Source organism: Coregonus clupeaformis, chromosome 16 (genome assembly GCF_020615455.1).
Source record: "Coregonus clupeaformis isolate EN_2021a chromosome 16, ASM2061545v1, whole genome shotgun sequence".
NCBI lineage: Eukaryota > Metazoa > Chordata > Actinopteri > Salmoniformes > Salmonidae > Coregonus > Coregonus clupeaformis.
In genome coordinates this window covers 39920543-39976472 of record NC_059207.1, presented here as the reverse complement: position 1 = coordinate 39976472, position 55930 = coordinate 39920543, and the positions used below count along the sequence as shown (strand labels likewise).

The 55930-nt window shown below is 43.1% G+C and overlaps 1 protein-coding gene across 1 annotated transcript; it reads left to right on the top strand.

Annotated features, from left to right (window-relative positions):
* The first annotated feature begins 271 nt into the window (after positions 1 to 271).
* Positions 272 to 51555, top strand: LOC121584756 (hepatocyte nuclear factor 1-alpha-like). Its single transcript, XM_041900849.2, has 10 exons — positions 272 to 2068; positions 3116 to 3315; positions 41607 to 41787; positions 41942 to 42144; positions 42627 to 42772; positions 47611 to 47752; positions 50288 to 50458; positions 50607 to 50722; positions 50891 to 50975; positions 51241 to 51555. The coding sequence occupies exons 1-10, from the start codon at positions 1770 to 1772 to the stop codon at positions 51369 to 51371; spliced, it is 1674 nt and encodes a 557-aa protein (XP_041756783.1). The 5' UTR covers positions 272 to 1769; the 3' UTR covers positions 51372 to 51555.
* Positions 51556 to 55930: the final 4375 nt, after the last annotated feature.

The window sequence follows — 55930 nt, the reverse complement described above, 5'->3', positions numbered from 1 at the left end:
TCCTCAGCAGAGGAATCTCCAAAAGTGGGACAGGGACTATTCGGACAGGAACTAAGGCGTGTGTTAAATTTCTGCATGCATGATCAATGGGGTTGAATAGCGTGGGGGGTAGAGGGGGGTGGTGGGGTGGCATGGACACAATGCTGAGAGAGGAGGGGGCAGAAATAGGGAGAGAGGTTGGCTGACTAATGAGACTATGAGGAGGACAACAGGAAAACAGTAGCTCTGTTCCCTTTTCAAGTAAACAAAGTGTAAACTGGTTCTGTGGTTCTTTATTTCTAGAAACAGAAAATACAGTAGGTTACATATTAACACAACATGCAAACACACTTTTTTAAATATAATAATACAATTACATAACTGCATATTTACTTTCTCACACCAAATGCCTGCTAGAATGTGTGATATAATGCACTGTATGGGATTAAAATGCAGTACAGGCCACACTACCCTGCCCCTTTTCCCTCGCTAGGCTGTCCTCTGAACAGTGCAAACTAAGGCACAATGGGACTTAATTACTGGGCAGTAGTGTGTCTCAGAGAGATAGAGGGAGCCCTGTTTCTCTGAGTTTCCCCCCTTTCAAATACTGTACAATGCCATCTTCCCTGGGGTAGGGTGGGATGAGGAGAGAGCTCCACACAAGAAGGCAGGTTATAGGCTGAACTGGTGGAAGGCACAAGGTAAGGGAGAAAGAGGGAGAGAGAAGGGGAGAGAGAGAGTTATTGGAGTTGAATCCACACTGTGAAAGCAATACTACCAATACAGTATAACTACAATGCCACATGCAGGGGTTCTTAAGTATTACTGATTCAGAAGTAAGCATAAAGTTAGACAAAATCATGGCAGATAATACAGCAGACGTCTGGCATCTAAAAGCTACCTCTATCAGACCTCATCTGTCTAGGATGACACAATAGTGCCCTCTAGTGCAGGACAACACCTACTTTAATTTTCTCTGTCCAATTCATTCCAAACATGTCTCAAAAGACACCTATCATGTGTTCATGATAAGCGTTAAGCTTCAACATCCATTCCATTGGGCCTTTACATGACAATTTATTTTAAATAGAATAGTATACCTGTTGTATTCGGCGCATGTGACAAATACAATTACATTTTTATAGTTATACTAGCCGTAAATTACATCAAGGCAGGCCAAAGATTAATTTAGCTGTCATCCTTTTTGGATCCTAAAATTAATATTTATAAGTGTCATAAATAATTGTCAGTTTTGAATATATTGAAAAAATTTATATCATAGTTTGTAATGGTTGTATTAAGATGCAGTTAGCTTATTTTGTAACCTTTCACGAATGTATTGCTTTTGTGTGTTATACAGGAGCCTGTATGAATGTGCATGTGACAGGAAAAGTTTATTTTCATTTATTGTTTTTGACTGCACTTTGCTCACTTTTAGGGATGGAGTGAGATGGGGACAAAGTTCACAGAGAGCACATGGGGAGGAAGAAGGTTACAAAAAAAGGACCTTTGAAAGCATAACAGCAGGTGGAGGGCTTCAACCAGACATCTCAGAACGAGACGCGAAGAAAATCAAACTGGTGAAAATGAAATGAAAGCAAACTTTATATTTTCCTGAACTGAAGAAAGACAGAAAAGTAATGACACCAGAAGCCAAAATGCTCTGCCTTTTGTGTAAGAGCATGACTGCAGTGTGTCTGTGTTAGTGTGTGAATGTGTGTGTGTTTGTGACCTGTGGCCTGCGTAGTCTGTGTGTTGTGTTAGCGAGGTAAGGTTTAGGCAACAGTGTAATGGAGGGAGAGGAGAGGAAAGTGGGAGCAGGGCCCGGCCCTGGGCGTCTGACTAATCTCCAGAACGAGCTGATCTGGGCTCTGCTGGGCTCTGGAGTGTCCCGGGAGGTCCTGGTCCAAGCACTGGAAGAACTGGAGCAAGAGAGGGTCACCCCTGGAACAAAGAAGGGGGACAGGGGAGATGGAGAGAGTTCGGAAGAGGGAGAAATGGATTTTCCACCCCCAATATTCCAGGAGCTGGAGGCACTAGCCCCAGAGGAGGCAACCAGACAGAGGGCTCTGGTCAACCAACTGCTGCAGTAAGTAGCTCCCAAATCTCTGCCCTCCGCCCTATCCTCTCCTTAACCACATACACATCAATCTCTTCATTTCATCAAACTTCAACTATTAATACACACACCCATACAACAACAAAATAGCCACATCCCTTTGTTGTGCTATTATTCTCTCACACAAGCTTTCATTTCTCAAAACAATGTCTAAACAACTAATTTGTAAAAAATTATTTAAAATCAAATACATTTTAGGGTGGTTACTTGATTCCGTTTTCCATTCTCTTTCTTTTCCTGATGTTTTCTCACCAAGACAAGAGTACCAATAAGTGAGAGTTTTACCTGGTATCATTTTCACTCATTTTCTTGGTCTTTATCAAATTTCTTCCCCCACTTCCCCCTTCCCCCTTCCTCCCTCATTCTCCTGCTCCCTCTCCCTCTTTGTGAGATCGCTCTCGCCCTCTGAGGTGAATTTAAAGGAGGGTTCCTCCTTTCCTGGTTACTAATTATCCACGCCATCATTATTCTCTGGCCATTTCTATCTCTGAATGAACTACATGGGTTAAAATGAACAGAAATGTGCTGTGTGTACTACTGTGTGTGTGTGTGTGGTGTGTGTGTGTGTGTGTGTGCGAGAACAGATGTTAGTCAATATTTACTACAACTTGGAAGGCCATTTAATTTTTACCACATTTCAAACTACAACAAATATCTCAGATTATGGTATAACTGCTCATTGTATATAGCTTAAAGTTGGCAATTTTACAACAACTAACATGAAAACACAGAACTTAACCAATCATGCCTTAGTATCAAAATGTATCAAACATAGATAAAGCTTTGGTATATTTTAATATACATAATAGCGATGTTATGTACTATTGCTAGCCGTTAAGGTTTGTGTCACAGCAAGAAGGCTATGTTTCTGGGTATTATTTCCAGTGACCGGAGAGAGCTGGACTTCGCCCTACTGTGCTTCCCCTTATCTCTTATTGTCAACATCCCCCTCTTTCCCTCCCTCCCTTTATGTGCATGTGTTTTGTCTGTGTGTGTGTATGTGTCTATGTGTGATAGGGAGGATCCATGGCGTGTGGCAAAACTGGTGAAGAGCTATATGCAGCAGCATAACCTCCCCCAGAGAGAGGTGGTAGAGTCCACAGGCCTCAACCAGTCCCATCTCTCCCAGCACCTCAACAAAGGCACGCCCATGAAGAACCAGAAACGGGCTGCTTTGTACAGTTGGTATGTCAGGAAGCAGGGTGAGATTAGCCAGCGTGAGTATTTGGCCAGCTGTTGAGCTGACCCTGCCTGTACTGCACTATGACATTACAGTATGGACTCTCTAAGTGTAACATTTACAATATATCAAATCATGACTACCATTCATTAATATTCACAATTAATTACCATAAATCTACACTGAGTATACAAAACATTGAGTTGCACCCCCCCCCCCCTTTTTGCCCTCAGAACAGCCTCAATTCGTCGGGGCATGGACTTTACAAGGTGTCGAAAGCTTTTCACAGGGATGCTGGCCAATGTTGACTCCAGTGCTTCTCATTGCGTTAAGTTGGCTGGATGTCCTTTGGGTGCTGGACCATTCTTGATACACACAGAACTGTTGATCATGAAAAACCCAGCAGTGTTGCAGTTCTTGACACAAACCGGTGCTCCTGGCACCTACTACCATACACCGTTCAAAGGCACTTCAATCTTTTGTCTTGGCCATTCACCCTCTGAATGGCACACATACACAATCCATGTCTCAATCAGTGGCAACTTTAGCATGTACATCTTTGTGGGGCAAACACCTTTTTGTTGTTGTTGATGCATGCCAGCAAAGCCACTACACAACACAACACTAAACAATATATTTATTGCACTATAACGGTGACAAACTGTGTCCACAAACTGTTAGGGCCTACTTAAAGCTGTCCCAACAACACAGCTTTCTTTTCAGCACCATGGAGTGAATCCTTACCACTGCTACACCTGGCTATCAGCGGAGCCTTGTCTGGCAGCGCAACAGTTCATTCAGCCTCATTTACTGCCTTTTTAAAAAACATAGCTGATATGGCTGACTTGCTTAAACAAATGTGGTTTCTACTGACAATTGAGATGTACAAACTATGGCATAAGTGAACGACGAACGGATAAGAGGTAATCTGAGATAGGACAGATGTAGTCAATATAACTATTTGTTCAGCACTTTTGAAATGTACAGCGACAGAATTCAGAACATGGGCCATTATTACAGTACTCTCCCTGTACACCAAGTCATAACCTTAGGATAAATAAAGGGTGCATATAAGAAGACAATGAAAGCTCTTACAATATTCAATGATTACATTTCTCTAAACCAGACTATAGGCTACATGTGCACCACCAAGTCAGAACAGTAGGCTAAGTTATGAGGGGGGAAAGGGACCAAATTATTAGGGTGAGGCACATGGGCACATTACATAATTTATGCAGCAGCATACAATACATTTTTGGACTCACCTTGTTGTGCTGTGCTCACTTGAACAGGAAGGTGGCGCAGCGGTCCTTCTTCTGGCCAGAGTTCCCGACTTGGAATTCCGAGTTGGATGACCGTTCAAAATTATTTTACGTATTTTCCCAGTTTTTTTCAGAGTTCCCAGTTATTTTGAACATGGCAGAAGTCATGCTGGATTGACAGCATGGCCAACGTATTCAAACTTTACCATTTGGGGAGAAAAAGGGGAAAAAAATTAAAAGGATAAACATTCACATGCAACGCCATGGGCCAGATGTTACGATCTTGTCTCATCGCTGCAACTTCCCTACGGACTCGGCGAAGGTCGAGAGCCAAGCCATACTGCTTCTTGACACACTGCTCGCTTAACCCGGAAGCCAGCCACACCAATGTGTCGGAGGAAACATGGTCGAACTGATGACCGGCGTCAGACAAGGAAATCCCGGCCGGCCAAACCCTTCCCTAACCCGGACGACGCTGGGCCAATTGTACGCTGTCCCATGGGTCTCCCAGTCATGGCTGGCTGTAACACAGCCTGGGATCGAAACCGAGGCTGCAGTCGCGCCTCAGCACTCATTGTTGAATTTGCGATTTCCAACTTGTTGTGTAATGTTTATGTCCAATGGCCGATGAGCACCGATACGTTTTATCAATAATTTATCTTCATATGACAAGGATTGAAAAGGATTGAAAAGGATTTGCCAGTAGATTTTTCGACTTGATTCATGATGACTGCTTGTCTAGCTTGCTAGCTAAGATTTTAAAAGTATGATGTTGACATGATCAGTCCAATCAAAGCTACGGTAGATATAATGTGATTTGACATCATTTTATCTGTGGCCAATGACCTTGAGCCTTCTTGGATGGGCACTTCTAATGTAAGTCTATGGCAGCACCCAAGGGGCTTGAATTTTCGAGCTCTACCCGTAGATTTTGCGGTGAGATAGTGTCCCCATGAGTGACAGAACACTGAGCCAATCACGGCGCAACTAGAGAACATTAACAACCCCTATGCTCCGTATTTTCCGCTGGCTGCCCCACCACCACAGAAAGTACTGAGCTAGGCTGAAACATCTGCATTTTGGAGCTGCCTTACTCAAGAAAGCAAAAAAGAGACCATGTTTGTATGCAGCTTTATTAACTCAAAGATGTTTTATTATTTTTTTACTTTGTTTGCAAACTGATGTGAAACGTATTAATGCCAAAATAATATGCAAAACAGGCAACAACAGAAAATAGCATTTTTATTTTATTTTTTAAGCTAAACAGGTGGGGCTCTGAATGATGCATTGCCACTGGTCTCAATTGTCGAAACCCATTTCAAGGTTTTAAAAATCCTTCTTTAACCTGTCCCCTCCCCTTTATCGACACTGATTGGTGTTTAACAAGTGACATCAATAATGGATCATAGCTTTCACTTGGATTCACCTGGTCAGTCTATGTCATGGAAAGAGCAGGTGTTGTTAATGTTTTGTATACTCAGTGTATAAGATTCTGGGCCTTGGGAGCTCTTACACAAGACTGAATCTCAGGACATGAAGAACAATTATGTCAACTTGTCTTCATTACTCTTCTCTCTAATTCGATGTCATTCCTTATATCCACTTTCTGGCAAAGTTTCAAATAGCTTTCACATTTGCAAACTGTCCGGGTGGTGGGTGGGTTGAATAGAGAAAAAACAATACCTATAAAAAATCCTTAAATGTATCATTATTGTGCAATTTATAGGTTATATATAGGCTACAATTAGGTTTTTCTTTCATTATTTTAGGCTATCTGGCATTAGTGCGAAGCCTATAAGCCTAATTAAGCTACAGGCAGAAATAAAGAATAAAGACATTCTTGCAGTAAAACGACACCAAATGTAGGCTACATTTTGACTCGGGAATAGGAGTGGAGAAATATGATATCTTTCTTTCAGCATCTTGAGAGAATTCGAATGTGCAGTTACATACCGTCTGTAGACAGAAAAGGGCCAGCTGACATCATGTCAGTGATTCTCTCGTTAACACAGGTGAGAGTGTTGACGAGGACAAGGCTGGAGATCACACTGTCATGCTGATTGAGTTAGAATAACAGACTGGAAGCTTTAAAAGGAGGATGGTGCTTGAAATCATTGTTCTTCCTCTGTTAACCATGGTTACCTGCAAGGAAACACGTGCCGTCATCATTGCTTTGCACAAAAAAGGGCTTCACAGGCAAGGATATTGCTGCTAGTAAGATTGCGCCTAAATCAACCATTTATCGGATCATCAAGAACTTTAAGGAGAGAGGTTCAATTGTTGTGAAGAAGGCTTCAGGGCGCCCAAGAAAGTCCGGCAAGCGCCAGGACCGTCTCCTAAAATTGATTCAGCTGCGGGATCGGGGCACCACCAGTGCAGCGCTTGCTCAGGAATGGCAGCAGGCAGGTGTGAGAGCATTTGCACACACAGTGAGGCGAAGACTTTTGGAGGACGGCCTGGTGTCAAGAAGGGCAGCGAGGAAGCCACTTCTCTCCAGGAAAAACATCAGGGACAGACTGATATTCTGCAAAAGGTACAGGGATTGGACTGCTGAGGACTGGGGTAAAGTCATTTTCTCTGATGAATCCCTTTTCCGATTGTTTGGGGCATCCGGAAAAAAGCTTGTCCGGAGAAGACAAGGTGAGCGCTACCATCAGTCCTGTGTCATGCCAACAGTAAAGCATCCTGAGACCATTCATGTGTGGGGTTGCTTCTCAGCCAAGGAAGTGGGCTCACTCACAATTTTGCGTAAGAACACAGCCATGAATAAAGAATGGTACCAACACATCCTCCGAGAGCAACTTCTCCCAACCATCCAAGAACAGTTTGGAGACGACCAATGCCTTTTCCAGCATGATGGAGCACCTTGCCATAAGGCAAAAGTGATAACTAAGTGGCTCTGGGAACAAAACATCTACATTTTGGGTCCATGGCCAGGAAACTCCCCAGAACTTAATCCCATTGAGAACTTGTGGTTGATCCTCAAGAGGCGGGTGGACAAACAAAACCCCACAAATTCTGACAAACTCCAAGCATTGATTATGCAAGAATGGGCTGCCATCAGTCAGGTTGTGGCCCAGAAGTTAATTGACAGCATGCCAAGGCGGATTGCAGAGGTCTTGAAAAAGAAGGGTCAACACTGCAAATATTGACTCTTTGCATAAACTTAATGTAATTGTCAATAAAAGCCTTTGACACTTATGGAATGCTTGTATTTATACATCAGTATACCATAGTAACATCTGACAAAAATATCTCATAACACTGAAGCAGCGAAATTTGTGAAGACCAATACTTGTGTCATTCTCAAAACTTTTGACCATGACTGTACAACTGTTGTAGTCGGCGCATGTGACAAATATAGTTTGATTTGATTTTGTAGGAGGTGCTATCTTTATCAGCATCATAAACGCTGATAGTTCAACGACATAAAATATGCATTCAAGCCGAACTGAAATCTTATAAGAAACATGTTGGGTCGTTTTCACAGCTCTCTATTTCCTTACAACCGGTCAAACTGATGTAATTTTGAAATTTTGCACAGAAAAGCTTTTTTTTTGTTATTGGATTTTCTCCCTGGTCCCTAAACGTCTTTGCTCAGTGAAAGAAGCAGAGATGACTGAGAACTTCACCGATGTCAACTAGATTGAAGCATTCATTCTATCGATTTATGACATTATTCTGGAGAGCAAGGGTTTATTCAGTCTTCTAGGGCAACATATAATGACAGAAGAGAAGCTGCATGTATCTAATTATAGACAAGTTGACTAACAAATAGCCTACCAAAATGTTGGAAATTATAAGCAGAAACATATCTAAATCAGGCACCCCATGTCAAAAAATCGTTCCGCTGTCTCTGACTGTAGCCTACAGCGCATTTTCCATACTAGCGGGTTAGGGTCGGATGCGGGCCTCAGATTTTCACATGTAGTCTGGCAGTTGCGGATGGGTTATTAACAATTGCGGGCAGGTGCGGGTGAACAAACAGCTGACCCATGGACCACTACCATGAGCACCAACGTGAAGTTCATAGGAGCATGTCAAAGTGGGTGTCAAATGAAAGCTATATAAATTTTTATATATATATATATATATATATGTATGTATATATATATATATATATATATATATATATATATATATATATATATATATATATATACTGCTCAAAAAAATAAAGGGAACACTTAAACAACACAATGTAACTCCAAGTCAATCACACTTCTGTGAAATCAAACTGTCCACTTAGGAAGCAACACTGATTGACAATAAATTTCACATGCTGTGCAAATGGAATAGACAACAGGTGGAAATTATAGGCAATTAGCAAGACACCCCCAATAACGGACTGGTTTTGCAGGTGGTGACCACAGACCACTTCTCAGTTCCTATGCTTCCTGGCTGATGTTTTGGTCACTTTTGAATGCTGGAGGTGCTTTCACTCTAGTGGTAGCATGAGACGGAGTCTACAACCCACACAAGTGGCTCAGGTAGTGCAGCTCATCCAGGATGGCACATCAATGTGAGCTGTGGCAAGAAGGTTTGCTGTGTCTGTCAGCGTAGTGTCCAGAGCATGGAGGTGCTACCAGGAGACAGGCCAGTACCTCAGGAGACGTGGAGGAGGCCGTAGGAGGGCAACAACCCAGCAGCAGGACTGCTACCTCCGCCTTTGTGCAAGGAGGAGCAGGAGGAGCACTGCCAGAGCCCTGCAAAATGACCTCCAGCAGGCCACAAATGTGCATGTGTCTGCTCAAACGGTCAGAAACAGACTCCATGAGGGTGGTATGAGGGCCCGACGTCCACAGGTGGGGGTTGAGCTTACAGCCCAACACCGTGCAGGACGTTTGGCATTTGCCAGAGAACACCAAGATTGGCAAATTCGCCACTGGCGCCCTGTGCTCTTCACAGATGAAAGCAGGTTCACACTGAGCACATGTGACAGACGTGACAGAGTCTGGAGACGCCGTGGAGAACGTTCTGCTGCCTGCAACATCCTCCAGCATGACCCGGTTTGGCGGTGGGTCAGTCATGGTGTGGGGTGGCATTTCTTTGGGGGCCGCACAGCCCTCCATGTGCTCGCCAGAGGTAGCCTGACTGCCATTAGGTACCGAGATGAGATCCTCAGACCCCTTGTGAGACCATATGCTGGTGCGGTTGGCCCTGGGTTCCTCCTAATGCAAGACAATGCTAGACCTCATGTGGCTGGAGTGTGTCAGCAGTTCCTGCAAGAGGAAGGCATTGATGCTATGGACTGGCCCGCCCGTTCCCCAGACCTGAATCCAATTGAGCACATCTGGGACATCATGTCTCGCTCCATCCACCAACGCCACGTTGCACCACAGACTGTCCAGGAGTTGGCGGATGCTTTAGTCCAGGTCTGGGAGGAGATCCCTCAGGAGACCATCCGCCACCTCATCAGGAGCATGCCCAGGCGTTGCAGGGAGGTCATACAGGCACGTGGAGGCCACACACACTACTGAGCCTCATTTTGACTTGTTTTAAGGACATTACATCAAAGTTGGATCAGCCTGTAGTGTGGTTTTCCACTTTAATTTTGAGGGTGACTCCAATTCCAGACCTCCATGGGTTGATACATTTGATTTCCATTTATAATTTTTGTGTGATTTTGTTGTCCGCACATTCAACTATGTAAAGAAAAAAGTTTTTAATAAGATTATTTCATTCATTCAGATCTAGGATGTGTTATTTTAGTGTTCCCTTTATTTTTTTGAGCAGTGTATATATATATATATATATACACACACATATACATACACACACACTTTTCAACCATTTTCCATCCTAAGAATTAGGAATAAGCAAAGGCTTTGATTTCTTGTCAAACGGATGGAAAAGGGGTCTTAGACAACATCTACCAAAAAAGTCTTAAAAAGGTATTAGAAATGAGTACATCAAAACATAATGTTGAAGTAAAGACCCCTGGCAACTAATATCAACACTTCTATTTCGTTTTGGCGAAATTACATGCCTTCTGTAAGTTTAAGAAAAATTGCCTTGTGATTCCAAAACCTACATATCTTTAAGATATTTTCTAATTTCTCTCCCTCATGAGGAGGGAAGATTATGAAAGTTCACAGAAGTAACAAGTAAAAGTAGGTAAAGTAAAGGTACTAATTAGTTAGTGTTTTTGCTGATATCAAGTTTGTTTATGAATTAGTAAGTCATTAAAACTCATAATTCTGTTATCAAATCTTTAACGGAATTACTGCAATTGAATAGGCTAAAATGGGAAATCATAGTAGTCACAAACCACAGTTGGATCTCACCTGCTACTGTCCTCCCTTCCACTGGCATACTGTTATGTTCAGCTCATAACTTTTTCTTTCTTTCTGTCATTTCGTGGTCAAAGCAAGACTGTGAAAACAGTCTGGACAACCCCTCCCTCTCACTCTTCTCTCTCTCTCTCTCTCTCTCTCTCTCTCTCCAGTTAATGTCACCTCTCCCGGCTCTTACTGGCACCTACACTCTTTCCATTTACTATAATAAGCATCCTCACCCACTGAGCACTGACCGACACCGGACGTCCATGGACGTTGAAAAGTAGTTGAAATTTGGTCAGTCTGCCCTTGCCTGACCAAATCTGAACCGATCATAGACGTCTATGTTTCTCAAGTTTGGAGAGCACAGTACAGTAGAGAACAGTACAGAACAGTAGAGTGCAGTACAGTAGAGCACACTAGAGTAGGGTACAGTATACTGTACTGAACATATCTACTTTTTTGTACTCTACTGTGTGGTACTGTGATGTCCAAACTTGTGAAACATAGACATCTATGATTGTTTAAGATTTAGTCTGGTATGGACCAACCAAATGTGGTCTTGTTTGGGGCCGGAGCTCATTACAATAATAGCCAGTGTGCAGAATAATACCCAAATATGCAAAATAAGGATTTGGCATATTTTTACCTTTGTGTACCTATTCAGGATACATCACCATGAAGAGAATGATATTCATATCCATAATTATGCATTTCTGTATAGTAGCCTACAGATCAGGGACCCATGATGTCAGGGCTGGTTCCAGGCATAAGCTACATAAGCGATCGCTAGGGGGCCCCCAACCCAAATTATTATTGTTTTTTCAAATTAAGAACTCAGTCGGGTTCTCAACTTACTGTTGAGAGTTAGAATAGTAGAACATAAAAGGTGCAATTTCGAAATGTGGTTGTGCATCAGCAGCTTTTCTCTTCTTATGTCAGTCACTGACAGTCTCTCAATTAGCCCATGTCACAGTGTTAATTTTGGCAGCTATTTTAGATTTTGTTTTAGTCTTAGTCTTAAAATACCTTTTAGTCAATCACATTTGAGTCATTTCATTGTTGGACTTAAGACTGTAAAAACACCAGGAAAGTCATTTTCATTTAAGCAATCTGTTCCCAAGTATTCCTACGCATAATAGAGAGACACGTGACCGTTTACTAAATGTAAGCAAGGTTTGAAATGATTATGTTTTAGTCAAACATTATATATGTTTGGGCTTCTTGCGGTCAATTTGCAGTCTACAAATTATTTGTAATTATGTTCTGGCCCCGACCAGCCGCTCAAGAAAAAATCGGCCCGAGGATTTATCTAGTTGATGATCCCTGCTATAAAGCCTTGGCTACAGGTTCAACAATTTATAGCTCTGATTTTCTCCCCATCATAACCATCAAGGGGTAAATAACAGTGGTTTCCTTGAAAGGGGGAGAATTTGAGCTTTACAAAAATTCCAGAAGTATTACTGTACTCCTAATATTCAACAAATAGCACAAAAAAACAACAACCGCAACTTGCATTTGCGGACCACAGCGCGAGAGTGGGAACACAGATGAGTGAATAACAGTGCACATGGGAAAATACAGCTTCTAATGTGAACAAAGCAAAAGTAGAGTAAACGTTGTTTCTAGTTGAGGTTAGTTACAAGTCAAGTGTCCTGGCTTAACGTCAGTTCAAAATATTTTTATTTTATTTATTTTTATTTCACCTTTATTTAACCAGGTAAGCCAGTTGAGAACAGGTTCTCATTTACAACTGCGACCTGGCCAAGATAAAGCAAAGTAGTGCAATAAAAACAACACAGAGTTACATATGGGGTAAAAAAAACATAAAGTCAGAAATACAACAGAAAATATATATACAGTGTGTGCATATGTAGCAAGTTATGGAGGTAAGGCAATAAATAGGCTATAGTGCAGAATAATTACAATAGTATTAACACTGGAATGCTAGATGTGCAAGAGATTATGTGCAAATAGAGATACTGGGGTGCAAAAGAGCAAAATAAATAACAATATAGGGATGAGGTAGTTGGGTGGGCTAATTTCAGATGGGCTGTGTACAGGTGCAGTGATCGGTAAGGTGCTCTGACAACTGATGCTTAAAGTTATTGAGGGAGATAAGAGTCTCCAGCTTCAGAGATTTTTGCAATTCGTTCCAGTCATTGGCAGCAGAGAACTGGAAGGAATGGCGGCCAAAGGAGGTGTTGGCTTTGGGAATGACCAGAGAGATATACCTGCTGGAGCGCAGACTACGGGTGGGTGCTGCTATGGTGACCAATGAGCTAAGATAAGGCGGGGATTTGCCTAGCAGTGATTTATAGATGGCCTGGAGCCAGTGGGTTTGACGACCCGAACATGTAGTGAGGACCAGCCAACAAGAGCGTACAGGTCACAGTGGTGGGTAGTGTATGGGGCTTTGGAGACAAAACGGATGGCACTGTGATAGACTACATCCAATTTGCTGAGTAGAGTGTTGGAGGCTATTTTGTAAATGACATCGCCGAAGTCAAGGATCGGTGGGATAGTCAGTTTTACGAGGGCATGTTTGGCAGCATGAGTGAAGGAGGCTTTGTTGCGAAATAGGAAGCCGATTCTAGATTTAACTTTGGATTGGAGATTCTTTATGTGAGTCTGGAAGTTGAGTTTACAGTCTAACCAGACACCTAGATATTTGTAGTTGTCCACATACTCTAGGTCAGACCCGTCGAGAGTGGTGATTCTAGTCGGGTGGGCGGGTGCTAGCAGCGTTCGATTGAAAAGCATGCATTTAGTTTTACTAGTGTTTAAGAGCAGTTGAAGGCTACTGAAGGATTGTTGTATGGCATTGAAGCTCGTTTGGAGGTTTGTTAACACAGTGTCCAATGAAGGGCCAGATGTATACAAAATGGTGTCGTCTGCGTAGAGGTGGATCTGAGAGTCACCAGCAGCAAGAGCGACATCATTGATATACACGGAGAAAAGTGTCGGCCCAAGAATTGAACCCTGTGGCACCCCCCATAGAGACTGCCATAGGTCCAGACAACAGGCCCTCCGATTTGACACACTGAACTCTATCTGAGAAGTAGTTGGTGAACCAGGCGAGGCAGTCATTTGAGAAACCAAGGCTATTTAGTCTGCCAATAAGAATGCGGTGGTTGACAGAGTCGAAAGCCTTGGCCAGGTCGATGAAGACGGCTGCACAGTACTGTCTATTATCAATCGCGGTTATAATATCGTTTAGGACCTTGAGCGTGGCTGAAGTGCACCCGTGACCAGCTCGGAAACCGGATTGCATAGCGGAGAAGGTACGGTGGTATTCGAAATGGTCGATGATCTGTTTGTTAACTTGGCTTTCGAATACTTTCGAAAGGCAGGGCAGGATGGATATAGGTCTGTAGCAGTTTGGATCTAGAGTGTCACCCCCTTTGAAGAGGGGGGATGACCGCGGCAGCTTTCCAATCTCTGGGGATCTCAGACGTTATGAAAGAGAGGTTGAACAGACTAGTAATAGGGGTTGCGACAATTTCGGCGGCTAGTTTTAGAAAGAAAGGGTCCAGATTGTCTAGCCCAGCTGATTTGTAGGGGTCCAGATTTTGCAGCGCTTTCAAAACATCAGCTGTCTGAATTTGTGTGAAGGAGAAGCGGGGGGGCATGGGCAAGTTGCAGCAGAGGGTGCAGAGTTGGTGGCCGGGTTAGTGGTAGCCAGATGGAAAGCATGGCCAGCTGTAGCAAAATGCTTGTTGAAATTCTCGATTATTGTAGATTTATCGGTGGTGATAGTGTTTCCTAGCCTCAGTGCAGTGGGCAGCTGGGAGGAAGTGCTCTTATTCTCCATGGACTTTACAGTGTCCCAAAACTTTTTGGAGTTAGTGCTACAGGATGCACATTTCTGTTTGAAAAAGTTAGCCTTTGCTTTCCTGACTGCTTGTGTATATTGGTTCCTAACTTCCCTGAAAAGTTGCATATCGCGGGGGCTATTTGATGCTAATGCTGTATGCCACAGGATGTTTTTGTGCTGGTCAAGGGCAGTCAAGTCTGAGGGAGAACCAGGGGCTATATCGGTTCTTAGTTCTGTATTTTTGAATGGGGCATGTTTATTTAAGATTGAGAGGAAATTACTTTTAAGGAACAACCAGGCATCCTCTACTGATGGAATGAGATCTATATCCATCCAGGATACCTGGGCCAGGTCAATTAGGAAGGCCTCCTCGCTAAAGTGTTTTAGGGAGCGTTTGACAGTGATGAGGGGTGGTCGTTTGACCGCGGACCCGTTACGGATGCAGGCAATAAGGCAGTGATCGCTGAGATCCTGGTTGAAGACAGCTGAGGTGTCACGGTTTACTAAGCCAGAACCCAGAAGCAGACCAGGACAAGGTAAGTTGAAACAAAGGTGAGTGTTTATTTAATAGATCCACGAGTGAGGCTGAATAATCCAGGGAACAGAGCGGGTGGCGTGGATGGGTTGTTGAGGGTGCAGTGGTAGGTCCAGTAATGGCTCGGCAGCCGCCGACCATCAGGCAGAGGTTGGGTGAAGGTTCCGGGTGAGTGACTGCAGATAGAACAAAACGGAGGTAAGTATACAGCAAGTCAAAAAGGTGCAAAACAACAAAACTAACGCTAGAAGTTCCAAGGCTGATACACGGACAAACATACTGTTCATGGCTAACGATCCGGCAGGGAATGGATGTTAGGCCAGAGCCTAAGAAGGGTGATGATCAGGACCAGGTGTGCAGATTGCTGATGGGATGCAGGTGCGGAAATCAAGAGAGCTCCCGCCTAGCAACGTTGCCCGGCAACCAGGCAGGGAGCGTTCCAGAACCCTCGGGAAACTGGAGATCACGAGCAGAAAAACTAGTACACAGACAGGACCCGACTCAGACTGCCGGGATCGTTACAGTACCCCCCCTCCGACGAACGCCACCGGGCGGACTCCCCGGAGCGCCAGGATGGAGGCGGTAGAAGTCACGAATGAGGTCAGCATCTAGGATCTGTCGCCGCGGAATCCAACTCCTCTCTTCAGGACCATACCCCTCCCAGTCCACGAGATACTGGAAACCCCGGCCCCGCCGTCTGGAATCCATGATGCGTCGCACCGTGTAGGCAGGACCACCTCCGATCATCCGAGGAGGAGGAGGAGGAGGCGGAGGAGGCAACAGAGGACTGAGGAAAACAGGCTTGAGGCAGGAGACATGAAAGGTGGGATGGACTCTGAGCGTCCTCGGTAGTTTGAGTCGAACTGCCACCGGATTGATCACCTTCTCCACCACAAACGGACCAATGAACTCGGTAACAACTTCCTAGACTCAGTCCGTAAAGGAAGATCCCGTGTGGCCAACCAGACCCTATCTCCGATGGTATAGGTGGGAGCGGGGATCCGGCGACGATTCGCCTGGAGCTGATACCGGTCCGAAACTCTAAGGAGTGCCTTTCTGGCCCGATGCCAGGTCCGGTGGCAACGACGAATATGGGCCTGAACAGAGGGCACTGAGAGCTCCTTCTCCTGAGAAGGGAACAAGGGAGGTTGGTAGCCATACAGGCACTGGAAGGGAGACATCCCAGTGGCAGATGTAGGGAGAGTATTGTGGGCATACTCAACCCAAGGCAACTGAGAGACCCAGGAGGTGGGGTTGGAAGAGACCAGGCAGCGTAGCGTGGATTCCATCTTCTGGTTGGCTCTCTCCGCCTGACCATTAGATTGGGGGGTGAAAACCAGATGTGAGACTGACTGTAGCTCCAATGGCCAAACAGAAGGACTTCCAGACAGCAGAGGTAAACTGAGGGCCACGGTCGGAAACGATATCACTCGGCAAACCGTGGACCCTGAAAACCTCCTAACCAGGATCTCGGACGTCTCCGAGGCAGAGGGAAGCTTGGCAATTGGCACAAAGTGGGCGAACTTGCTGAATCTGTCCACGATAGTCAGAACGACCGTGTTCCCCTCAGAAGCGGGCAACCCAGTGACAAAGTCCAGGGCCAGATGCGACCATGGTCGCCGGGGAATAGGAAGGGGGTGAAGTAGTCCAGAGCTGGGCCGATTGGTACTCTTATTCTGCGCACACAGTGGACAGGCAGCAACAAAACCCCGAGTATCCTCGGCCATGGCAGGCCACCAAAAACGTCTGCGAAGAAACGCCATCGTCCGAGCCACGCCAGGGTGACAAGCCATCTTGCTGGTGTGGGACCATTTGAGGACAGCAGGACGAACCGACTCAGGCACAAACAACCGACCGGGTGGACCGTTACCGGGACCGGGCTGCGTCCGAAGGGCCGCCATCACCTCCTCCTCAATCTTCCACATAACTGCTCCCACGACGCAGTTCCGGGGGAGAATTGTCTCGGTCTTGGACCCACTCTCTTCCGTCTTGGAGAACATCCGGGACAAGGCGTCCGCCTTGCCGTTCTTAGATCCAGGTCGGAACGTCAGGGAAAAAATTGAATCGTCCGAAAAACAACGCCCACCTGGCCTGACGGGAGTTGAGACGTCTAGCCGATTGCACGTAAGCAAGATTCTTGTGGTCAGTCCAGACAATAAACGGTTGCTCCGCCCCCTCCAACCAGTGGCGCCACTCCTCCAAGGCAAGTTTCACCGCAGAAGCTCCCGGTTACCCACATCGTAATTCCTCTCCGCAGGCGAAAGGCGACGAGATAGTAGGCGCAGGGATGGAGTTTACTGTCCGTGGAGCATCGCTGCGACAGGATGGCGCCAACTCCCACATCAGACGCGTCCACTTCAACGACGAACTGACGGGCCGTGTCCGGTTGAGAGAGAATCGGTGCGTTGGTGAATCGCCTCTTCAAATCCAGAAACGCTCGATCCGCCTCCGGATTCCACTTGAAGGTCCTGATACTGGAAGTCAAGGCAGTTAACGGAGCGGCCACACGGCTGTAATCCCGGATGAATCTGCGGTAGAAATTCGCAAACCCCAAAAATCTCTGGAGCTGCAATCTCGTACCGGGCTGGGCCCATTCCAGAACCGCTCTAACCTTCTCCTGGTCCATCCTAATCTCTCCCCTGGAGATGATGTACCCGAGAAAGGATGTCGTGTGGGCGTGAAACTCGCACTTCTCGGCCTTCACGAACAGGCGATTCTCCAACAATCGCTGCAGAACCTGCCGGACATGCTGGACGTGGTCGGAAGGTTCCTTCGAGAAGATCAGAATGTCATCCAGGTAAACAAACACAAAGAGACCGATCATATCTCTCAGGACGTCGTTCACCATACTCTGGAATACCGCTGGAGCATTGGTCAGTCCAAACGGCATCACCTGATACTCGAAGTGACCCATCGGTGTATTGAAACCCGTCAACCACTCGTCCCCCTCTCTGATCCGGACCATGTGATACGCATTGCGTAGGTCTAGCTTGGTGAACACCGTAGCACCCTGTAAGGAGTCGAAGGCAGAACTCATCAAGGGCAGGGGATACTTGTTCTTGACCGTGATGTCATTCAACCCCCGATAATCAATACACGGTCGAAGAGAGCCATCCTTCTTACCCACAAAGAAGAATCCTGCCCCCAGGGGGTGATGACGAGGGACGAACGAGACCAGCAGCTAGGGACTCCTTGATGTAGGTCTCCAAAGCCTCACGTTCAGGTCGGGAGATACTGTATAACCTTCCCTTGGGGTAGACAGCTCCAGGGAACAGGTTGATGGCACAATCATATGGTCGGTGGGGGAGGGAGTGACAGAGCCTTCTGCTTACTGAACACTTCCCCCAAATCGTGATATGTCTCGGGAACCAGGGACAAATCTGGGGGTTTAGCCTCAATCACCTGACTGGGAACCGAATGGGGACAGGCAGTCTTGAGACAGTTAGCATGACAATCAAGGCTCCAACTCGTTACCTTGCCCGTCACCCAATCGAACGTGGGATTGTGTTCCTTCAGCCAGGGGTATCCAAGGACCAGAGGAACATGGGAAGACGGCAGAATGAAGAATGAAATCATCTCAGAATGATTCCCCGACAACAGCATCTTAACCGGTTCAGTCCTCATCGTGATACGTGCCAGACTACTGCCGTCCAGAGTGGTAGCTTCAATGGCTTCCGGCAATTGCTCCTTGGAAAGCCCCAGCTGTTCCACCAACTCGGCATCAAGAAAGCTTCCATCGGCACCTGAATCGATAAAAGCGTTAATCGCTAAGCTCTGATTCCTGTTCATAAGGGTAGCCGGGAAACGGGGTCTGACAGAGGTATTGAGAGGTCGAAACTGGCTCGCTAAAAGTCCTCCCAACTTTAGCGAGCCGCGCAGTTTGACGACCGCCGGGAACCAGTGGCGAGGTAATGTCCCGAACCACCACAGTAGAGGCAACAGTTAGTCCTACGTCTGTGTTGGCGCTCCTCCTTGGTTAACCCGTGCCGCCCCCACTTGCATGGGTTCAGAATCGGGAGACAGGACCTCTCCACTAATCCTGTGTGGTGGACGATGATCGACGTATTCTGGTCCAATCCCCGACCCGACTGGAACCTGAGAAGCTGATCGGTTGGACGGGACCCATTGCTTCTCCCTCCTTCGCTCTCGGACTCGATTATCCACCCGAATAGACAAGGCTACCAAGCTGTCCAGGTCACTAGGCTCCGGATAGGAGATCAACTCATCCTTGAGCTGCTCCGACAGACCCTGGTAAAAGGCCGCTTGCAGAGACTCCTCATTCCACCCACTCTCCACAGCCAACGTCTTGAACTCGATCACGAAGTCGGCCACGCTGCGAGTTCCTTGGCGAAGCGAAAACAGGCGCCTAGCTGCGTCCCTCCCTCGGACGGAATGGTCGAAGAGCTTCCTCATCTCGGCCGTGAACCCCTGGTATGAAGCCATGCAGGGATCCTGTCGTTCCCAAACGGCTGAAGCCCACTCCAGCGCTCGACCACGCAGCAACTCAATCACAAAGGCTATCCTAGCCTTGTCTGTGGCATAAGAGTAGGGCTGTAGATCGAACACTAATCCACACTGCATAAGGAAGGAACGGCATCTTCCCAGCTCCCCCTCATATTTATCCGGCGTCGGAACCTTGGGCTCACGGAAGGACACAGCTCCAGAAGCGGCAGGCGAGATGGGTGAAACCGGTAGTGGATCCTCCACCGGAAACTTGCGCTGGTTCTGGACCTCCGTCAGACCGGTAGAAAGGTTCCGAACTGACAACGCGATCTCCTGTAGTACCGTGCTATGATGGCCCAACATCTTCTCCTGATGGGTAATGGCATGGCAAACAGAGTCCAGGTCCGCTGGGTTCATTACTGGCCGGATCGTTCTGTCACGGTTTACTAAGCCAGAACCCAGAAGCAGACCAGGACAAGGTAAGTTGAAACAAAGGTGAGTGTTTATTTAATAGATCCACGAGTGAGGCTGAATAATCCAGGGAACAGAGCGGGTGGCGTGGATGGGTTGTTGAGGGTGCAGTGGTAGGTCCAGTAATGGCTCGGCAGCCGCCGACCATCAGGCAGAGGTTGGGTGAAGGTTCCGGGTGAGTGACTGCAGATAGAACAAAACGGAGGTAAGTATACAGCAAGTCAAAAAGGTGCAAAACAACAAAACTAACGCTAGAAGTTCCAAGGCTGATACACGGACAAACATACTGTTCATGGCTAACGCATCCGGCAGGGAATGGATGTTAGGCCAGAGCCTAAGAAGGGTGATGATCAGGACCAGGTGTGCAGATTGCTGATGGGATGCAGGTGCGGAAATCAAGAGAGCTCCCGCCTAGCAACGTTGCCCGGCAACCAGGCAGGGAGCGTTCCAGAACCCTCGGGAAACTGGAGATCACGAGCAGAAAAACTAGTACACAGACAGGACCCGACTCAGACTGCCGGGATCGTTACATGAGGTGTATTTAGAGGGTATGTTAGTCAGGATGATATCTATGAGGGTACCCATGTTTACGGATTTAGGGTTGTACCTGGTAGGTTCGTTGATAATTTGCGTGAGGTTGAGGGCATCTAGCTTGGATTTTAGGATGGCTGGGGTATTAAGCATATCCCAATTTAGGTCACCAAGCAGTACAAACTCTGAGGATAAATGGGGGGCAATCAATTCACATATGGTGTCCAGGGCACAGCTGGGGGCTGAGGGGGGTCTGTAGCAAGCGGCAACAGTGAGAGACTTATTTCTGGAAAGGTGGATTTTTAGAAGTAGAAGCTCAAACTGTTTGGGCACAGACCTGGATAGTATGATGGAGCTCTGCAGGCTATCTCTACAGTAGATTGCAACTCCACCCCCCTTTGGCAGTTCTATCTAGACGGAAAATGTTATAGTTGGGGATGGAAATTTCAGAATTTTTGGTGGCCTTCCTGAGCCAGGATTCAGACACTGCTAGAACATCAGGGTTGGCAGAGTGTGCTAACGCAGTGAATAACTCAAACTTAGGAAGTAGACTTCTGATATTTATGTGCAAGAAACCAAGACTTTTGCGATTACAGAAGTCATCAAATGATAGCGCCTGGGGAGTAGGAGTGATACTGAGGGCTGCAGGGCCTGGGTTAGCCTCTACATCACCAGAGGAACAGAGGAGGACTAGAATAAGGATACGGCTAAAGGCTTTAAGAACTGGTCTTCTAGTGCGTTGGGTACATAGAATAAAGGGGGCAGATTTCCGGGTGTTATAGAAAAGATTCAGGGCATTATGTACAGACAAGGATATGGAAGGATATGAGTAAAGTGGAGGTAAACCTAAGCGTTGGGTAACAATGAAAGAGATAGTATCTCTAGAGGCATCAATTGAGTCGGTCTCTGAGTGTATGGGGGGAGGGACAAAGGAGCTATCTAAGGCAGGTTTAGCTAGGCTGGGGGTCTACAGTGATATAGTACAATTAGAAATAACCGAAACAACAATAAACTAACCATGTTTGGGCTGAGGCTAAACATAAACAGGATGTAGTACCGTAAAAAGGAACAGTCCAGCAGATATCAGCTGTATAGCTGAGTTATCATAAGGTCCGGTGGTGAAGCACTTGTGAGTAAGAGGCCACGGATAGCGTGTGCTAAGCGGGCCAGGGCTAGCCGATGGATGGAATCTTCGTGGTTAACGTCGTAACCACATCAGACGATTTCGTCGGCAGACCAGTCGTGTAGGATCGGCGGGGCTCCGTGTCAACACTAGGTGGTCCCGTCCGGTTGACAGAGAGGTAGATAGCCGGGAGATGGGCCTAGCTCAGGATGATTAGCCAGACCACAGCGTCCGTTTTGTTGTAGCCAGCTGGTAGCGATGAATCCGGAGTTAAAGGTCCAGTGATTCAGTGATTCCGGCGGAAAAACTGATATGTTCTGGGTCGATAACGCGCTGTGCAGACTGGCCGAATATCCGGTGATCAATGTCCAGTGATTAAAATTAATCCCCGCGGAAAAAAATCCAATGTTCTGGGTGAAACACCGCTAGCTGTGGCTAATAGCAAGTAGCTAGTTAGCTGGCTAGCTAGTTTCAACTGGAGATTCTAGATTCTAGATAAAGGTAAGTCAAAAATAGAATCCGTTCCACATTGAGTGAGGCGGGTTGCAGGAAAGTATATTTTGTAGAAGGATGAAAAGTCTGATAGGGAAATATGTACGAAAAATACAAAAAAACAGGGTATTTACAGGCTATTTACAGACATACGACAGAAACAGGACTGCACTACTTCGCCATCTTGGGCAAAGTAACAAGATTGGTGAGAGACTGAAGTGACCGCTTGGGAGCTGTGCGGGAGAGCTGGGCAGATAAGCTCAATCAGACGTCAATGTGATGTCAATTCTGCCAATGAGAGAATTGAATGAAATATTCTGCATGCATTTGTTGTATCCAAATAATAATGCTAATTATGCTGTGAGACCAAGGAGTCCGCTTACACTGTACTTTGATTATAAAGGTTTATTTATATCACAAGATTTCAGCGTAAATTGACAGACATCTGCAGGCATCTGGAGAACAACGGACTCAAAATAATATGTTGTTCTGTCCTCCTTTGTTTTAACCGTGGTATTTATATCCTATGCCCTATGTAACATAATATGGGTGTTTTCCCATAAACCAATCCCAGGACTCCACCTAACAGACTTCCTCGGCTTTAGGGTGCCCCTATAGAACTACTCTCCAGATGCTCCCTTAAGCTTAGTCAACATCCTCTAAAACCATTTGAAACCATTAGCAAAGTCATAAACTGTTTAAACACTACATATTTCCCCCCTTCGAGACTAATTAAGTCTCGAAAACAAAAAGAATAGGATTATGACAAATAACTATTTCTCTTATTGAGTATCTTTAACAATAAACCAAAAACAAATTTTTCTATGGAGTGCAAATAAATTTCTATGAAATATGAACAAATCTTTATGGAGTGTGAGAGCGAAAAACCTGTCTGGCAGCTTTCTTTCCAAATATCCATCAATCAATCAAGACAGTAAAATTCTCTCACGGCCCCTCTGCCCCAGGCAACCACCTAAGTACTCCAGATCAATTCATAATAATAATAATAATACGCCATTTAGCAGACGCTTTTATCCAAAGTGACTTACAGTCATGCGTGCATACATTTTTGTGTATGGGTGGTCCCGGGGATCGAACCCACTACCTTGGCGTTACAAGCGCCGTGCTCTACCAGCTGAGCTACAGAGGACCACAATAAATCTTTATCAATGCATTTTAAACTATGATGCAATTTGAATACACATGAAAGCCTCAGCAAACAAAATACAATCAAAAATGTCCACATTCAGGCTGGTCGACCCATCGGACCCTCCTGTGGATTCTCTCTATCCCTGCCTAGACCCAATATCCCTAAGCATCCACGAAATAAACAAAAACATCTGAGATCCCCACATGTACCCAATAACAGCAAATATCATTCTTCAAAAATTAATACAGAAAGAATATGACAGAAATTATGTATTACACATGCAAATATGTCTATATATCATTGCAGACACTGGAATGTAGTCCACTACACTTCATCTCCTCAGCAGTGTCGACTTCCAATTCAACTTCGATGATGGAATCTGAACCTTTCCACACCTTCCTTGTTCCACTTCCTCCAGTCCATTCATATTGTCCCTTCATATTGTCCCTTCATATTGTCCATGTTTGAGTATTTGAATCCCCTCTACACATTCCCCCATATGCTTCTGGAAGAAAAGAAAAGACCAAACAGTATCTTTTGCAAAACAACACATTCAAATTAAAACATCAATATCAACTAAAAATGATATATAAAATGATATATAAAATGAATCACATTCCATTTCCCCCCTTTGATTCATCACAAAATACTAAAATCACACTAATATTTAAAACCATGTGAAAAAATGATCGGATATTCAAAATGAATATCTATCCATCAATACTCCATCCAGTCCCACTTGTTCATCTTCATCTAGATCAGTTAATCTAGTAACAGTTAACAACGGCATCTGAGTGTTTTCTCCAGGCATCACAACTCCAACCCATCTCAATATCATAGCCTTCGCAAAAGTCAATAACAAAGTACAAAAGCAAAACATCACACACAGCGCTGTCAGAGCTGCTACTAAAATCTGAACTATCACTGCTCCCACTGGGCCTAACTGATCTTGCAACCAAGCCTTCGCTGACCATCCAGCTCCTTCAGATCTACCAAACGCATCCCTTATATTCTTCAATGCATCTATAACACTAGTGATATTATCGGAACTATCTGGGATCAAAGTATAACAATCATCCCCCGTCAAGTTCATAGCCAAGCATAAGCCACCTTGTTTTGCTAAAATATAGTCAAGAGCCATGTCATGTTTCAACAGCGTCAGTCTGTGACTTCTTTGAGTATTCGACAGAAGGTTAAACCCTCTTATCGTTTCATTTGCAAAACCCTGCAAAGTATAGGTAATATTATCAATGTGATCTGCCAAAAATGTTACACCATACCATGGAAAAAAAAACTAGGCCTAAACAAATGTTTCGACAACGACATTATTGTATCTGTTAATGATTGTTGCTGATACAACAGCCATGATAAAGCATAAAATTGACACGTACTTGATAGAGGTTTAGCCACCGTCTCTAAGATAGAACCCCACAAACAATCACCCACATGCTCTTAAGGAAATTGTGAATGCCATGGATACATTAGAACTAGTAGATACAGTGGGGAAAAAAAGTATTTAGTCAGCCACCAATTGTGCAAGTTCTCCCACTTAAAAAGATGAGAGAGGCCTGTAATTTTCATCATAGGTACACGTCAACTATGACAGACAAATGAGAAAAAAAAATCCAGAAAATCACATTGTAGGATTTTTAATGAATTTATTGGCATATGATGGTGGAAAATAAGTATTTGGTCAATAACAAAAGTTTCTCAATACTTTGTTATATACCCTTTGTTGGCAATGACACAGGTCAAACGTTTTCTGTAAGTCTTCACAAGGTTTTCACACACTGTTGCTGGTATTTTGGCCCATTCCTCCATGCAGATCTCCTCTAGAGCAGTGATGTTTTGGGGCTGTCGCTGGGCAACACAGACTTTCAACTCCCTCCAAAGATTTTCTATGGGGTTGAGATCTGGAGACTGGCTAGGCCACTCCAGGACCTTGAAATGCTTCTTACGAAGCCACTCCTTCGTTGCCCGGGCGGTGTGTTTGGGATCATTGTCATGCTGAAAGACCTAGCCACGTTTCATCTTCAATGCCCTTGCTGATGGAAGGAGGGTTTCACTCAAAATCTCACGATACATGGCCCCATTCATTCTTTCCTTTACACGGATCAGTCGTCCTGGTCCCTTTGCAGAAAAACAGCCCCAAAGCATGATGTTTCCAACCCCATGCTTCACAGTAGGTATGGTGTTCTTTGGATGCAACTCAGCATTCTTTGTCCTCCAAACATGACGAGTTGAGTTTTTACCAAAAAGTTCTATTTTGGTTTCATCTGACCATATGACATTCTCCCAATCCTCTTCGGGATCATCCAAATGCACTTCAGACGGGCCTGGACATGTACTGGCTTAAGCAGGGGGACACGTCTCGCACTGCAGGATTTGAGTCCCTGGCGGCGTAGTGTGTTACTGATGGTTGGCTTTGTTACTTTGGTCCCAGCTCTCTGCAGGTCATTCACTAGGTCCCCCCGTGTGGTTCTGGGATTTTTGCTCACCGTTCTTGTGATCATTTTGACCCCACGGGGTGAGATCTTGCGTGGAGCCCCAGATCGAGGGAGATTATCAGTGGTCTTGTATGTCTTCCATTTCCTAATAATTGCTCCCACAGTTGATTTCTTCAAACCAAGCTGCTTACCTATTGCAGATTCAGTCTTCCCAGCCTGGTGCAGGTCTACAATTTTGTTTTTGGTGTCCTTTGACAGCTCTTTGGTCTTGGCCATTGTGAAGTTTGGAGTGTGACTGTTTGAGGTTGTGGACAGGTGTATTTTATACTGATAACAAGTTCAAACAGGTGCCATTAATACAGGTAACGAGTGGAGGACAGAGGAGCCTCTGAAAGAAGAAGTTACAGGTCTGTGAGAGCCAGAAATCTTGCTTGTTTGTAGGTGACCAAATACTTATTTGCCACCATAATTTGCAAATAAATTCATTAAAAATCCTACAATGGGATTTTCTGGATTTTTTTCCTCAATTTGTCTGTCATAGTTGACGTGTACCTATGATGAAAATTACAGGCCTCTCTCATCTTTTTTAAGTGGGAGAACTTGCACAATTGGTGGCTGACTAAATACTTTTTTCCCCACTGTATATGGAGGCTTAAATATACTGATCTAGTGAGATATACATGGCGGAGACTGAATCAAGCTAGTCGTCTTGACTTCTTTCTTATCTCATTCTCGTTGGCACCAAAAGTACAAAAAGTGTTGATAAGGGACAGAATGCGGTCGGACCATCATATAATAGGCATATACATTACTCTTACTGAATTTCCACGTGGGCGAGGATATTGGAAATTTAATCAAAGCCTATTGGATGATAATTTATTTATAATTAGAACAAAGGAATTTATAACTGACTTTTTCCAACATAACATAGGTACAGCGAATCCCCTTATTGTATGGGACACCTTTAAATGTGCCTTTAGAGGCCATGCAATTCAGTACTCATCTCGAAAACAAAAGCAATTTAGGTCAAAAGAGTTTATACTAAGAAAGGAAATAGAAAGTCTAACAGAACAGATAGATGGCAATAAAAACTGTAACATAGAGGCTCAGAATAAATTAGAGGAAAAACAAAAAGAAATGGAAAAACTTATTCAAGAAAGATCAAGTGTAATATATTATAAAAATAAAGCAAACTGGATGGAATATGGGGAAAAATGCACAAAATTCTTTTTTTAATCTTCAACATAGGAATGCTACCAAAAAGAACTTAATGAAACTGGTTACAATTGACGGAGTCACCCATAATTCACCAAATGATATTTTGAAGGAAGAAACAAAGTACTTTAAGCATATGTTTTCTTTTCAGTCGCCTCCATCTCCTCTAACTGAAGCTAATTGTAGAGATTTTTTTTCTATTGATAATGTCAAATTAACAGCCACACAGAAAGACACATGTGAAGGTGAAATTACAGAGGAGGAACTTCTGGATGCAATTAAAGACTTTAAGTCCGGGGAAAACTCCAGGGTTGGATGGCATACCAATCGAGGTATACCAAACCTTTTTGATATACTAAGAGGACCGTTATTAGCATGTTTTAACCACTCCTATGTAAATGGTAGATTATCTGACACTCAAGAAGAAGGTCTGATCTCATTATTACTGAAACAGGATACAAGTGGAAAATACAAAGATCCTGTCCATTTACAAAATTGGAGGCCCCTTACACTTCAGTGTTGTGATGCAAAAATCCTAGCAAAATGTATAGCGCATAGAATTAAAAAGGTATTGTCGGATATTATTCATTCTAATCAGACAGGTTTTTTACATGGAAGATACATTGGAGATAATATAAGGCAAGTATTGGAAACAATAGAACACTATGGAAAATATGGGAAACCAGGCCTGCTATTCATAGCAGACTTCGAAAAGGCATTTGATAAAGTTCGACTGGGGTTTATATATAAATGCCTGGAGCATTTCAATTTTGGAGAATCTCTTATAAAATGGGTCAAAATCATGTATAGTAACCCTAGGTGTAAAATAGTAAATAATGGCTATTTCTCAGAACGTTTTAAACTGTCAAGAGGAGTGAAACAAGGTTGTCCACTATCGGCATATCTATTTATTGTGGCCATCGAGATGTTAGCTATTAAAATCAGATCCAATAATAATATCAGAGGATTAGAAATACAGGGCTTAAAAACAAAGGTGTCATTGTACGCAGATGATTCATGTTTTCTTTTAGATCCACAACTAGAATCCCTCCACAGCCTCATAGAGGATCTAGATACATTTTCTAACCTCTCTGGATTAAAACCAAATTATGACAAATGTACTATATTACGTATTGGATCACAAAAAAATACAATTTTTACATTACCATGTAGTTTACCAATACAATGGTCTGATGGTGATGTGGATATACTCGGAATACATATCCCAAAGGAAATAAATGATCTCACTTCAATACATTTTAATAGAAAGTTAGCAAAAATAGATAAGATCTTACTACCATGGAAAGGAAAATACCTGTCAATTTGTGGAAAAATCACCCTGATTAACTCTTTAGTATTATCCCAGTTTACCTATTTGCTTATGGTCTTGCCTACACCTAGCAAACAGTTTTTTAAATTATATGAGAAAAAAATATTAAATTTTATTTGGAACGGCAAGCCAGACAAAATTAAAAGAGCATATTTATATAATGAATATGAATTCGGAGGACAGAAATTATTAAATATTAAAGCATTAGACCTATCACTAAAATCTTCAGTCATCCAAAAGTTATACTTAAATCCGAACTGGTTCTCAAGCAAATTAGTAAGATTGTCTCACCCACTGTTCAAGAAAGGCCTTTTTCCCTTTATTCAGATTACAACCTCTCACTTTCAGTTATTTGAAAAGGAAATAATCTCCCAAATGTCACTATTTCTAAAACAAGCCATAGAAAGTTGGTTGCAATTTCAATTTTATCCTCCAGAAACGACAGAACAAATAATGCAACAAATATTGTGGTTAAATTCAAATATACTAATTGACAAAAACCTTTATTTTTTGACAGAATGTTTAAAAAAGGTATAATCTTCGTAAATGATATCATCGGTAGGACTGGTGGAGTTATGTCGCACATGCAGCTAACAAAGCATATGGAAATGTCTGCTCTACCCAAAATTACAACCAAATAATTGCAGCCTTACCGCAAAAGTGGAAGAGGAAAGTTGAAGGGGGAGAAAGTAAGGAACTTGTCTGTCGGCCTTGCATTAAAGAACATAATTGGTTAAGGAAAACTGTGATAAATAAAAAAGTATATCAGTTTCACTTAAGGACCAAAGGATTGACAGCCGTCCCATATAGATTGCAAAATAGTTGGGAAGAGATCTTTGACGTACCGATCCCATGGCATAGTGTTTATGAACTGACAAGCAAAACGACACCGGATTCAAAAATTAGAATCTTTCAATTTAAATTATTATATAAAATTATTGCTACCAATAGAATGTTATTTATATGGGGGATACAATCTTCCCAGCTCTGCAGATTTTGCTGTGAAGAGACAGAATCATTAGATCATTTGTTTTGGTTCTGTCCATTTGTAGCTTGTTTTTGGACACAGGTCCAGGAATGGCTAAAGGATTGCAATATTTACCTGGAACTAACCTTGCAGATAGCATTACTGGGTGATCTGAAAAGTCATAGTCAATCAATCAATAATATAATAATACTTTTAGCAAAAATGTTTATTTTTAATTCACAATCTGTAGAAGCAATGAGAATAGAAAGGTTCAGAACTTTTGTAAAACATCACAGTACGGTTGAAATATATATGGCAAATAGAAATCCTATATGGATGGTGTTAAGAGATAGATGGGAGGTATTGAATAGAGTTGAAGGATGGGACTAATAACAAATAACAACAAATAATAACAAAGATAGCTAATAATGTAAGCATACTGTGTCCATAATAAGTATATAGGTTGTATGTTGGGAGCTTTTGGGAAAGAGCACAGTTAGAAAGATATGGCATTTAGAAGCAAACCGGATGGACATCATGAAAATGATCGGAGAGGTTGAGAGTGGAAGAAGTTCAGGAGCAAAAAATATATATATATATATATATATATATATAATAGAATTATTGTAAGATTAACTCTGTCCATAAGGTGTAGATAGTAAGTATAGACCGGAAGTAGAGGCCTGGGCGTTGTTGTTCACTAATTTACTCCAAGTAGGGAAAGGATGGTGGGGTTGAAAAGTAATAAAGGGGAATATATATATATATAAAAAAAACAAAAAACATGGGGGATTGGAAGTGATGCAGACAATTACATTGATAGAAGATACAATCTATCTGCAATATTAAGCTGATCCATTCCCCAAGAAAAATAAAAATAAAATAAAAATAAACAATTAACAAAACAAATAAATAAAATAAAAAAACAAAAAAAAGATAGAACCCCATGTGCCTGGTGCTGAAATTCTCAACAGACATGGACCCTCAAGATTCCTCACTGATCTTACAGAATGAGTTAACTGCTGGAACCAAAGATTCCTACCTGCCCATCCATCTTTAATTTCCAAACAGAAGAATCACATCCATATGCCTTCCATTTAGTTTCTCTCTTCCCTAACGAACTGTATTGATCAGATATATCTTCTTGTCTTCCATTAAAATCAAAGAACTCATCCTGTACCTCCATGATAGTATTCTGCACTATTTCAGATGAATCTACATCATTCTCTACTACCATCTGCTCTCCTATTTCAACACTATCCTTACTACCATTGACAGCACTCTCCATCCGTATCATAAACTCCTGAGTCACTCTTGCTACATCCTTTAGTTTCAGAAAAGTTGTTGTTGGTGTCTGTGTCATATTTCCTAAATTTGTTATTGCCGTCGTACCATTAATCTCTTTCAAAGTTGCTATTAAAATAGTTGCTTTAGCTGATGTATTAACACTCTTAACTATTTCCAGTGGGAAAGTTACAGATATCCTCTGTGTATTGTTTACTGTTGGAGTGGCTACTGTAATATACTTCTCCTGAACTCCTTTGGTGACTGTGGAAGCTTCAACGGACTTCAAATCTTCCATCATAAGCGTCACCTTACGAGTTACACAGCCTTTTAACCAATAATTCTTAGCCGGAACAAACTTTAATGCTTGCACTAAATAAGTACACATATATTCTCCCTGATCTTTCCATGTAACATTACGCAAAATAAGTGAGCAATCACTCATAACCCTCTTCCACTTCATATCGTTGTACAAAATATACTTCCTTTCACTAGGTGAAACAGCTTCTACTTCTTGTCCTCATAACAACACTTCTTCTCCATAATTATCTCTCCACATGAGAGGAATATCACCTCTACACATTCCTTCTCTCACATCTACAAGGAAGATGAGCTGTACCACCCATCCTAACCCTAATGACAGTCTTTTCCTCTAAAATTGGTACTGGAGCGATTGGCTCCCTTGCAATCAAATGTGATACATTTATAGCTTTAATAACTGTCAATGTTGAAAGAGTTGAATTGCTTCTCACTGTTGTTATAATAGGCTGAAGTGTTGATGTCATTGTTGTTGATTCATCCATTCTCCCTAAAGCTTTGAACTCTTTACTTGTATTTCCATCTATCACCACTAGTGTCACTACATTAACTCTCAGTCCCAACTCTAATCCCTCACTTTCAAACTGTTGATTATAAAAAATACATGTATAATCACCTTGATCTTCCTGCTGGGAATTGTACACATAGAGACTACAATCACCCTCAATCTTCATTCTTCTCTTATCATTCAGCAACGCATACTTTCTCAATGCAACTGCTCCTAACAGATCTAAACTCCTGCCATATCTATCTTCCCACTGAACTCTAAATTTCCCTTCACCACTGTTCTCTCTCTCTTACTACTAACATTGAAGCTGAGCTGACTGTCCTAGAGTTCCTTCAACCCTAGTTTTCATAACTTTTTAGTCTGACTTTTCCCCTAATTTTTTCCAAAAAACCATTTCACTGATTTTTCCACAAATTCCTTTCCCACTAATTTTAGGATATGTGATCGGGAAGTCCCCACCAACTTCCACAATGCATCTCTTCCCAACAATGCAATAGGTGTATGTTCTGATACCAGTATGGGTATTGTAATTTTCTGATTTTTATAGCAGAGCTCAATTGGTTCCGTAAGAGGAATCAACTGTTTCACTCCCTCGAATCCGATTGTCCTAATTAGTTGATTGAACATAGGGAGATGTGAAGCATCTTCAGGCCGAACGCAGGTAAAAAAGCCTTTCTGCTATCCATCATCACTTCCAATGGTCCGTTGTTTATTTTCACTTCAATTGTTGGATATTCTTTCCCTAACTGGTGCTACCAGCTGACACCCCCCTTTCGGATCTTCTAGGCACCCCTAGAATCCTTGCTCCTTGCCCCTATAAGGGTTCACCTGTCCTCCAGATGATCTTCACTTGCTCCTGTATCTTCCTCTCCAATTCTGTGTCTTTCCAGAAACTGTCTATGGATATGAAACAACTGGTACCGCTATTGTGGCTGGTTCAATTGCATTTGACCTTGTTCAGTTGAAGCTGTGGCAGTGATTGTTGATTTGGTGCACACTGATTCTTCATAACCAAAGCTTATTTCTTCTCCTTCTTCTTGTCCACCAGTTGTATTTGATTGAGTTTTCTGAGAGTTTCTTGGTCCTGTTCTTTCTAGTTGTGTTCCTTTTTCCTCTACAGATCCACTTGATGAGCAATATGATTTCTATAGACACCTTTTGTCATGCTTCCAAGTCCAACCACCTCTGCCAGTTTGCTCCTTACTGGTGAGGGCAGTCCCATCTGCAGTTTAGCTCTCAAAATTGACTGCTCAATTTGACTCACATCTGGATCATTTCCAATAATATTTCTCCACACTTGATGAACTCTTGACACATAGGCTCTCAGATTTTGTTGTTGACCTAGTGGATCAATCAGAATGTTGTCAGAATGCACATTTGTTGGAAACGTATCTTTCAGTGCTCCCCACAGCCAGTTTCCACTTGCAGCCAACAATTCAGAGTCATTCACTTCAGTCCCCACATATCTATTGAGTCCAGCTCTCTGAAATATTTCTTCTATATCTGGAATCCCAAGGAGATTAGCCAAAAGTCTCTTAATGTCTCCTATGGCTGACTGTGTTCCCACCGTAATTTCTTCCAATTTTGAAATCCAAGGATATGCTCCATCTTGAAGAGTAGGCAGCTTCTCAAGTATATCTGACATATCGGTATTTTGCAAAGGCTTATATTCTAGGTTTTGTCCTCGAATGATCACTGGCATCATCTTCTTACTGGTGCCCTCTTTCCTTGGCCTCAATGTATACTTTTTCTCCAATTCTTGGGATCCTTTTCTCAGCAGTTTTTTCTTCTGTATCTTCAGCTTCTTGAGTTGTTGTTCCAGTTCTCTTACTTCTTCTAAATTATTCGCTTTATCCAGGCATGATACGCATCGGTCTATATCTCTTTCTATTTCTTCTGTGCAAGTCATTGTAGGATAAAATCCTCTTGAATATGAAGCACCTTTAATCTCCAAATCTTTATCGCTGTCTTCATCTTCGCTTTCATCAGAACTAGAATATCTTGTATTCTTCTTCTTCAAACATCCATCACCCCTTCTTTCCTCTCTTGCCAACTTCCTTCTGATCACAGGGTCATATCCACCCATGATCTCCTCTCAATCACTCTGATCATCATCATCATCTTCAAGTTCCATCCTCCTGAACCTCACTCCACCCTTAGTTTCCAGACGTCTTGTTTTCTTCTTAATTTTGGAGTTTGGATTCATCTTTATGGTCGTTTCTGCTTTTCCTCTCTCTATTATTCAATTACTTTCATCATGTTGATGACGTCTGGGTTAAGAATCCCTTCCACTGGCCATGGTTGTTCAATGTCAGGCCAACGTTTATTCCCTTTTCCAGATAACCTTGCAATACCATTAACTAAAGGATTACTATTTTCTACTACATCAACAGGAGTAATTACTTTCATAGTTTTTATGTCCTTTTTCCCCCTTGTAACAACTCTTTTATATTCCTTTATTGTGAATTATTTTATTATTTTAGACTATATAGCTTATGGTTCCCTCCTTTTTTTTCTCTCTCTCTTTTTCCCCCAAATTAATTAATTAATCAATTAATTTATTCATCAATTTACTTATTTATTCATTTTATTTTATTTTATTTTACCAAATTATTGATTAGTGGCAATCTTACCACATCCCATCAGAAAATAAATGAAAGTAGTCAACTTCAGAGCAACCCAAAAAATAAAGACCTATAATCCAGCAACACTACAGCACTCACAAACCAATTGCTTAATAAGCACCCAATTACCTTAATTTTACAGAATAATGTCAGTACTCGATTTCCCCACTCAACTCTAATCAAACCCACTCATGCACAAAAACTCCAAAATGCAATTCTTAATTACATCAATTGATCAGTCTGTTGCCAAGTCCTTGTCAAATTGTCATAACATCAAATATGCTAGGCACCCAAAATATCCTCTATGGGAAGGTAAGTTTTGTGAATAGAACAGTACTAGCCTTGATTTGACTTGATCCATTGCAGCACACTCTGTCACATGATGCACTTGTCAGTACTTCCTCTCTCTCTCTGTCTCCTCCTTCTTATCGTCTCTCATATCACAGAAGAACAAAGAAACAGACAATAATTTAGTAGTTTATGCACTCACTGGGTTATTTCAACCATTCAAGATTCCTCTGTTCACATTCACGCTAAAAAATAAGCAAACAACTTAACTCAGGAATATTTATAGATAGCTCAATAACATTTTATTTTATTTATTTTAATCCGTCAACATATCTCTAGTTTATCAATTCGATAGGTCTCAAGCAAATAGTTTCATCGTTAAACAACAGTCGATTTAACAAACAGCCTACACTATTAGTGTCTAAATATCTTCTTTCTTCTCTGTCTGCTCTGAGTCTGCATCTCCCAGCAGCTCAGTGCAGGCAGTGGAGTGGCATATTTGCTCTACGTGACTCTAAAGTCATAAAATCACACGCATGCGTAGTACATTCACCAGTGCGATTTCAGAGTGGAGGGAGCTCTCTCCCAGCTAGACAACAGAAAGTAGACAGTCCCGCTGTACTTCCTCTCTTTCCCCTCATAGACAAACAGTAACACTTAACAGAACTCACAACCCAACATAAAACATAAAACACAAATCCTACTTTGAAGTTTCTTAACATCACTTATCCTAATCTGCAGATTTATAGTGATTTTCTTATCCATTACAAAACATCTCTATACACTGTTAAAACTCCTCCCTGTAGGCTCATGATGTTCTAATAGTTAGTAAACGTTCTCTTTTTATAGAGACTCATAAGATTTTTTACCTTAACGTCCTTCCAGGGGGCTCATATATAGTTAACAATTATTAACGTTCTCACCAACGGAGACTCATAAGATTTTTTAACCTTAACTTACGTATTTCCTTATAAAAACAAAAACCCCTATCCTCAACCAAAACATATATACAGTGGGGAAAAAAAGTATTTAGTCAGCCACCAATTGTGCAAGTTCTCCCACTTAAAAAGATGAGAGAGGCCTGTAATTTTCATCATAGGTACACGTCAACTATGACAGACAAATTGAGGAAAAAAATCCAGAAAATCCCATTGTAGGATTTTTAATGAATTTATTTGCAAATTATGGTGGCAAATAAGTATTTGGTCACCTACAAACAAGCAAGATTTCTGGCTCTCACAGACCTGTAACTTCTTCTTTCAGAGGCTCCTCTGTCCTCCACTCGTTACCTGTATTAATGGCACCTGTTTGAACTTGTTATCAGTATAAAATACACCTGTCCACAACCTCAAACAGTCACACTCCAAACTTCACAATGGCCAAGACCAAAGAGCTGTCAAAGGACACCAAAAACAAAATTGTAGACCTGCACCAGGCTGGGAAGACTGAATCTGCAATAGGTAAGCAGCTTGGTTTGAAGAAATCAACTGTGGGAGCAATTATTAGGAAATGGAAGACATACAAGACCACTGATAATCTCCCTCGATCTGGGGCTCCACGCAAGATCTCACCCCGTGGGGTCAAAATGATCACAAGAACGGTGAGCAAAAATCCCAGAACCACACGGGGGGACCTAGTGAATGACCTGCAGAGAGCTGGGACCAAAGTAACAAAGCCAACCATCAGTAACACACTACGCCGCCAGGGACTCAAATCCTGCAGTGCGAGACGTGTCCCCCCTGCTTAAGCCAGTACATGTCCAGGCCCGTCTGAAGTGCATTTGGATGATCCCGAAGAGGATTGGGAGAATGTCATATGGTCAGATGAAACCAAAATAGAACTTTTTGGTAAAAACTCAACTCGTCATGTTTGGAGGACAAAGAATGCTGAGTTGCATCCAAAGAACACCATACCTACTGTGAAGCATGGGGTTGGAAACATCATGCTTTGGGGCTGTTTTTCTGCAAAGGGACCAGGACGACTGATCCGTGTAAAGGAAAGAATGAATGGGGCCATGTATCGTGAGATTTTGAGTGAAACCCTCCTTCCATCAGCAAGGGCATTGAAGATGAAACGTGGCTAGGTCTTTCAGCATGACAATGATCCCAAACACACCGCCCGGGCAACGAAGGAGTGGCTTCGTAAGAAGCATTTCAAGGTCCTGGAGTGGCCTAGCCAGTCTCCAGATCTCAACCCCATAGAAAATCTTTGGAGGGGAGTTGAAAGTCTGTGTTGCCCAGCGACAGCCCCAAAACATCACTGCTCTAGAGGAGATCTGCATGGAGGAATGGGCCAAAATACCAGCAACAGTGTGTGAAAACCTTGTGAAGACTTACAGAAAACGTTTGACCTGTGTCATTGCCAACAAAGGGTATATAACAAAGTATTGAGAAACTTTTGTTATTGACCAAATACTTATTTTCCACCATCATATGCCAATAAATTCATTAAAAATCCTACAATGTGATTTTCTGGATTTTTTTTTCTCATTTTGTCTGTCATAGTTGACGTGTACCTATGATGAAAATTACAGGCCTCTCTCATCTTTTTAAGTGGGAGAACTTGCACAATTGGTGGCTGACTAAATACTTTTTTTCCCCACTGTATGTACATATCTCTAACATAAATCTTATCCTAACATGAGTCGACACACAGTTTAAACACAACAGAGACGTCTTTATTTTATTATTTTTCTCTCTCCCACACACACACATACACAGTTTAAGAGGCTTTTCCTGTTCCTACAGACCTCTAAGGCAGTATGCTACCTCCATTGCGCCGTATATTTCCATTGTTCCTAAATTTATGCTACCACGAGTTCGCGGACATTCGATGAGCGGTTACATCAATCATATACTTCGTCAACTATAAGTTGAGCGGTAACTTGCAACCGAATATATATACCACAACCCCAAGTCCCCTGGACTCACCTAAATTCACCTAACATGCTTTTAGGATTTTTAAGCCCATCCTAATGATCGCCTCGTTTGAGGGCTTCCATAGATTCGCAATGTCCTAATTTGTATAACTTTCCTTGGCCTTATTCCTTCATTCTATTCTTCAATAGTTATAGACACTCCCCCCCCTGTTTGCGTTGTTACCAGCGCAAACAAATTTAGAATTTTAGAACGGACTCCTATCCCACAGCAAATAACAGCAAAACTTGCACACATAAGTCTGTTAAACGGTACATTTCTCCAGCGCACACACCCATAAGCAAGCGAACCAACCAGCGCACAAAATTGTGAGAAATCTCACCTTATGAGCCGGCGTCTTGAGCGGGAGTCACTTCGCAGCTCATGAATGGAACACTGGAGAGACGCATCACACCCCAAATGTTCCTCGTCGCCATTCTGTTGTATCCAAATAATAATGCTAATTATGCTGTGAGACCAAGGAGTCCGCTTACACTGTACTTTGATTAAAGGTTTATTTATATCACAAGATTTCAGCGTAAATTGACAGACATCTGCAGGCATCTGGAGAACAACGGACTCAAAATAATATGTTGTTCTGTCCTCCTTTGTTTTAACCGTGGTATTTATATCCTATGCCCTATGTAACATAATATGGGTGTTTTCCCATAAACCAATCCCAGGACTCCACCTAACAGACTTCCTCGGCTTTAGGGTGCCCCTATAGAACTACTCTCCAGATGCTCCCTTAAGCTTAGTCAACATCCTCTAAAACCATTTGAAACCATTAGCAAAGTCATAAACTGTTTAAACACTACACATTCTTAAAACAGATTAAAAGGCGCTTCATGTCAAATTTAAATGTCCATTAGTTTCACGTGGAATTGTTGTCTCGTCCCATTTTCGTCAACTACACTGAACAAAAATATCAATGCAACATGTGAATTGTTGGTCCTATGTTTCATGAGCTGAAATAAATGATCGCAGAAATGTTCCATATGCACAAAAAATGTATTTCTCAAAGATGTTGTGCACAAATTAGTTTACATCCCTGTTAGTGAGCATTTCTCCTTTGCCAAGAACATCCATCCACCTGACAGGAGTGGCATATCAATAATCTGATTAAACAGCATGATCATTACACAGGTGCACATTGTGCTGGGGACAATAAAAGGCCCCTCAAAAATGCAGTTTTGTCACACAACACAATGAAAAAATATGTCTCAAGTTTTGAGGGAGCGTGCAATTGGCATGCTGACTGCAGGAATGTCCACCAGAGCTGTTGCCAGATAATGTAATGTTAATTTCTTTACCATAAGCCGCCTCCAAAGTCATTTTAGATAATTTGTCAGTACATTCAACCGGCCTCACAACTTCAAACCACGTGTATGGCGACGTGTGGGCGAGCGGTTTGCTGATGTCAATGTTGTGAACAGAGTACCCCATGGTGGCGGTGGGGTTATGGTATGGGCAGGCATAAGCTACGGACAACGAACACAATTGCATTTTATCGATGGCAATTTGAATGCACAGAGATACCGTGACGAGATCCTGAGGCCGATTGTGAGGCCCATTTCTTAAAAAAGGTATCTGTGACCAACAGATGCATATCTGTATTCCCAGTCATGTGAAATCCATAGATTAGGGCCTAATGAATTTATTTCAATTGACTGATTTCCTCATATGAACTGTAACTCAGTAAAATCAATGAAATTGTTGCATGTTGCGTTTATATTTTTGTTCAGTATAAAATGATAAGTAATTTGTAATAGTTATGTATTTCTCCAGGGCTTTTCGTCATTTATTGGTGACGAAATGAACACTGCCATGTCAGCAAAAACATTTTAGATTGGTAAATTAGTCTAGTCAGCTATCTAAACTTGTAGTAATCATGGTTGAATGACCAATTGGGCACGCCGGGCACGTGCCCAGGGGCCCTGACCTCCAGGGGTCCCCACTGATTTTGTTAGTCTCTCTCACTCAGATGTCATATTAACATGGCAAAAGACATGGCAATTAGCTTATAAACTGCAAAGATTTCTCTCTGACACATGGCAAAATGAGTAGAACTGCAGCAAACTTGCTTTAAAACTGCAAAATTTTCTCAACGCCCCATGGCAAAATGTGTAGAATTTTGCTTAGGGCACCCAAAAGGCTAGTGCTGGCCCTGAATTCCGTCACCATAATTCCATTACCAGATGTAAATCCACTTCAACTACTGTAGTTCAATAACCAAAACATTTGTTTTTCAAACTCAAGGTGTCATGTCATAGCTGACACCCCGTTATTTTTGCAGCCATCTTTGAATCTTGAAAACGTGATCGCATAAAAAATTGAGGGAGATTTGACTGTAATTCTGTTACCAAACATTGCATCTGCACAGTTCTTCCAGTAAATGTGTTTTTGTTCAATTGTTTGTGTGCATTGTTCAAAGTAGTCATTGTGCATAGAGTTGTATGGTTTGTTAAAACTTTGAAATCAATGTTTTTTGTTTGGCATACATTTTAAAGTGAAAAATCTGAGTCAAAGCGTAATTCCGTTACCGTGGAATTGTCCATTACATAATCCCCGTTACATGTATTCCATTACTACCCAACCCTGCTCATACTCTAATATGTAACATAAGTTCCTGTGAATTATCCCTATGTTTAAAAATATATACAGTTGAAGTCAGAGGTTTACATACACCTTAGCCAAATACATTTAAACTCAGTTTTTCACAATTCCTGACATTTAACCTTAGTAAAAATTCCCAGTTAGGATCACCACTTTATTTTAAGAATGTGAAATGTCAGAATAATAGTAGAGATAATGATTTATTTCAGCTTTTATTTCTTTCATCACATTCCCAGTGGGTCAGAAGTTTACATACACAATTAGTATTTTGTAGCATTGCCTTTCAATTGTTTAACTTGGGTCAAACGTTTCGGGTAGCCTTCCACAAGCTTCCCACAATAAGTTGGGAGAATTTTGGCCCATTCCTCCTGACAGAGCTGGTGTAACTGAGTCAGGTTTGTAGGCCTCCTTGCTCGCACACGCTTTTTCAGTTCTGCCCACAAATATTCTATAGGATTGAGGTCAGGGCTTTGTGATGGCCACTCCAATACCTTGACTTTGTTGTCCTTAAGCCATTTTGCCACAATTTTGGAAGTATGCTTGGGGTCATTGTCCATTTGGAAGACCCATTTGCGACCAAGCTTTAACTTCCTGACTGATGTCTTGAGATGTTGCTTCGATATATCCACATAATTTTCCTTCCTCATGATGCCATCTATTTTGGGAAGTGCACCAGTCCCTCCTGCAGCAAAGCACCCCCACAGCATGATGCTGACACCCCCGTGCTTTACGGTTGGGATGGTGTTCTTCGGCTTGCAAGCAACCACCTTTTTCCTCCAAACATAACGCTGGTCATTATGGCCAAACAGTTCTATTTTTGTTTCATCAGACCAGAGGACATTTCTCCAAAAAGTACAATCTTTTGTGCAGTTGCAAACCATAGTCTGGCTTTTTTATGGCGGTTATGGAGCAGTGGCTTCTTCCTTGCTGATCGGCCTTTCAGGTTATGTCGATATAGGAGTCATTTTACTGTGGATATAGATACTTTTGTACCTATTTCCTCCAGCATCTTCACAAGGTCCTTTGCTGTTGTTCTGGGATTGATTTGCACTTTTCGCACCAAAGTACGTTCATTTCTAGGAGACAGAATGTGTCTCCTTCCTGAGCGGTATGACAGCTGCGTGGTCCCATGGTGTTTATACTTGCATACTATTTTTTGTACAGATGAACGTGGTACCTTCAGGCGTTTGGAAATTGCTCCCAAGGATGAACCAGACAGGTCTTGGCTGATTTCTTTTGATTTTCTCATGATGTCAAGCAAAGAGGCACTGAGTTTGAAGGTAGGCCTTGAAATACATCCACAGGTACACCTCCAATTGACTAAAATGATGTCAATTAGCCTATCAGAAGCTTCTAAAGCCATGACATCATTTTCTGGAATTTTCCAAGCTGTTTAAAGGCACAGTATGTAAACTTCTGACCCACTGGGATTGTGATACAGTGAATTATAAGTGAAATAATCTGTCTGTAAACAATTGTTGGAAAAGTTACTTGTGTCATGCACAAAGTAGACGTCCTAACCGACTTGCCAAAACTATAGTTTGTTAACAAGAAATGTGTGGAGTGGTTGAACTCCAACCTAAGTGTATGTACATTTCCGAATTCAACTGTATAACACAATCCGGTCTGAATAATACTGATACTAATGTAAATACTGATATTAATATGACGATAGCAGATGAACAATACAAAAATATGCTTGTTTTCCACACAGAGTTTACCAATGCCAGGCATGGCCTTGGGACTGGAGAGGAGCAGGGAGAAGACGTGAGGAAAGGACGGAGGAACAGGTTCAAATGGGGACCCGCCTCCCAGCAAATCCTATTCCACGCCTATGAACGACAGAAGAACCCAACTAAAGAGGAGAGAGAGGGATTAGTGGAGGAGTGTAACAGGTGAGATAGAGGGGAGGGGTCAGATAAAAAGTAACAGAAATGGTAAGAAATGTTCCCAGTTCCAGTGCAATGGAGGAGCTGTCATTGTCATTTTAGCGTGTCCCCCTTTAAACACGTTTTTCTTGCTTTTGGGGCCTCTCTGGCTCTCCCTCAGTGCTGAGTGTCTCCAGAGGGGTGTGTCTCCATCGCAGCTGGCTGGACTGGGCTCTAACCTGGTGACAGAGGTACGAGTGTACAACTGGTTCGCTAACCGCCGCAAGGAGGAGGCCTTCCGCCATAAACTGGCTCTCGATTCGCCTTACACCAGCCAATCAGCAAGCACCACCAACCAAACTTTCTCACACAACCCTGTGCAAGGTAACACTCACTAACACCAAAGTGAATAAAACATATTATTTCATTGAATCCACAAACAGCATAATGAATCATTCATGTTGTCCTCAGATGTTGTGTTATGTACTATTATTAGTACCGCTATACAGAGGAACAGAACCAAGACTGCCAGGGTGCAAAATGTCTTTATTTTTTTATTTTTTTATTATTATTATTTTTTTAGCAGACGCTCTTATCCAGAGCGACTTACAGTTAGTGAGTGCATACATTATTATTTTATTTTATCATACTGGCCCCCCGTGGGAATCGAAACCACAACCCTGGCGTTGCAAACGCCATGCTCTACCAACTGAGCTACATCCTTGCCGGCCATTCCCTCCCCTACCCTGGACGACACTGGGCCAATTGTGCGCCGCCCCATGTGTCTCCCGGTCGCGGCCGGCTACGACAGAGCCTGGATATACCACCTGATCCTAACTCATCCTAACACTCTTCCTCTCTTCCAGGCATGAAGTACAGCCAGCAAATCACATGTGACAGTCTGGGATCAGTGAAGGGTCACAGTGGAGACCGAGGCTTGGCAGACTGCCTGGCCAGCCCCATCCAACTTGAGCCCAGCCACACACTCCTGGAAACAAACCATCACAAACTAGTGAGATCACCTACCATTATACGGAAAGCATTCAGAAAGTATTCAGACCCCTTCCCTTTTCCCACATTTTGTTACGTTACAGCCTTATTCTAAAATTGATTAAATAAATAATAATCATCAATCTACACACAATACCCCATAATGACAAACCGCGAACTGGTTTTTAGAATTTTTGCAAATGTATTAAAAATAAAAAACAGAAATAGCTTATTTACATAAGTCTTCAGACCGTTTGCTATGAGACTCGAAATTGAACTCAGGTGCATCCTGTTTCCATTGATCATCCTTGAGATGTTTCTACAACTTGATTGGAGTCCACCTGTGGTAAATTCAATTGATTGGACATGATTTGGAAAGGCACACACCTGTCTATATAAGGTCCTACAGTTGACGACGACATGGATAACATACAGCTGGCGGGATAAATGCTACATTGGCAGGATAGAACGGCTGACTCCGGTAAGACAAGGGGTGGCGGTCTATGTATATTTGTAAACAACAGCTGGTGCACGAAATATAATATTAATAATAATAATATGCCATTTAGCAGACGCTTTTATCCAAAGCGACTTACAGTCATGCGTGCATTTTTTTTTTTGTGTATGGGTGGTCCCAGGGATCGAACCCACTACCTTGGCGTTACAAGCGCCGTGCTCTACCAGCTGAGCTACAGGAAGTCTCAAGGCTTTGATCGCTTGAGGTATATTATCTCATGATAAGCTGTAGACCACACTATTTTTCGTAGCTGTCTATTTACCACCACAAACCGATGCTGGCACTAAGACTGCACTCAATGAGCTGTATAAGGCCATAAGCAAACAGGAAAACACTCATCCAGAGGCAGCGCTCCTAGTGGCCGGGGACTTTAATGCCTAATTTCTACCAGCCTGTTAAATGTGCAACCAGAGGATAAAAAACTCTAGACAACCTTTACTCCACACACAGAGACGCGTACAAAACTCTCCCTCGCCCTCCATTTGGAAAATATGACCATAATTCTATCCTCCTGATTCCTGCTTACAAGCAAAAACTAAAGCAGGAAGCACCAGTGACTCGGTTAATAAGGATGTGGTCAGAAGACGCAGATGCTAAGCTTCAGGACTGTTTTGCTAGCACAGACTGGAACATGTTCCGGGATTCTTCCGATGGCATTGAGGAGTACACCACATCAGTCACTGGCTTCATCAATAAGTGCATAGATGACGTCGTCCCCACAGTGACTGTACACACATACCCCAACCAGAAGCCATGGATTACAGGCAACATCCGCACTGAGCTAAATGGTAGAGCTGCCGCTTTCAAGGAGCGGGACTCTAACCCGCACGCTTATAAGACATCCCGCTATGCCCTCCGACACACCATCAAACAGGCAAAGAGTCAATACAGGACTAAGATTGAATCGTACTACGCCGGCTCCGGTGACTACAAAAGGAAGCACAGCCGCAAGCTGCCCAGTGACACAAGCCTACCAGACGAGCTAAATCACTTCTATGCTCGCTTCGATGCAAGCAACACTGAAGCATGCATGAGAGCATCAGCTGTTCCGGATGACTATGTGATCACGCTCTCCGTAGCCGATGTGAGTAAGACTTTTAAGCAGGTCAACATTCACAAGGCCGCAGGGCCAGACGGATTACCAGGACGTGTACTCTGAGCATGCGCTGCCCAACTGGCAAGTGTCTTCACTGACATTTTCAACATGTCCCTGACTGAGTCTGTAATACCAACATGTTTCAAGCAGACCACCATAGTGTTCTTGGGCACAGGGACTAAGATAACCTGCCTAAATGACTACCGACCCGTAGCACTCACGTCTGTAGCCATGAAGTGCTTTGAAAGACTGGTCATGGCTCACATCAACACCATTATCCCAGAAACCCTAGACCCACTCCAATTTGCATACCGCCCCAACAGATCCACAGATGATGCAATCTCTATTGCACTCCACACTGCCCTTTCCACCTGGACAAGAGGAATGCTATTAATTGACTACAGCTCAGCATTCAACACCATAGTGCCCTTTAAGCTCATCACTAAGCTAAGGACCCTGGGACTAAACACCTCCCTCCGCAACTGGATCCTGGACTTCCTGACGGGCCACCCCCAGGTGGTAAGGGTGGGTAACAACACATCTGCCACGCTGATCCTCAACACGGGGGCCCCTCAGGGGTGCGTGCTCAGTCCCCTCCTGTATTCCCTGTTTACCCATGACTGCACGGCCAGGCATGACTCCAACACCATCATTAAGTTTGCCGACAACACAACAGTGGTAGGCCTGATCACCGACAACGATGAGACAGCCTATAGGGAGGAGGTCAGAGACCTGGCCGTGTGGTGTCAGGATAACAACCTCTCCCTCAACGTGATCAAGACAAAGGAGATGATTGTGGACTACAGGAAAAAAAAGAGGACTGAGCACGCCCCCATTTTCATCGACGGGGCTGTAGTGGAACAGGTTGAGAGCTTCAAGTTCCTTGGTGTCCACATCACCAACAAACTATCATGGTCCAAACACACCAAGACCGTCGTGAAGAGGGCACGACAAAGCCTATTCCCCCTCAGGAGACTGAAAAGATTTGGCATGGGTCCTCAGATCCTCAAAAAGTTCTACAGCTGCACCATCGAGAGCATCTGGACTGGTTGCACCACCACTTGGTATGGCAACTGCTCGGCCTCCGACCGCAAGGCACTACAGAGGGTAGTGCGTACGGCCCAGTACATCACTGGGGCCAAGCTTCTTGCCATCCAGGACCTCTATACCAGGTGGTGTCAGAGGAAGGCCCTAGAAATTGTCAAAGACTCCAGCCACCCTAGTCATAGACTGTTCTCTCTGCTACCGCACGGCAAGCGGTACCAGAGCACCAAGTCTAGGTCCAAAAGGATTCTTAACAGCTTCTACCCCCAAGCCATAAGACTCCTGAACAGCTAATCATGGCTACCCGGACTATTTGCATTGTCCCCCCCACCCCACCCCACCCCCTCTTTTATGCTGCTGCTACTCTGTTTATTATCTATGCATAGTCACTTTAACTCTACCCACATGTACATATTACCTCAACTAACCGGTGCCCCCGCACATTGACTCTGTACCGGTACCCCCTGTATATAGCCTCCCTACTGTTATTTTACTTTACTGCTGCTCTTTAGTTATTTTTTATTTTACTTAACACTTATTTCTTTAAACTGCATTTTTGGTTAAAGGCTTGTAAGTAAGCATTTCACTGTAAGGTCTACACCTGTTGTATTCAGCGCATGTGGCAAATACAATTTCATTTGATTTGACAGTGTATGTCAGAGCAAAAACCAAGCCATGAGGTTGAAGGAATTGTCCGTAGAGGGGGAGAAGGGCCTTGGTCACTCTGAGAGAGCTCCAGAGTTCCTCTGTGGAGAAGGGAGAACCTTCCAGAAGGCCAACCATGTCTGCAGCACTCCACCAATCAGGCCTTTATGGTAGAGTGGCCAGAAGGAAGCCACTCCTCAGTAAAAGGCATATGACAGCCCGCTTGGAGTTTGCCAAAAGGCACATAAAGGATATCTCAGACCATGAGAAACAAGACTCTCTGGTCTGATGAAACCAAGATTGAACTCTTTGGCCTGAATGCCAAGCATCACGTCTGGAGAAAACCTGGCACCATCCCTACGGTGAAGCATGGTCGTGGCAGCATCATGCTGTGGGGTGTTCTTCAGCGGCAGGGACTGGGAGACTAGTCAGGCTCGAGGGAAAGATGAACGGAGCAAAGTACAGAGAGATCCTTGATGAAAACCTGCTCGAGAGCGCTAAGGACCTCAGACTGGGGTGAAGGTTCACCTTCCAACAGGACAATGACCCTAAGCACACAGCCAAGACAATGCAGGAGTGGCTTCAGGACAAGTCTCTGAATGTCCTTGAGTGGCCCAGCCAGAGCCTGGACTTGAACCCAATCTAACATCTCTGGTGAGACCTGAAAATAGTTGTGCAGCGACACTCCCCATCCAACCTGACAGAGCTTGAGAGGATCTACTGAGAAGAATGGGAGAAACTCCCCAAATACAGGTGTGCCAAACTTGTAGCGTCATACCCAAGAAGACTCTAGGCTGTAATCGCTGCCAAAGGTGCTTCAACAAAGTACTGAATAAAGGGTCTGAATACTTATGTAAATGTGATTTCAGTTTTGTATTTATTTATAAAAATTGGCAAAAACTTCTAAAAACATGTTTTTGCTTTATCAATATGGGGTATTGTGTGTAGAATGATGAGGAAAATCAATTTTAGAATAAGGCTGTAACGTAACAACATTTGGAAAAAGTCAAGGGGTCTGAATACTTTTCGAATGCACTGTATAATCATTAACCATATCTCACACATTGTCACAAACCAGTGAGATCACAAACAACCTCCCATTTTCACAAACCAGAGAGATCAGCAAATATGTTCACATTATCACAATACACATCACAATACAGAGATTAGTAACTGCATCACAACATCATGCAAACCAGTGTGATCACATATAATATTATAGCATAATAAGCCAATGATATCACAAACCACAATACATCATCATAAGCAAATTAGATCACAAACCATATTACATCATAACAAAAAGCCAGTGGGATCGCGGACCATATTTATTACATCATAACATAAGCCAATGAGATCGCAATCCATTTCATATCATCACAAGGGATAGATCATCATGTAAGCCAGTGAAATTAAGAGACATATCGCATCAAACTAGTAAGATCGTACAATACTTCCCGCCATCATAAACCTTTGAGTTTACAAAGAATCTCAATCCTCATAATAATCTATGACTGTTGTTGTCACTATCTGCCAACCACCCGCTTTCCCATCTCAGGTATCAGGAGGTGGTCCACTGCCCCCAGTAAGCACCCTGACCTCACTGCACAGTCTGTCTGCCTCGCCTTCTCCCCCCCAGGGACTCATCATGGCCTCCCTGCCCAGCGTCATGTGTCTGGGAGAGTCTTCTCTCCTCATAGGTAATTTATGACATTATCGATCATAGTCTGCTGCTGGAAAAACATATGTGTTATGGCTTTACACGCCCTGCTATATTGTGCATAAAAAGTTACCTGTCTAACAGAACACATAGGGTATTCTTTAATGGAAGCCTCTCCAACATAATCCAGGTAGAATCAGGAATTCCCCAGGGCAGTTGTCTAGGCCCTTTACTTTTTTCAATCTTTACTAATGACATGCTACTGGCTTTGAGTAAGTAAAGCCAGTGAGGGAAAAAAGTATTTGATCACCTGCTGATTTTGTACGTTTGCCCACTGACAAAGACATGATCAGTCTATAATTTTAATGGTAGGTTTATTTGAACAGTGAGAGACAGAATAACAACAAAAAAATCCAGAAAAACACATGTCAAAAATGTTATAAATTGATTTGCATTTTAATGAGGGAAATAAGTATTTGACCCCTCTGCAAAACATGACTTAGTACTTGGTAGCAAAACCCTTGATGGCAATCATAGTCGTCAGATGTTTCTTGTAGTTGGCCACCAGGTTTGCACACATCTCAGGAGGGATTTTGTCCCACTCCTCTTTGCAGATCTTCTCCAAGTCATTAAGGTTTCGAGGCTGATGTTTGGCAACTCGAACCTTCAGCTCCCTCCACAGATTTTCTATGGGATTAAGGTCTGGAGACTGGCTAGGCCACTCCAGGACCTTAATGTGCTTCTTCTTGAGCCACTCCTTTGTTGCCTTGGCCGTGTGTTTTGAGTCATTGTCATGCTGGAGTACCCATCCACGACCCATTTTCAATGCCCTGGCTGAGGGAAGGAGGTTCTCACCCAAGATTTGACGGTACATGGCCCCGTCCATCGTCCCTTTGATGCGGTGAAGTTGTCCTGTCCCCTTAGCAGAAAAACACCCCCAAAGCATAATGTTTCCACCTCCATGTTTGACGGTGGGGATGGTGTTCTTGGGGTCATAGGCAGCATTCCTCCTCCTCCAAACACGGCGAGTTGAGTTGATGCCAAAGAGCTACATTTTGGTCTCATCTGACCACAACACTTTCACCCAGTTATCCTCTGAATCATTCAGATGTTCATTGGCAAACTTCAGACGGGCCTGTATATGTGCTTTCTTGAGCAGGGGGACCTTGCGGGCGCTGCAAGATTTCAGTCCTTCACGGTGTAGTGTGTTACCAATTGTTTTCTTGGTGACTATGGTCCCAGCTGCCTTGAGATCATTGACAAGATCCTCCCGTGTAGTTCTGGGCTGATTCCTCACAGTTCTCATGATCATTGCAACTCCACAAGGTGAGATCTTGCATGGAGCCTCAGGCCGAGGGAGATTGACAGTTCTTTTGTGTTTCTTCCATTTGCGAATAATCGCACCAACTGTTGTCACCTTCTCACCAAGCTGCTTGGCGATGGTCTTGTAGCCCATTCCAGCCTTGTGTAGGTCTACAATCTTGTCCCTGACATCCTTGGAGAGCTCTTTGGTCTTGGCCATGGTGGAGAGTTTGGAATCTGATTGATTGCTTCTGTGGACAGGTGTCTTTTATACAGGTAACAAGCTGAGATTAGGAGCACTCCCTTTAAGAGTGTGCTCCTAATCTCAGCTCGTTACCTGTATAAAAGACACCTGGGAGCCAGAAATCTTTCTGATTGAGAGGGGGTCAAATACTTATTTCCCTCATTAAAATGCAAATCAATTTATAACATTTTTGACATGCGTTTTTCTGGATTGTTTTGTTGTTATTCTGTCTCTCACTGTTCAAATAAACCTACCATTAAAATTATAGACTGATCATTTCTTTGTCAGTGGGCAAACTTACAAAATCAGCAGGGGATCAAATACTTTTTTCCCCCTCACTGTATGCGGATGACTCAACACGTCAGCTACTACAGCGAATGAAATCACTGCAACACTTAACAAAGAGCTGCAGTTAGTTTCAGAATGGGTGGCAAGGAATACGTTAGTTCTAAATATTTCAAAAACTAAAAGCATTGTATTTGGGACAAATCATTTACTAAACCCTAAACCTCAACTAAATCTTGTAATAAATAATGTGGAAATTGAACAAGTTTAGGTGACTAAACTGCTTGAAGTAACCCTGGATTGTAAACTGTCATGGTCAAAACATGTTGATACGACAGTAGCTAAGATGGGGAGAAGTCTGTCCCTAAAGCGCTGCTCTTCGTTTTTAACAACACTATCAACAAGGCAGGTCTACTGTTCAGTCGTGTGGTCAGGTGCCACAAAGAGGGCCCTCGGAAAATTACAATTGGCTCAGAACATAACTGCCTTAATGTTGCTGGACTGCAGAAAGAGTAGGCAGCAGCTAATGGGGATCCTTAATAAATACAAATCCTACACATAGTACCCTCCACTCAAACGGCTCTAAGTCAGTGCATAGATATGATCAAATGGTAATCTTTAAATATATCCACTGTAGTGTATTGTTTCCTTTTCCAGTGATGATCAGAAAGCTGTCAGATAAACTTTAATTGACATTTACAAAGTAGCCTAATCCATGTTTTCCTGGCCTATGTTGGTCAACAGGTCAAACAGTACCTGTCATCAACAACGTGGGAGGCGGGTTCACCACCCTTCAGCCAATCTCTTTCCAGCAGCAGCTTCATTCCTCTTCCCAGCAGCAACTCACACAGCAGTTCCAGAGTCATATGGGCCACAGTCCTTTCATGGCAACCATGGCACAGCTTCCATGCCACAGTAAGGCCACAGTGGCAGCATGTTACTCCTTCAGTTGTCCTGTTGACAGAAATACATGTATGAAACAAGGAATAAGTGACATAATAGAACAGCTAGAACTAAGTTTCATAAAGTATCTCTGCGCCTGCTCTCAATTTCTCCATTGCAGTGTACAGCAAGTCCGATATGTCTTCCTACCCTCCGTCCAGCCTACTGTCCCAAGCCACGGTCATCACTGACAGCAGCAGCCTTGGAACACTGACCAGTCTAAGTGCAGTCAGACAGGTACTGTGAAGCCAAACATTTACCAATATGAAAGTGATGCCATTAATAATCACTTAAATATAGGCTAAGTCATAGGATACAGGTACAGAAAAGTCTAGACTCACTGGCTAATGATCATAAATAGTATTAATGTGGATGGAATCTGATAATTACTTTTGCATTGGTTAGATTCTGACCACAGACCCTGAGGAGGAGACAGACCAACCCATCAAGGATGCCTCCCTACACCTGCAAACCCCTTCACCTGTGGCAGGTAAGAAACATATTACTCTGGTGTGGAATATTTCCCTGAAGATGCAGTTTCTGACACTACAGGGGAGATTCAAGACATTAAAAAAACTACTTAGCGTAACACATATTTGAAAGTAATTTAACATCACTTAGGCTAGATAGGGGTAAATATAATCCATGGTATTCTCTAGTTGGCAGTGAAAATAGGGCATTTTAAATGCAGGTTTGTAATTGGAATGATAGTAGAGAAACTGGAAACGAATAACTTACCATCGCTTTTTTTCTAGTTTCCTCTGGGAACTTAGAGCTGTATCCTCCATCTCAGTCTAATGAAACTCATCCACCTCACCTCCTCTCCTCTTCGCCAGCAGACATCAACTCCTACATTCCTGAACAGATGGTCTCTACTGCACAGTAGCAATATAATGTAACCACTATGTAATGTGAAGGGGTGGGGATAGAGGGGGTGAAACAAAATGTTTTACAGTAAGTAGAGAACTGTGATAAAGATGCAACAGAAATTCTTAGCATTTGATCAAAAACTAAAGTGCCTTGCAAAAGTATTCACCCCCCTTGGCGTTTTTCCTATTTTGTTGCATTAACCTGTCATTTAAATTGATATTTATTTGGATTTCATGTAATGAACATGAAGTGGAACGAAAAAAAGAACTTGTTTCAAAAAATTCAAAGAAATAAATAATGGAAAAGTGGTGCGTGCATATGTATTCACCCCCTTTGCTATGAAGCCCCTAAATAAGATCTGGTGCAACCAATTACCTTCAGAAGTCACATAATTAGTTAAATAAAGTCCACCTGTTTGCAATCTAAGTGTCACATGATCTGTCACATGATCTCAGTATACATACACCTGTTCTGAAAGGCCCCAGAATCTGCAACACCACTAAGCAACGGGCACCACCAAGCAAGCGGCACCATGAAGACCAAGGAGCTCTCCAAACAGGTCAGGGACAAAGTTGTGGAGAAGTACAGATCAGGGTTGGGTTATAAAAAAATATCAGAAACTTTGAACATCCCACGGAGCACCATTAAATCCATTATTAAAAAATTGAAAGAATATGGCACCACATCAAACCTGCCAAGAGAGGGCCGCCCACCAAAACTCACGGACCAGGCAAGGAGGACATTAATCAGAGAGGCAACAAAGACACCAAAGATAACCCTGAAGGAGCTGCAAAGCCCCACAGCGGAGATTGGAGTATTTGTCCATAGGACCACTTTAAGCCGTACACTCCACAGAGCTGGGCTTTACGGAAGAGTGGCCAGAAAAAAGCCATTGCTTAAAGAAAAAATAAGCTAACACGTCTGGTGTTCGCTAAAAGGCATGTGGGAGACTCCCCAAACATATGGAAGAAGGTACTCTGGTCAGATGAGACTAAAATTTAGCTTTTTGGCCATCAAGGAAAATGTCTGCCGCAAACCCAACACCGCTCATCACCCCGAGAACACCATCCCCACAGTGAAGCATGGTGGTGGCAGCATCATGCTGTGGGGATGTTTTTCCATCGGCAGGGATTGGGAAACTGGTCAGAATTGAAGGAATGATGGATGGCGCTAAATACAGGGAAATTCTTGAGGGAAACCTGTTTCAGTCTTCCAGAGATTTGAGACTAGGACGGAGGTTCACCTTCCAGCAGGACAATGACCCTAAGCATACTGCTAAAGCAACACTCGAGTGGTTTAAGGGGAAACATTTAAATGTCTTGGAATGGCCTAGTCAAAGCCCAGACCTCAATCCAATTGAGAATCTGTGGTATGACTTAAAGATTGCTGTACACCAGCGGAACCCATCCAACTTGAAGGAGCTGGAGCAGTTTTGCCTTGAAGAATGGGCAAAAATCCCAGTGGCTAGATGTGTCAAGCTTATAGAGACATACCCCAAGAGACTTGCAGCTGTCCATGAGTTTTGGTGGGCGGCCCTGTCTTGGCAGCTCCTTGGTCTTCATGGTGTCGCTTGCTTGGTGGTTCCCCTTGCTTAGTGGTGTTGCAGACTCTGGGGCCTTTCAGAACAGGTGTATATATACTGAGATCATGCGACAGATCATGTGACACTTAGATTGCACACAGGTGGACTTTATTTAACTAATTATGTGACTTCTGAAGGTAATTGGTTGCACCAGATCTTATTTAGGGGCTTCATAGCAAAGCGGGTGAATACAGTCGTGGTCAAAAGTTTTGAGAATGACACAAATATTAATTTTCACCAAGTCTGCTGCCTCAGTTTTTATGATGGCAATTTGCATATACTCCAGAATGTTATGAAGAGTGATCAGATGAATTGCAATTTATTGCAAAGTCCCTCTTTGCCATGGAAATGAACTTAATCCCCAAAAAACATTTCCACTGCATTTCAGCCCTGCCACAAAAGGACCAACTGACATCATGTCAGTGATTCTCTCGTTAACACAGGTGAGTGTTGACGAGGACAGCGCTGGAGATCACACTGTCATGCTGATTGAGTTAGAATAACAGACTGGAAGCTTTAAAAGGAGGGTGGTGCTTGAAATCATTGTTCTTCCTCTGTTAACCATGGTTACCTGCAAGGAAACACGTGCCGTCATCATTGCTTTGCAAAAAAAAGGGCTTCACAGGCAAGGATATTGCTGCTAGTAAGATAGCACCTAAATCAACCATTTATCGGATCATCAAGAACTTCAAGGAGAGAGGTTCAATTGTTGTTAAGAAGGCTTCAGGGCGCCCAAGAAAGTCCAGCAAGCGCCAGGACCGTCTCCTAAAGTTGATTCAGCTGCGGGATCGGGGCACCACCAGTGCAGAGCTTGCTCAGGAATGGCAGCAGGCAGGTGTGAGTGCAACAGTTAAGCATCCTGAGACCATTCATGTGTGGGGTTGCTTCTCAGCCAAGGGAGTGGGCTCACTCACAATTTTGCCTAAGAACACAGCCATGAATAAAGAATGGTACCAACACATCCTCCGAGAGCAACTTCTCCCAACCATCCAAGAACAGTTTGGTGACGACCAATTCCTTTTCCAGCATGATGGAGCACCTTGCCATAAGGCAAAAGTGATAACTAAGTGGCTCGGGGAACAAAACATCAACATTTTGGGTCCATGGCCAGGAAACTCCCCAGACCTTAATCCCATTGAGAACTTGTGGTCGATCCTCAAGAGGCAGGTGGACAAACAAAACCCCACAAATTCTGACAAACTCCAAGCATTGATTATGCAAGAATGGGCTGCCATCAGTCAGGATGTGGCCCAGAAGTTAATTGACAGCATGCCAAGGCGGATTGCAGAGGTCTTGAAAAAGAAGGGTCAACACTGCATATATTGACTCTTTGCATAAACTTAATGTATTTGTCAATAAAAGCCGTTGACACTTATGGAATGCTTGTATTTATACTTCAGTATACCATAGTAACATCTGACAAAAATATATAAAAACACCGAAGCAGCAAACTTTGTGAAGACCAATACTTGTGTCATTCTCAAAACCTTTGACCACGACCGTACATATGCACGCACCACTTTTCCGTTATGTATTTTGTAGAATTGCTTTAAACAACTTCTTTTTTTTCATTTCACTTCACCAATTTGGACTGTTTTGTGTATGTCCATTACATGAAATAAAAATACAAATCCATTTAAATTACAGGTTGTAATGCAACAAAATATGAAAAACGCCAAGGGGGATGAATACTTTTGCAAGGCACTGTATTGTAGGCTACAATATGAGGAGGAAATTATAGTCCTAAAAATGCTTTCCAGTTTCACTTACTCACCATGCACAGCTCACTCGCTGGTGACAGCCGGTGTTCATGCAAAAAGCCTCTCTCTCTCGTTTTCTTTGTAAAAAACCTACACACACACCTAAGCTGAGGCTATTTTACTTTGTAAAACAATATTTGGAAGTTGATCAAATATTTTGGAAGCCTACAGCAGACAGATTAGTCTTCTCTTTTCAGCAGGATTCATTTGCTTTCCAACCTGTGTTGGAAGGCCTGTTTTGTCTGCATGCTGTTCACTGACAGATTCTCCATGCGTTCCCGACTGTAGGCTATGCCTTGTTATTTGGCAACACACAATCCACAGCTTGGCTATTTTTTTAAAGAAGCAATTAATCCTTTGTGGCTAAATTATAGGTGTAGCAGACTATTCTGAATAATTTCATTTATTTCTGAACAGACAGCAGTAATTCTAAAACTTTGGCAAATGTATTTCAATTCATCAGGGGCGCTGCAGCTCCTCCAGAACCCTTCTCCCTGCTATGATTCTATAAGGAAATAAATGACGTGCAATGCTGGAGAGATGAGTTGCAGGCTCATGTCTATCAGAGCAGAGAAAGATCATAGAAAGTGAATCTCATTCTAGAGCTGTGATACAGGCGCGCTTCTCACACAGCCACGGTCACACGTTGGTCTCAAACATATGTTGAAATGTTGGGCAAACCATAAACCCGGGCCGGCCCAACCCGAATCAACTCTTAGAATATCAGGCCTTGGCTGAAGATCTATTTTTTCAGATTAAGTTTATTTTTGCGGGGTGGCCGGAGAATATTTTTTTTCATACCATGAGAGGTACCGGATCCGGCCAAATAGGTTGCGGAACGAAATAGTCCAAAACGGAGAGGTGCCGGATCCTGTTCTGGCAAGATCTGGCTCAAATTATGCACTGCGCCCATCTAGTGCTGGGTCGGACCCCCTTTGCTTCCAGAACAGCCCAAATTTTTCGGGGCATGAATTCTATAAGGTGTCGGAAACGTTTGTTGCTCAATTGGTATCAAGAGACCTAACGTATACCAGGAAAACATTCCCCACACCAGTACACCACCACCACCAGCCTGTACCGTTGACACCAGGCAGGATGGGTCCATGGATTCATGCTGCTTACACCAAATCCTGACTCTGCCATCAGCATAACGCAAAAGCATTTGTCGGTGATCGTGTGCCCACTGGAGCCGCTTCTTGTTTTTAGCTGACAGGAGAGGAACCCGGTGTGGTC

What these genes read in the sequence shown, in the direction of transcription:
- LOC121584756 (XM_041900849.2), top strand. Translation starts at nt 1,770, where the DNA reads ATGGAGGGAGAGGAGAGGAAAGTGGGAGCAGGGCCCGGCCCTGGGCGT. An exon ending in GCAGGGTGAGATTAGCCAGC is followed by an intron (nt 3,316 to 41,606) that starts GTGAGTATTTGG and finishes TTTTCCACACAG; the next exon opens with AGTTTACCAATGCCAGGCAT. An exon ending in AAACAAACCATCACAAACTA is followed by an intron (nt 42,773 to 47,610) that starts GTGAGATCACCT and finishes TTCCCATCTCAG; the next exon opens with GTATCAGGAGGTGGTCCACT.